General features: G+C 47.2%; 1 protein-coding gene across 1 annotated transcript; it reads right to left on the bottom strand.

The window, feature by feature from the left end:
• Window positions 1-324: 324 nt before the first annotated feature.
• On the bottom strand, window positions 325-30,541 carry FAM133B (family with sequence similarity 133 member B). The gene is made up of 11 exons (XM_044295789.1): window positions 30,427-30,541; window positions 29,608-29,705; window positions 27,224-27,302; window positions 26,158-26,232; window positions 25,870-25,902; window positions 24,408-24,479; window positions 23,978-24,061; window positions 9,407-9,448; window positions 7,552-7,650; window positions 3,014-3,052; window positions 325-853 (listed from the first exon to the last, which is right to left on the bottom strand). The coding sequence occupies exons 1-11, from the start codon at window positions 30,448-30,450 to the stop codon at window positions 767-769; spliced, it is 732 nt and encodes a 243-aa protein (XP_044151724.1). The 5' UTR covers window positions 30,451-30,541; the 3' UTR covers window positions 325-766.
• Between the last annotated feature and the right edge of the window lie 23,607 nt (window positions 30,542-54,148).

Genomic DNA, 54,148 nt, shown 5'->3' with positions numbered 1-54,148 from the left:
CCTCGCTGTTAGCGCCAGTCTGTGGCAGGGCCATAGGTCCTGCCCCCCTCAGCATGGTTAGTCTACTATTACACTCGCGCTTTGGCTTTCAGTTTGTGAGATCCGTTCAGGGCTCTCACAAGCGATCATCTGAATGGAAAAGGATCCGCTCAGAATGCATCAGTTCGCCTCCGTTCAGTCTCTATTCTGCTTTGGAGGCTGCTTGTAGCGTTTTGCTGTCCGTCTGATGAAACTGAGCCAAATGGATCCGTCCTGGCACACAATGTAAGTCAATGGGGACGGATCCGTTTTCACTGACACAATAGAAAACGGATCCGTCCTCCATTGACTTTCAATGGAGTTCAAGACAGATCCGTCTTGGCCATGTTACAGATAATACAAACGGATCCGTTCTGAACGGATGCAGACGGCTGTATTATCTGAACGCGTCCATCCATGACGGATCTGCCTTAGGATTAATAGGATATTGAGGTAATATTGCTTTATATATGTGGTACCAGTTATTGTGCTACCCCTTCCTAAACAAAAAGGAAGAACTCAGCCGCTCCCCTTCCCTATAATACAATTACTACCAAAAAAAATAAAAAATAAAGAAATTTCACTGGTGGCATAAAGAAGCTGACGTGATGCCACTGTGCAGCGGGATGTCTCCTGTGACATGCCTGTTCCTCTATGACATAGTGCACCACAGAAGATCTAATTACAGCTACGAGGATGAATTTCCGCTGTCACAGTCATTGCACATGTTCGGGGGGTTCTTGGAGGGTCACTCAGAATCCGAGCTGGAGGCGTGAGATTTCTTTTTCTTCTTCTTACTATGTTTCTTGTGCTTCTTCTTCTTCTTACTTTTATACTGTCACACAGGGAACAACAGGTTAGTAAGTTTACATGGCACCCAAAGGAAGGGGCATCATCTGCAGTTACATCTGTTATACCAGTAGTACTACCTATTAGGGCTGCAACGATTAATCAAAGTTATCGATAATATTCGATAACGGGATTCGTTGTCGATGAATCCCGTTATCGAATAATCGTCCGATTCCTTGCTATGTGGGCAAGAGCGGGTGGTCAGGCGCTATTGCCTGCGGGTCCTTAACCGGCAGTAACTTTTACTTGAACTTTAAATCAGCACATCTTTATTACCTTACAATGAAGCTCCGGTAACAGGCAGAGCGGGCGGCGGCGTATGGTCACTTAATCACGTGACGCGCCTGCTTCATTCATAAAGTGGGCGGAGCAGGCGCATGACGTGATTAAGTGACGTTACGCCGCCGCCCGCTCTGCCTGTTACTGGAGCTTCATTGTATTTGTAAGGTAATAAAGATCATAGAGCTGATTTAAAGTTCAAGTAAAAGTTACTGCCGGTTAAGGAATACTCTTAAGATATTATACTGTTGTGAGCGGCAGGGCCGGTGTATTGGGAGACACTGTTATGGGGGAGATCTGTGGATGACACATATAGCATAATATGCTATATAGGGCCATCCACAGATCCCCCCCCCCCCCATAACAGTGTGCCATCCACAGATCCCCCCCATAACAGTGTGCCATCCACAGATCCCCCCCCATAACAGTGTGCCATCCACAGATCCCCCCATAACAGTGTGCCATCCACAGATCCCCCCCATAAGTGTGCCATCCACAGATCCCCCCCATAAGTGTGCCATCCACAGATCCCCCCCATAACAGTGTGCCATCCACAGATCCCCCCCATAACAGTGTGCCATCCACAGATCCCCCCCATAACAGTGTGCCATCCACAGATCCCCCCCATAACAGTGTGCCATCCACAGATCCCCCCCATAACAGTGTGCCATCCACAGATCCCCCCCATAACAGTGTGCCATCCACAGATCCCCCCCATAACAGTGTGCCATCCACAGATCCCCCCCATAACAGTGTGCCATCCACAGATCCCCCCCCATAACAGTGTGCCATCCACAGATCCCCCCATAACAGTGTGCCATCCACAGATCCCCCATAACAGTGTGTCATCCACAGATCCCCCATAACAGTGTCATCCACAGATCCCCCCCATAACAGTGTGCCATCCACAGATCCCCCCCCATAACAGTGTGCCATCCACAGATCCCCCCCATAACAGTGTGCCATCCACAGATCCCCCCATAACAGTGTGCCATCCACAGATCCCCCCATAACACTGTCATCCACAGATCCCCCATAACACTGTGTCATCCACAGATCCCCCATAACAGTGTGCCATCCACAGATCCCCCCATAACACTGTCATCCACAGATCCACCATAACACTGTCATCCACAGATCCCCCAGCCTCAGCCCTGACCATGTGGACAGGTTGTCTTTTTTTACATTGTAATGCAACATTTTTATAATTATGTTTTAATATAGCCTTTGAACATATTTTTTCAAGTAAAATCATATAAACCCCTTTTTTGTCATTTTGCCGATCGATGAAATTATCGACTCCTAATCGATTATTCAAATAATCGTTAGCTGCAGCCCTACTACCTATATAACAGCAGCTGTAGACACATACTGTAGGACAAACCTATGCTGCTGTGGAATAACGCCATGCACAGATGTGTTGTGCCAGCCTAGGGACCCGAGGCTTCCCCCTGCATTAGTGTGCATTTAGTGCCAAGCTTTTTACAAAAAAAAAACATAAATGCTGCAGATGCAAACTGTCATCAAGCACCGGTGCCGTCTCATTGGGATAGGACACACAAGTCCATAAGAACAGTACGGACCATTGTACTGACACGGAAGAGCCAGGGACTGCCCAATTAACAGGGCTCAAAGTAACTACAGTCCGAAGCAATTTGAAAGCAAATGTATTAAAACAGTTGTCTCATGCCGACCATTAGGGGGACATATCGACATAAAGGGGGGGATATTATTTTACAGCTAATATCTGATTGCAGAGTTTAGGTAACAGCACTATGTCTACTGACCTACCCCGCTGAATACCGCCATCTGAGTAACATTCACATTCAGATAACGGCCTTCACAAACAGACACCTCGGATACTTACCGCTTTCTCTTCACTGCTTCTTCTCCTTTTCCCATAGGCCTGAGGAAGTAGAGAACGCGTCAGCAGGTATAATACCAATGATATATCGCACTGTATTTTTGGAATATAAAAAGCACTGGATGCTGAGACATAATACATAAAAGTATACTATTACTCTTCCACTAACCAATACCACACTTTTGGGGCAGTGATATTTAGTCTTCTACTTATTATGAATTACCATTTCAGTTTTAGGTACAAAATTCTGTGCAATCTCTGATTCATGTCATAGTGCACAGTCTTCCTTGACACAGCGGCACCTGCAGCTGGCGGCAGGGTCAGGTCGCAGCATCAAGAATCAAAGTGATCGGGTAAAAGTGCAAGTGCTGCTGTGTAAAGGGAGACAAAATGGATCTGCAACTCTCACTGAAATCTACATCAGAAACGGGCAGACATCTTGGTGGAAGACAATGGACCCCAATATAAGTCAATGGCGTCCATCAGGTGGGGTCAGTATCTGCTGTATGACGGATCCATCACCACATTGTGGTTTCCAATTATAAACAGAGATCACAGCACAGGTGAGAACAGAGCGAACAGGAGCGGAGGAGAGAATCGATTTGTCTCAATAATAAAAGTTCTGCACCTCTGAAGGGGTTGTCCCCACAGATAAAGAAGCACCCACCTGCCGTTTGACTGACAAGGGTGGACATTCCCTACAACAGAGCCTTCTACATATATAAACACTCAAATATTTAAGGGGGTGGGCACTTTACACATAATGACCACTGATGGGGTGGCATGCAATAAGACCATTGCCGCCTTCCATTGAAAAATATATCGAATGTGCTACTTTCCTGAAGTTCTGGGGATGGGGGGTGAGGTGGATGAAGGGGGTCACATCACATGCCATTCGGTCCAATTTTAAGACAAGTGCCTCATGTGACAAGCATAGATTTGGCTAACAAAGGGGTTGTGGCCTAACGAACTGTCAAAATGGAGCAGATCATATAATAAAGACTTATTAGTCAGTTGATTATATTCACATTTCTTTCACAATATTTTTATTCAGTTTTGAACAGAATAATACAGGCATCTAGCAATAGCATCTTATACAGATAACGCTTCCGACATTGATTGCCCGTATCAGGTTAAGGGGAGGAAAGGGGGGAACAAAGGGGTGGGGCAGGAGGGACATAGGGAATATAACAAACACAAACAACAATAACCCGGCCATGGTCCAAAAATTATACCCTCTGCTCAGTTATGTTTTATGCATGACTAGAAGTTAAAACGCTCACTGGTGACTCAAAGGTCTCTTGATGACCTTCAGCTTCATAAGCACTTTGGCGCCACCCAACATGACACATACAGAACACCTACTCCCAAAGATTTCCCCGACACTCTCCTTTACCCCTTGGTAGTGGGGAATTTCACTTTCCACTCCCCCCAGTTATTCAAATAATGTTTAAACCTGCCCTGACACGAAGCCAGGGTGCCTTCCATTTCACAATGGAAGCTAACCCGATTGATTACCTCTGAGATGCCTGGAACTTTATCAGATTTCCAGTATTTAGCTATAAGAATTTTAGCTGACGTTAAAATATGAAAAACTATTATATTCACATTTCGAACACATCTGACTAGATTACATGTTAAAGGGGACCTGTCACCACTCCTGACATGTCTGTTTTAATAGCTTCATGCATTCCCCATGTAATAACAATTCTGGAACATCTGTTCTTATGCCTGTATGTTGTGCCGTTCCTTTATTATTTCTACTAGAAGTTATGAATGAATTGCTGGCAGTCTGCAGTAAGGGTACAGAGGGGAGGTAACCAGTTGGGGGCGTGTACCTGCACAGACTCACTCTATCCAATCAGTGCTGCCATTGTCAGTCTGTGCAGGTACACGCCCCCAACTGGTTACCTCCCCTCTGTACCCTTACTGCAGACTGCTAGCAATTCATTCATAACTTCTAGTAGAAATAATAAAGGAACGGCACAACATACAGATATAAGAGCAGATGCTCCAGAATTGTTATTACATGGAGAATGCATAAAGCTGTTAAAACAGACGTGTCAGGAGTAGAGTTGTTGCGATACCAAATTTTTGATTCGGTTTCGATACCATGAAAAAGTATTGCGATACTCGATACCATTCGATACCACGCAAAAAAAAAAAAAAAAAGCCACGTGCATTCCGCATGTTTAAAAATGGCGAATCGCGCAGTTTTTATTAATTTTTTTCTGTTCCGGCGTTCACCACCTAGATTTTTTTTAATATTTTAATAGTTTGGACTTTTCTGACGTGGCGATATGTAATATGTTTATTATTTATATATGTGAAATTGGGAAAAGGGGGTCATTTATACTTCATATTTTGGTGGGGGGTTTTTTTACTTTTTTTTTAATAACTATTTCCCCCCTTAGGCTACTTTCACACTAGCGTTCGGGTGTCCGCTTGTGAGCTCCGTTTGAAGGGGCTCACAAGCGGCCCCGAACGCATCCGTCCAGCCCTAATGTATTCTGAGTGGATGCGGATCCGCTCAGAATGCATCAGTCTGGCAGCGTTCAGCCTCTGCTCCGCTCAGCAGGCGGACACTTGAACGCTCCTTGCAGCGTTCGGGTGTCCGCCTGGCCGTGCGGAGGCAAGCGGATGCGTCTAGACTTACAATGTTTACAATGGAAGTCAATGGGGACGGATCCGTTTGAAGATGACACAATATGGCTCAATCTTCAAACGGATCCGTCCCCCATTGACTTTCAATGTAAAAGTCTGGACGGATCCGTTCAGGCTACTTTCACAGTTAGAATTTTTTTTACAATATAATGCAGACGGATCCGTTCTGAACGGATCCACCGTCTGCATTATATGAGCGGATCCGTCTCAGACGGATCCGTTCTGAACGCAAGTGTTAAAGTAGCCTTAGGGGCGAGAACCTGGGATCTTTCATCCCTTGTCCTATTCAGCTCTATCAGGGTGAATAGGACTTCACACTGTCCCTGCTGCTCTGTGCCTTGTGCACACAGCATCAGGGATGTTACCATGGCAACCAGGGCTTCTGTAGCGTCCTGGCTGCCATGGTAACTGATCGGAGCCCCAGGCTTACACAGCTGGGGCTCCGATCAGAAGCTGCCACTGCACCACCAATGAGGGGGAGGGGAGAGGTCCCTGTGGCCACTGCCACCAATGATTTTAATACTGGGGGGGTTGAGAGGGGCCGGCGCACTGTGCCACCAATGATTTTAATGGGATGGGGGGTTGAGGGGCACACTGAACCACCAATGATAAATTACCCCTTTATACAGGAGGCGGGTACTGGCAGATCAGCAGTTAACCCCTTAGGTGCCGCACCTGAGGGGTTCTGATTGCAGCTCCCTGTCAGGGGCAGGGTGCCGGCAATGCGATTCTGCTGCCGGCACCCGCCTCCTGTATTGTGTTAGACTGACTTTCACTATCAGGCCACACAGAGCGGCGCCCAGCGATGTCTCAGCACTCACCATTAGTCCTGGGCGCCGCTCCGTTCGCCTGCAGTGCTCCATTACTGTCTCCTCTCCTGCTCCACATGCTGCTGATTACTATCGGAGCGATGGGAGGAGACATCAGCTTCACTAGTGGGCGTTCCTTCTTCCTGGCTGTAGCGCTGTCCAATCGCAGCGCAGGGAGAAGGAACGCCCACTAGTGAAGCTGATGTCTCCTCCCATCGCTCCGATAGTAATCAGCAGCATGTGGAGCAGGAGACAGTAATGAAGCACTGCGGGCGAACGGAGCGGCGCCCAGGACTAATGGCGAGTGCTGGGGCATCGCTGGGCGCCGCTCTGTGGGAAATGGGAATAGTCCTATTTGGTAGCGCAGAGCGCCCGCCCCTCCTCCGCCCCTCTATCCTCATTGGTGGCGCAGTGCGCCCGCCCCTCCTCCCCCCCTCTCTTCTCATTGGTGGCAGCGGCAGCAGCACAGAGGGAGGGAGGACAGCTTCCTTCTCCCTGTGCTGCTGAGAGAACATGAGCGCGCCGATAGCAGCGCGCTCATGTTCAGAGATACTAGGCTGCGCAGAAGCGCAGCCCAGTATCGAAAAAACGGAAATCCCGGTATCGTATCGATACCGGGACAAAAGTATCGATTGGGTATCGAAATTTCGATACCCGCAACAACCCTAGTCAGGAGTGGGGAGAGGTCCTCTTTTCATGGTCATCCCCTTGAGGTCTGGCGCTGTTGACACTTGTGCTTGTTCTTTTCAGTTAGGCTTCAAGTATTTCTTGATGGAAAGAATAGCACGCAGCAGAAATCATACGTAGTGGAAACCTGACTGGCCCTGTCAAACCGCGCAGACCCCAACAGACTCCTAAATCATTGGTTTCCTTCAGGCACCAGGGGTATCATTTATTAAAAATGGATCCGGCAGAGCGTTGTAGCTTCTGTTATAACTAAAAGCCACTGCGCTAGTGTGGTCAAGGGCGCCAAAGTTTTCCAGTTTATTCAATTTCTTGAACACAGACTGCAGAGGATCATCCGGACTAGATTATAACCCTGAAGACCATACCCTAGAACCCACTAACCTCGCCTTCCGATTCTGAGCCAGACGAAGACTCGGAAGAGGAGTATCTTTGACCACCGTCTTCTGGATGTCGTCTCTTCCTGCTCACACTCTTCCCATCCTTAAGTTGAAAGGTTGAATTATAAAAAATAAAATAAAAATTATAATTTATAATATATATATATATATATATATATAATTTTTTTTTTTGTTTTTTTAAATCAAGCTAAGGATTGTCATTAGTAGTCAGTGATTTCAGAGGCTTTCAATGTAAATGACTACCTGGTTATGATATGATATATTTGGTATAGTTATTAGGGGGACTCCCACTGTACACCTAGTGGTTTTCATTGCTCCCCTGGTTCTTGTAAGGGGCCCTTAGCCTGAAACGTTGGTGCTCCAATTACAATATCCTGCTATTTATCTGACATGGTCAAACTAAAAAAAAAAATAATACTGGTCCTATGGATCCCGAAATGGTACTAGAAAAAAAACTATACAGCTCATCCTGCAAAAAACAAGCCCTCACATAATTCTGATGAAAAAATGAAGAAAAAAAAAATATGAGAAAAGTATGGGTGTCAGAATAGGACGACACACAGCATTTTTTCTTAAATTGTAAAAACACACGAACAGTAGGCTGTAACCATACTCAACCGAAAAATAAGGGTATGTAATTTTATGGAATAGTGAATGCAGTAAAAAGAAAATCCAAGAAACAATGGTAGAAAAGAAATTCTTTTTTCCTACTCAACACTATATTACATAGAACAAGTGCTATTACCAAATTAGAAAAGGAAAAAAAAAAAGTTTCAGCTTTTCCCTGAGCACGCCATTGTTTAATTTGTGCCTAAAACACCAATTCTTGGGATATATGACACAAACCTATGGTGCCAGACATGCAAATGTGAAGTGGTTAGATGTGGAGGTGGCCTCTCTGCAAGGAGAGACACAATCAGCATCAGAGAGGCCCACTGGAGCCTGATCTCGCAAGACCACCATGTATAATACCAGGGCATCTTCTCCCTCAGACGGGAGTGTGGCGTAGCCGCCACCGCCGCACAGCTGAGCCTGAATGAGAGGGGTCCTGGCTGAAAATAGTATACAGCGCGGTCTCGCATGATGACGCTCCAGCCGGCCACGATGACTGGACAGCATCAAAGCGGGGAAGAAACATTCCCTTGGAAAGTGGCAGCCACCCCCATGCATATCAGCAGCCATAGGTTCAGGGGGACACGTCTCAAGACCACGAGGGGGGCGCAGGCAGATAGAATAAGCAATGCCATGTTCAGGGATGCAGTGCTTTCGAGCCCATATAAAATGCTCATATTTTTTAACCCCTTAGTGACCAAGCACATTTTTTTTTTTTAATTGCATTCCAAGAGCAAGAACTTTTTTGTTTTTTCATAAATGTACTTGTATGAGGTCTTATTTTTTGCAGGACAAGTTATAGTTTTTAATGCACAATTTTAAGTACATGTAAGGATTGATTAAAGCCAGCCGTTTAGCTAAAACCACCTTTGTTTACGTCAGTAAAAACACGTATAAGTGGTCACTAAGGGGTTAATATAGTGACAGGTCCTCTTTCAATAATGCAACTCGCCCTGCAAAAAAAACAAGTCCTCATCTGGCTATGTAGATGGAAATAAAAAATTACAGCTTTTAGAAAGCAAGGAGGAAATGTAGTTGCCAAAATTGGCTTTGTCCTGAAGGGGTTAAAATGAAAAAAAAAACAAAAAAAAACAGGACCTATATTTCAGACGATGAGAAGTCTTTTCCTTCAGATAAATTGTTTGTATTGTGACAAAGAGCGTCCAAATACTGGAAGCTATGGGGACACTTATCAGACCGGACAAGGGATCTTCACGGTCACTCACCTTCTCTTTCTCATCCCTGAATTTTTTCTTCTTCACAGAATCCTGCAACAGAATAAGAAAAGTTTATTCACTGGCAGCCTTTTGTACATAGGACAAGCAGAGAGGTTCAAGCCCGTGCAAATTAACTCCAGCCCATGTGGATCTCAAAATGATCTCAGCATCCTCAAGCAATAAGTGCATGTCAAGAGGATAACCCGTAGGATACCAGCGCCATACATGTACGGCACTGGAAACAGGGTTACAAAACCCAGCGCCGTACAGCTACGGCGCTCTGTTCGGGCGGGCACAGCTCCTGCGCCCGCCCGATCAGCTGCATGGGTCCGGCAGTCACTGACAGCTGGACCCCTGCGGTATGCGCCAGCATCGGTGAAAACACCGATGCCGGCGCATTAACACTTGCACTGCCGAAGTCAGCGCTGACGGCGGCACGTGCGGTATACTGCCGGGTGTGGGGTGTCCATCAGATCCCCACGATGCTGTGACGGGGACCCGATGGCAGGGAAGGCAGCCCGATGCCTTGCTTTGGCATTGTGGCTGCCATCCGTGTCAGCCTGTGAGATCCAGCCCCCTGGATCTCACAGGCAGGAAGGCTGTATTTCAATGAGTAATACTCTTACAGCCAATGCATTACAATACAAAAGTATTGTCATGCATTGTAAAGGGGATCAGACCCCCAAAAGTTGAAGTACCAGAGTGGGACAGAAATGAAGTTAAAAAAAGAATAAAAATAAAGTTTTACCCAAAAAATTAAAAACGTTAAAAAGTGTCCTTTTCCCAAAATAAAGTTAAAAAAATAAAATAAAAAGGGAAAAACAGAAAAGTAGACATATTAGGTATTACTGCGTCCTTATTGTCCGGCTCTATAAAAATATCACATGATCCACCTCATCAGATGAACACCGTAAAAAAATAAATGACAGACATATTAGGTATCGCCGCGTTTGTAACAACCTGCTCTATAAAAACATCACATTATATGCCCCATCAGGTGAATGCTGTAAAAAAAAAATAATATATATATATATATATATATATATATATATATATATATATATATATCAAAAAGCAATTTTTTTCACCTTGCCTCACAAAAAGTATAATACCAAGAGATCAAGAAGTTTTATGCACGCCAAAATGGCACCAATGGAAACATCACCTCATCCCGCAAAAAATGAGCCCCCACATAAGACATTTTAAAAAATAAAACCAAAAATGGCACCCGTAAACCAATCCATTAAAATCTGCGCTGCAAAAGCCATATGGCGCTTCTTCCTTTCTGAGTCCTGCCATCTGCCCCCACAGCAGTTTACTACCACATATGGGGTATTGCCGTATTCAGGAGAAAATGGGTAACAAATTATGGGGTGTTTTTTCTCCTGTTACCCCTTGTGAAAATGAAAAATTTGGGGCTAAAGCAACATTTTCGTGGAAGAAATGAAACTTTTCATTTTCACAACCAAGTGTTTCCAAATCCTGTAAAACGCTTAGGGGATCAAAGTGCTCAGTACCCCCCTAATATATTCTTTAAGTGGTGTAGTTTCCAAAATGGGGTCACTTTTTGAGGGTTTCCACTGTAGGGGTACGCCAGGGTCTCTTCAAATACAAAATGGTGCCCAAAAAAAAACATTCTTGCGAAATCTGCCTCCAAAATCCATATGGCGCTCCTTTCCTTCTGACCACTGCCACGTGCCCATAGAGCAGTTTACCGCCACATATGGGGTATTTCTGTAAACTGCAGAATCAGAGTAATGTATATTTGTTTATTTTGCTGTTAACCCTTGCTGTGTTGCAAGAAAAAAAAATTGATTAACATAAACAAATCTAATTTTGAAATTTCACTTCCATTTTCCTTTAATTCTCGCGGAACACCTTTAACAAAGTTTGTAACATCAGTTTTGAATAATTTGAGGGGTGTAGTTTCTAAAATCGGGTCATTTTTGGGTGGTTTCCATTACGTAAGCCCCTCAAAATCACTTTATAACTGATATGGTGCTTAAAAAAAATGGTTTTGGAAATTTAGTTGAAAATTTGAAAAATAGCTTCTAAACTTATAAGCCTTTTAACGTCATAAAAAAAAATAAATAAATTACATTTACAAAATGATGCCAACATAAAGAAGACATATGGGGACTGTTGACTGCTAACTATTTTATGAGGAATTACTGTTTTAAAAGTAGAAAAAATCTAATGGAGAAAATTGTGAATTTTATAAATAAAGGTGAAATATATCGACTCAAATTTACCGCTGTTATGAAGTACAATGTGTCATGAGAAAACAGTCTCAGAATGTCTTGGACAAGTAAAAAGCGTTCCAAAGTTATGTCTAGGGATCGACCGATTATCGGAGTTACCGATATTAATCGGCCGATATTCATGATTTTCACAGTTATCGGTACCAGCAACTGTAACACGCGCCATGTTCCCTCAGCAGCACAAGGGAGAAGGAGTAACTCTTTCCCTTCTCCCTGTGCCGTGCTGCCAATGAGGAGACGGGAGGAGGAGAGGCAGACGCAATGCAACACCAACGAAAGTTAATGTCTAATACAAATACAGCCTACATGACAGGTAGCTGCGATCAGCGGCAGTTAACCCCTCAGGTGCCGAAATGCTGCCGCTGATCGCAGCTCCCTGTCAGAGGCAGGGTGCCGGCTATGTGATTCTGCGCCGACACACCCGCCTCCGGTATTAAACGTTAATTATCATTGGCACAAAGCGCCCTTCCCAGTATTAAACACATTGGTGGCGCAGTGCGCCCCCCCTCACTCCCCCCTATTAAAATCATTGGTGGCAGTGACCACAGGGTCCCCTCTCCTCCTCATTGGTGGTGCAGTGGCAGCTTCTGATCGGAGCCCCAGCAGTGTAATCCTGGGGCTCCGATCGGTTACCATGGCAGCCAGGACGCTACAGAAGCCATCCATGGTAATCTCCCTGCTGCTGTGTGTACTAGGCACAGGGCAGCAGGGAGAGTGTGAAGTCCAGTATTCACCCTAATAGAGCTCTATCAGGGTGAATAGGACAAGGGATTAAAAGATCCCACCAGGTCCTAGCCCCTAAGGGGGAAAAAGTATAAATCACCCCCTTTCCTAATTTTACATATAAAATATACAAACAATAAATAATCACATATTGCCACTTCCGAAAAAATGTGTTGAACGACGTAACAGAATTTTTATTTTATTTTTCAAAAATGAAAATGCACAGAATATCAGTATAAATTATCGGCTATCGGCCTGAAAGTTCGCAGATTATCGGCTCTAAAAAAAATTCTATATCGGTCGATCACTAGTTATTACCACATAAAGTGACATGTCAGATTTGCAAAAATCGGCCTGGGATTTAAGGTGAGAAGTGTCTTGTACTGAAGGGGTTAAACAGATGCTAAGGGGGAGATTTATCAAGACTGGCGTTTCCTGCTCCTGTCTTGATATCCCCTGCTCGGCCAGAGTATGCACCTAATTTATGACAATGCGCACGCCTCATCATACATTAGGCGCATCCTCCTGCAGTCCGTGCACCTAACCAGAAATCTACAACAGATCAGAGCTGCCATAGATGTCGGGCTTTATTTACACCAGAAAACTGATGTAAATGAAGATAAAAGGAGATTTTTGTATAACTTACCAGTTAAATCTCTTTCTCGCTCTTCCTTGGGGGACACAGACCTTGGGTATAGCTCAGCTCCCTAGGAGGCGTGACACTAAGTAAAACTGTTAAGCCCCTCCTCCATCAGCTATACCCTCAGCCTGGAGATAGAGGCTACCAGTTGCGTGTCCAAGTAGTGAAAGGATAACAACCAATAACGGAAACAACCAGCCAGCAACCCAACGGGGCGCCAGACCATAACCCTGTAACCAAACACAGAAGGGTGGGTGCTGTGTCCCCCAAGGAAGAGCGAGAAAGAGATTTAACTGGTAAGTTATACAAAAATCTCCTTTTCTCGCCCATTTTCCTTGGGGGACACAGACCTTGGGACGTTCAAGAGCAGTCCAAGAAGGGAGGGACCACAAACCCAAGGCGGAACACCACCAGAGCATCAGGAAACCGCTGCCTGCAAAACCAGGCGGCCCAAAGCAGCATCCGCTGATGCATGCGTATGCACCCTATAGAACTTTGTGAAAGTGTGCAGAGAGGACCAAGTGGCTGCTTTGCACAACTGTTCAGCCGAGGCCCGATGCCTCTGCGCCCAGGAAGCTCCGACTGCTCTGGTGGAATGAGCAGTGACGCCGAAAGGCGGAGGTCTGCCCTTGGCTCGATAAGCCTCAGACACCGCCAGTTTAATGAAACGGGCAATAGCCACCTTGGAGACCGCCAACCCTTTGCGCGAACCCTCCGGAACCACAAACAGGGAGTCCGTGCGCCGAAAGGACCCGGTGACCTCCAAGTAAATCCTCAACGCCCTGACCACATCCAGACGGTGCAGTTCCCGTTCTCTGGGGTGGGAAGGAGAGGGACAGAGCGACGGAAGGACGATGTCCTCATTGATGTGAAAGGCGGAGACCACCTTTGGCAGGAAAGTCGGGACAGGCCGAAGCACAACCTTATCCTGGTGGAAGATCAGGAAAGGTTCGGAGCAAGAAAGAGCCGCTAACTCCGACACCCGTCGGAGAGACGTGACGGCCACAAGAAAGATGACCTTGCAGGACAGAAGGCGAAGGGAGACCTCCCGTAAAGGCTCGAAGGGGGCTGATTGGAGCGCCGAGAGCACCACATTCAGGTCCCAGGAAGGAACTGGAGGGCGGTACGGCGGAACAGAGTGAGCCACCCCTTGTAAAAAGGTCTTAATTGGCCCTAGAGGGGCCAGGGGACGCTGGAGAAGAATAGACAGCGCCGAAATCTGACCCTTCAGAGAACTGAGGCACAGCCCCAGGTCCAGACCCGACTGGAGGAAGGACAGGATTGTGGGAAGAGAAAACCGGAGAGGTGGGATGCTCCGGGACTCACAGAACCCCAGATAGGACCTCCAAACCCGATAGTAGATCCTAGAGGATACGGGCTTACGAGCCCGGATCATGGTGCGGACTACGTCCGCGGAGAAACCCCGTCGCGTTAAGACGGCGGTCTCAATAGCCACGCCGTCAAACGTAGCGAGCCTAAATGCTCGTGGAAGATCGGTCCCTGAGAGAGAAGGTCTTCCCTGGAGGGCAGTGGCCACGGTGCGTCTGCCAACAGCAACATTAGGTCGGCGTACCAAGACCGGCGGGGCCAATCCGGGGCGATTAGAATCGCGGGGACGCCCTCTGCCGCGATCCTCCGAAGAACCCGTGGCAGGAGGGGAAAAGGAGGAAAGACGTACAGAAGGGAGAATTCGCGCCACGGAAGGACGAGCGCGTCGGCGCCGTATGCCTTCGGGTCCCGTGCCCTGGCCAGGTATAGGGTGACCTTGTGGTTGAATTTGGAGGCCATGAGGTCCACGTCGGGGCGACCCCAGCGAAGACAAAGGGCTTCGAACACCTCTGGGTGCAGGGACCATTCTCCCGGGTCGATGGTGGACCGGCTGAGGAAATCCGCCGCCCAGTTGTCCACCCCCGGGATGTAAATCGCAGATAAGGCCGGCACGTGCGTCTCCGCCCAGAGGAGAATGAGGGTCACCTCTTGCATCGCTGCAGCGCTGCGAGTGCCTCCCTGATGGTTTATGTATGCCACAGCCGTGGCATTGTCCGATTGGATCCGAACAGGGTGGCCCCTCAGCAGATGGGTCCAGTGTCTGAGGGACAGAAGAATCGCCCTCAGTTCCAGAATATTGATTGGAAGTCTGGACTCCGATAGAGACCAAACGCCCTGGACGGACCGGGGAGGGAAAACCCCCCCCCCACCCCCGTAAGCTGGCATCTGTGGTAATCACCAGCCAGTTCAGTGGACGGAAGGACTTCCCCCTTAGAGGGATATGCAACCACCAGCCGAGGGAAGCCCGAGCCAGGGGAGGCCGAAGAAAGGTCCTGTCCAGACTCCTCGGTGATTTGTCCCAGGCCGACAGAATTGCCCTCTGAAAGGTGCGGGATCGGAATTGTGCGAACGGCACCGCTTCGAAACAGGCAACCATCTTTCCCAACAACCGCATGCTGGATCTGAGGGAAGGGCGGTGATGACGGAGGAGACTGCGAACCGACCCGCGAAGGGCCAGACGCTTGTCCGACGGAAGGCGGACCTCCGCCAACTCTGTATCCAGGAGCATCCCCAGGAAGATCAGCCGTCTGGAGGGGGTAAGGGAAGATTTGGGGTGGTTGATAATCCAACCGAACCGCGTCAGGGTCTCCAGAGTGAGTTCCACACTGCGGGATGTCTGAGAGAAGGAGGGTGCCTTGACCAGGATGTCGTCCAAGTATGGGAGAAGAAAAACACTTCTTGAACGTAGAAGGGCCAAGACAGGGGCCAGGACCTTGGTGAACACTCGAGGAGCCGTCGCCAGACCAAAGGGAAGGGCGACGAATTGGAAGTGATCGTCCCCCACCGCGAAGCGCAGGAAGCGGTGATGACATGGAGCAACCGGAACGTGGAGGTATGCATCCTGAATGTCGATTGAGGCCATGAAATCCCCTCTTTCCAGGGAGGCCACTGCGGACCTGAGAGACTCCATCCGGAATCTCTGCAGTCGGAGAAAACGGTTCAGGCGTTTTAGGTCCAAGATCGGACGCACTGAGCCTTCCTTCTTGGGAACCACAAAGAGGTTCGAGTAGAACCCCCTGAACCTTTCCGTCGGAGGCACGGGGGCGACGACACCCTTGTCCATTAGAGAGTGAATGGCCGCGAAGAAGGCGGCCACTCGTACGGGATCTCGCGGAGGACGGGATCGGAAGAAACGGTCTGGCGGAATGGACGCAAATTCGATTTTGTATCCGCAAGATACAATCTCGAGCGCCCATGCGTCTGAGATGTGGGCCCGCCATACGTTCCTGAATAGGAGAAGGCGGCCCCCCACCCGGGTGGGTGGGGGCGCACCTTCAGGCAGAGGGCTGCTGGCCTGTGGGAGCCCGTGCAAGCTGGGACTTGCGCCAGGTAGGTTGCGTCCGAAAAAACGGCTTCTTGCGTCTATCCTGGGCTGGGCCAGAGGAAGAAGAACTGGCCGCGGGTCTAGACCCGGTGGGCTTGCGAAAGGACCGAAAATGGGACGAACCAGCGCGACCACGGGGGGCGCCCATTGGCCTGGACTGGGGGAGGTGAGTACTCTTCCCACCCGTGGCCTCTGATATAAGTTCGTCCAGACGGGTTCCGAACAGGCGGGAACCCGTGAATGGTAGGCCGGCCAAAGAGCGTTTGGAAGCGGCGTCCGCCGCCCAAACCTTCAGCCAGAGTTCCCTCCTGACAGAAACTGCCAGGGCAGAGGAACGGGCAATGAGGGCACCCGCATCAAGGGAGGCCTCACAGACGAATTTTCCGGCCTGAACAATTAGTTGGGCTAAGGAACGGAGGTCCTGAACAGGGACGTCCGACCCTAACTCCCGTTCCAGTTGCAAACCCCATTCAGAGACCGCTTTGCCAACCCAGGCGGAGGCAAAGACCGGTCTAAGGGCCGAACCAGAGGCAGTAAATATGGCCTTGGAGAGGGATTCCGTACGACGGTCCTCAACAGACTGGAGGGAAGATCCGTCCTGTACAGGAATAGTAGTGCTTTTGGACAGACGAGCCACGGGAGGATCAACCTTAGGCGGGGATGTCCACGTGGTCACAGAATCCGCTGGAAAGGGATAACAAATGTCCAGCTTTTTGGGTGTAATAAAGCGGACGTTAGGCCGAGTCCAAGCCTTGGATACCACAGAAGAAAAATCAGCGTGTATGGGAAAAACCTTGGAGGCCTGTTTGGGGCGGAGAAAGGACACGCCGGCCTGTTCAGAGCTGGGGGGGTCATCGTGTAGCTGAAAGGTATCACGGATGCTAGTGACAAGATGCCCCACCGCGGACGCCAATTTGGACGGAAGCTCTGAGTCCATGTCCACGTCCGAATCCGCCAGTTCTCCCTCAGAAAGCGTATCCCTTTGAGAGGATAGACTTGACTGAGCTCGCACGCATGGCGGAGAGAGCGAAGCATCTGGAGAAGATGTGCGCTCAACCCTTGAACGTTTCTGAGTATGCCGGGCCCTGGAAGATTCGCTGGGAGGCAGGGAACCAGTGGGGGCGGCAGAAACGGTAGTCCCAGCGGGTGCGACAGGGATTGTGGCAGCCTGCGGGAGAGGCGGTCTATCCACGAGACGGCCCACTACGTGTGTAAGGCTTTCCACCGCCTGAGACAGAGACCTAGCCCAGTCAGGGGGTTCAGAGGCACCGGGGGGCGCAGCGGGAAGCGGGCCCTGCACTGGGGCCTGACATGCAAGGCAATGCGGCTCAGATTGCCCCCGCGGAAAAAGGTCCTTACAGGCGGTACAGGCATGGTACCAGGTTTTGGGGGCACCTGTGGGATCTGACATGCTGAAGTGTGGTTGTACTCTAATATAGAGACCACAAAGGGTTATAGCAGCTATGACCAGGAGGGTTAGGAGAGGGTTAACTGTCCTACCAGTGCCTCAGAAGAACGTCAGGAGATGGCCCAGATCAGCAGCAGCAGAGAAGCAGTGAACAGCAGTGAGCAGCAGAGAGCGCCCACAGAAGCCGAGCGATGTACACAGGAGGTTAGAGTCCCCCACCGTGTCCCAGCTTCCTGTCAGGAGTGAGGAAGCGCGGGAAACCTCAGCAGAAAGCACGGGGAACAAGCTCCGCCCCCTCCAGCGCTTGAAATGTCTCCTGTGAAGGAGAACGTAGCTCCGCCCCCAAAATGACGCGCGCGTAAGCCCCGCCCCCTGCCGGGACCGCTAAGCCCCGCCCCCCGTTCTCGGCGGGAAGGGGGAGAGAGAGAAGAGAAAAATGGAGTCAGACCCGAATGAGGGGGAGGGGGGGAGAAAGATAGCAGCGTGGGGGGGAACGGCGTGGGGGTGCTGAGGATGCTGCTGTGCTGCATTGTCCTGCAGATGAGCGCTCAGAATGAGCGACCACGGGTGCCCCCCTTACCCAGAGGGGTAGATGCTGCAGATAGGGACGGGGTATGGGCTGGAATAGCCATCTCACCGTCCGACGTCTTCACCCTCAGTCCTTTCCAGCAGGGTCGCCCCTTCAGCCACTGGCACCGCAGTGGCAGGAAGCTGGAAGAGGGGCTTGGCGTGCGGGCGACCCCCTAGCTGGCGGGATGTAGGGGAGCCATTGCTGCCCAGATCCTCCTATTGCTTCTGTGGGGGAGGCAGCAGTGCAGATAAGTTGGCACTGGCGCAGCTCAACCCCGGGAGAGCAGAGAGGCCCAATGCGTCTCTGGTATCTCTAGGAAAAAACAAAAATAAAATAAAATTAAAACAAGGAGAAAACAGCCCTGCAGTAGCAGGGAGTGTCTTGCCTCCTTGGACACTAAGCTAAAACTGGTAGCCTCTATCTCCAGGCTGAGGGTATAGCTGATGGAGGAGGGGCTTAACAGTTTTACTTAGTGTCACGCCTCCTAGGGAGCTGAGCTATACCCAAGGTCTGTGTCCCCCAAGGAAAATGGGCGAGAAATTGGTCGTAGCCGCTGGCAACGCCACTCTTTAGAAATGTGCCAAGGACGGGTACATTTAGGGGAGATGCGACAATTATTTTTTAAAAAGCAGTTAAAAAGTCGCACCTGGGACTTTTTAAAGCTACCTTTCAGACGCACAGGGAATGATAAATCTCCCCCTAAGTGCCTCTTTCCATCTTGTTTTGGCGCAAGGTGAACATGTGCCTAGACAGGTCCCAACATATAAGCTGAACGTATCCCCACTAACCCGGTGTATGCTGACATATGCCAGGCTAGTATGCTTCCCCCCCCCCCCCAGTATGAAATAGTATAAACTATACTATTCCATACAAGGTTATATACCGTATTTTTCGCTTTATAAGACGCACTTTTTCCCCCCCAAAAGGGAGGGGAAAATTGCTGTGCGTCTTATAAAGCAAATACTAGTGAGCGCTTCCATTATGGAAGCGCTCACTAGTATGCATTAGGTCCGTGAGCGGAGAAGAAGAGCAGGAAGCGCTTCCGGTACTCACCCTCTCTGCTCTCCTTTGATGGGGCTGGCGCCGCACTGTCCTGACCCAGTACCACATCCCCGACGTAGTGCGCGCACTATGACCTGACGCTGCCAGGTGACAGTGCAGCGCCGGCCGGAGAAGACAGGGGAGCACGAATGCTGCCGGAGAGGAAGAGGAGCCGCGGCGCAGGAGAGGTAAAAGGGAGTTTTTTTATTTGGTCTGATAAGGGTATATCATTAAGGGCTGATCTGAGGTCTGATTAGAGTCTGACAGAGGGCTGATGGGGGTCTGACATGATGTTCTGATATTTATGGGGGTCCGATCTGAGGATCTGATAGGAGGTCTGATGAAAAATATTTTTTTCTTGTTTTCCCTCTAAAATATGGGGTGCGACTTATAAAGTGAAAAATACGGTAAGGAAAAAATATATATTTCCTAACAATGGGAGAATATTAGTCTATACAATGGGACACATTGCAACCTTCTGTCAAAATCTCCTTGTGATGTATACGTCCAACAAAAAGCAGACGTGAACAGAGCCTTAAATGTACATTACACAGGAGAGAAGGGGCTAAACTGCTGACAGCATCACTGAAATAATGAAACCAACACCTTTAGTTTTAACCACCTCCGGACCGCCTAACGCAGATGTGCGGTCCGGAGGTGGCAGCCCTGCGCAGAGTCACGCATATATGCGTCATCTCGCGAGGGCCGGGATTTCCTGTGAACGCGCGCACACAGGCGCGCGCGCTCACAGGAACGGAAGGTAAGCGAGTGGATCTCCAGCATGCCAGCGGCGATCGCTCGCTGGCAGGCTGGAGATCCGAATTTTTTAACCCCTAACAGGTATATTAGACGCTGTTTTGATAACAGCGTCTAATATACCTCCTACCTGGTCCTCTGGTGGTCCCTTTTGTTAGGATCGACCACCAGAGGACTCCGGTAGCTCAGTACAGTCGCACCAAACACCATACTACACTACAACCCCCCCCCCCCCCCCCCCCCCGTCACTTATTAACCCCTTATAAACCCCTGATCACCCATGATCACCCCATATAAACTCCCTGATCACCCCCCTGTCATTGATCACCCCCCTGTCAGGCTCCGTTCAGACGTCCGTATGATTTTGATGGATCTACGGATACATGGATCGGATCCGCAAAACGCATACGGACATCTGAATGGAGCCTTACAGGGGGGTGATCAATGACAAGTGGGTGATCACGCATATAGACTTCCTGATCACTTCCCTGTCATTGATCACCCCTCTGTCATTGATCACCCCCCTGTAAGGCTCCATTCAGACATCCGCATAATTTTTACGGATCCACTGATACATGGATCGGATCCGCAAAACACATGCGGACCTCTGAATGGAGCCTTACAGGGGGGTGATCAATGACAGGGGGTTGATCACCCCATATAGACTCCCTGATCACCCCCCTGTCATTGATCACCCCCCTGTAAGGCTCCATTCAGACGTCCGCATGTGTTTTGCGGATCCGATACATGTATCCGTGGATCCGTAAAAAATCATACGGACGTCTGAATGGAGCCTTACAGGGGGGTGATCAGGGAGTCTATATGGGTGATCACCCCTCTGTCATTGATCACCCCCCCCCCCCCTGTAAGGCTCCATTCAGACGTTCGCATGTGTTTTGCGGATCCGATCCATGTATCCGTGGATCCGTAAAAAATCATACGGACGTCTGAATGGAGCCTTACGGGGGGGGTGATCACCTACCCCTGTCATTGATAACCCCCCTGTAAGGCTCCATTCAGACGTCCGCATGTGTTTTGCGGATCCGATCCATGGATCCGTAAAAATCATACGGACGTCTGAATGGAGCCTTACCAGGGGGGTGATCAGTGACAGGGGGGTGATCAGGGAGTCTATATGGGTGATCACCCCCCTGTCATTGATCACTCCCCCTGTAAGGCTCCATTCAGACATTTTTTTGGCCCAAGTTAGCGGAAATTTTTTGTTTGTTTTTGTTTTTGTTTTTTCTTACAAAGTCTCATATTCCACTAACTTGTGTCAAAAAATAAAATCTCACATGAACTCGCCATACCCCTCACGGAATCCAAATGCGTAAACATTTTTAGACATTTATATTCCAGACTTCTTCTCACGCTTTAGGGCCCCTAAAAAGCCAGGGCAGTATAAATACCCCACATGTGACCCCATTTCGGAAAGAAGACACCCCAAGGTATTCCGTGAGGGGCATATTGAGTCCATGAAAGATTGAAATTTTTGTCCTAAGTTAGCGGAAAGTGAGACTTTGTGAGAAAAAAACAAAAAAAAATCAATTTCCGCTAACTTATGCAAAAAAATAATAATTTCTATGAACTCGCCAGGCCCCTCATTGAATACCTTGGGGTGTCTTCTTTCCAAAGTGGGGTCACATGTGGGGTATTTATACTGCCCTGGCTTTTTAGGGGCCCGAAAGTGTGAGAAGAAGTCTGGGATCCAAATGTCTAAAAATGCCCTCCTAAAAGGAATTTGGGCACCTTTGCGCATCTAGGCTGCAAAAAAGTGTCACACATCTGGTATCGCCGTACTCAGGAGAAGTTGGGCAATGTGTTTTGGGGTGTCATTTTACATATACCCATGCTGGGTGAGAAAAATATCTTGGTCAAATGCCAACTTTGTATAAAGAAATGGGAAAAGTTATCTTTTGCCAAGATATTTCTCTCACCCAGCATGGGTATATGTAAAATGACACCCCAAAACACATTCCCCAACTTCTCCTGAGTACGGCGATACCAGATGTGTGACACTTTTTTGCAGCCAAGGTGGGCAAAGGGGCACATATTCCAAAGAGCACCTTTCGGATTTCACAGGCCTATTTTTTACAGATTTTGATTGCAAGTACTTCTCACACATTTGGGCCCCTAAATTGCCAGGGCAGTATAACTACGCCACAAGTGACCCCATTTTGGAAAGAAGACACCCCAAGGTATTCCGTGAGGGGCACGGCGAGTTCCTAGAATTTTTTATTTTTTGTCACAAGTTAGCGGAAAATGATGATTTTTCTTTTTTTTTCTTTTTTCCTTACAAAGTCTCATATTCCACTAACTTGCGACAAAAAATAAAAAATTCTAGGAACTCGCCGTGCCCCTCACGGAATACCTTGGGGTGTCTTCTTTCCAAAATGGGGTCACTTGTGGCGTAGTTATACTGCCCTGGCAATTTAGGGGCCCAAATGTGTGAGAAGTACCTTGCAATCAAAATGTGTAAAAAATGGCCTGCAAAATCCGAAAGGTGCACTTTGGAATATGTGCCCCTTTGCCCACCTTGGCAGCAAAAAAGTGTGACACATCTGGTATCGCCGTACTCAGGAGAAGTTGGGGAATGTGTTTTGGGGTGTCATTTTACATATACCCATGCTGGGTGAGAAAAATATCTTGGTCAAATGCCAACTTTGTATAAAAAAATGGGAAAAGTTGTCTTTTGCCAAGATATTTCTCTCACCCAGCATGGGTATATGTAAAATGACACCCCAAAACACATTCCCCAACTTCTCCTGAGTACGGCGATACCAGATGTGTCACACTTTTTTGATGCCAAGGTGGGCAAAGGGGCACATATTCCAAAGTGCACCTTTCGGATTTCACCGGTCATTTTTTACAGATTTTGATTGCAAAGTACTTCTCACACATTTGGGCCCCTAAATTGCCAGGGCAGTATAACTACGCCACAAGTGACCCCATTTTGGAAAGAAGACACCCCAAGGTATTCCGTGAGGGGCATGGCGAGTTCCTAGAATTTTTTTTTTTTTGTCGCAAGTTAGTGGAATATGAGACTTTGTAAGAAAAAAAAAAATAAGAAAAAAATCATCATAATTTTCCGCTAACTTGTGACAAAAAATAAAAAGTTCTATGAACTCACTATGCCCATCAGCGAATACCTTAGGGTGTCTACTTTCCGAAATGGGGTCATTTGTGGGGTTTTTCTACTGTTTGGGCATTGTAGATCCTCAGGAATCATGACAGGTGCTCAGAAAATCAGAGCCGTTTCAAAAAGCGGAAATTCACATTTTTGTACCATAGTTTGTAAACGCTATAACTTATAACCAAACCATTTTTTTTTTTTGCCCAAACATTTTTTTTTTATCAAAGACATGTAGAACAATAAATTTGGCGAAAAATTTATATATGGATGTCGTTTTTTTTGCAAAATTTTACAGCTGAAAGTGAAAAATGTCATTTTTTTGCAAAAAAATCGTTACATTTTGATTAATAACAAAAAAAGTAAAAATGTCAGCAGCAATAAAATACCACCAAATGAAAGCTCTATTAGTGAGAAGAAAAGGAGGTAAAATTCATTTGTATGGTAAGTTGCATGACCGAGCGATAAACGGTGAAAGTAGTGTAGTGCCGAAGTGTAAAAAGTGGCCTGGTCATGAAGGGGGTTTCAGCTAGCGGGGCTGAAGTGGTTAAAACTGCACAGAAACCCAGAATGTCTGACACTTCTGCTAGGTTATTGAACAAGACTGTTCAATGTCATGCCAAAAGCAGAGTTTCATGTAACAATGATACTTACCAAAAGTATATTCTGGGTCATACCTTTCTCTCAGAGTCGGAGCTGCTGTCGGAGGTCCTGCGCGAGTGCTTTTTCTTCTTTTTTCTTTTTGACGTTTTTTTCTTGGTCTTCGAAATAAGACAATAATAGGATAAAACTCTCCATATCACAAAATGCTTTTTTTTTTTTCAAGGTGATAGTAGGGGCAGCATACATTTACATGTTTTTGCTATGGTCTTGAGTTGTAAAAAAGTCTCATGAGTTTTCTCATTTACCAGACAAAAAAAACAAACAAAAAAAAAAAAAAAACACATTTTAATATCTACCATCAACTGCCAACATGCAGCCACATCATGAAAGTTGCAGATTTTTCTACAGAGCCAGACAGTGACAAGTCGGAGATCACAATCTCAAAACGAATATAAAGGGTTGACAAAACCAGGTAACACTGTAAAGCTCGCTGCGTCCACTCACCTCGTTATCAGATCCGTCAGAACTGCTGGAAGAAGCAGAACGCGATGATGTAGAGGAAGATGATGAAGATAACTTGACCACAGACAACAACAAAAAAGTGAAACTTGTGAGACGCACGTTAAACATAATCCAGCCCAAACACGCAGAATTATCTAAGCAAAAATAAATCAGTGCAGACAAAACAAAGGCCTCTATGATGCCCGAGTGTCAGCTCCTGGACTCAATCTAAAAAAAATAATGTGTTCTTAAAGGGAACCTGTCACCGGGATTTTGTGTATAGAGCCTGAGGACATGGGTTGCTAGATGGCCGCTAGCACATCCGTAATACCCAGTCCCCATAGCTCTGTGTGCTTTTATTGTGTAAAAAAACGATTTGATACATATGCAAATTAACCTGAGACGAGTCCTGTAGGTGAGATCAGTCAGGGACAGGACTCATCTCAGGTTAATTTGCATATGTATCAAATCGTTTTATTTTTACACAATAAAAGCACACAGAGCTACGGGGACTGGGTATTGCGGATGTGCTAGCAGCCATCTAGCAACCCATGTCCTCAGCTTTATACACAAAATCCAGGTGACAGGTTCCCTTTAAAGAAAGGGGCTTCAAGGATTAGAGAAACATGGAGGCTTTTTTCTAAAGCACTGTTCACATCTCCAGAAATCAGGTACCAATACAGACTGTCAGCCAGACAAAAAAAAAATGTTGCATGCAACGGTTTTTGTCCGGATAAAACCCGGCATTCATGCCAGAAATTGTCTGGATCACCGCCGGACCTCCCTATAGTCAATGGCAATCCAGCAGTGAAGGTCAGGATACAGAAACGATGGATCACTCGAGATCTGGCAGGCTGCTCTGTGCTGCAACAGCTTGCCGGATCTCAGCCTAAATGTGCCTAAAAACAGCACCATAGCTGTCCACAGTTTGTGTCTGGTACTACAGCTTAAAACAAGTGAATAGAGCTGCGCTGCAATTCCGCATACAACCTGGCGTGGCGCTGTTTTCTTTACATAAAGCAGCCACGATTTTCTGATCGTAGACAACCACTGTGAAGGGGTTTGATGCCCAGCCAGCACAGAGCTCCTGTCTCTGCAGCTGCCAGTCCCCTGTGGATCGGAAGTGTGACGTCCCATCAACACGCACATCACCGCTGCAGGAAAATGAATAGCCTCAGCGGTCAGGTGCCATTCCTGAAGCATCACTGCTTAGACCATTGACTAGCCCCCAGCAGAGATGTGCATGTTCATGGGACGTCACACTTCTGGTCCAGCTGCCATTATGGGAGCTCTGCCTGGATCATTTTTCCAGGTTTTTCCCCACCATTTCACACTGTGGTCGGCCACTTGGAAATTAGTTCTGAATCTCAGGCAATCCCTTCAACTTTAAATATTCTATCCATTCAGCACCTGAATTTGTAAGCACAATAATAGTGAAGATGTGAGAGATGAAAACTGTTCTCACCCCACCGGATTTCTTCTTTTCCTTTTTACGTTTCTACAGAGACAAAGGGAAAGTGAAAGTATATGAGATTCAGACAGAAGGATATAACCAGGTTATTTCCATTTAATTTGATTCCTCTTATATTACAAATCAAGAATTATTTCAATACCAAACTTGCATAAAAAAAACAAAACAGAACCGTCCGTACACGGCATCTCCCTCCCTTGCGGCCTCTGCAGTGTAATGGACACTTCTCCGCATACAGACGCTAGCCAGAATTCACTAGCAATTTCTTCGCACACAACCTACCTCTTTCTTCTTCGATGAGCTGTCACCACCACTGATGATTTTCTCTCTGTGGTTTTTGAGTTCTTTCCTCCAACTCTAAAAGTAAAATATATCAAACAAAAAATGTATATGAAATTCGAACTGCATACAAACAATCCAACCCTTCTGGGGACGTGAAGCTTTTAAAAGCTGCAAACGACAAATAGTCACCGACTCACATATTACTATGATTATTAACTCAGATAAGTCATCAATATCAGATCAGCGGGGGTCTGCGCACCCCCACCAATCAGCTGTTTTTGGCAGCCACGTTGTAGTGGATGTGCTGGTTTGCCATGAGCTGAGCTCCAATTCCCCGGCACAGCCACTATGACACTGTGCTTAAAGCTCCATTGGAAGTGTTAGGTCGAATGCACACGGCAGGAATCCAGGCCGTGGTTCCACGGACCGCTCATGGCCGTGTGCATTCGGCCTTAGTTTCAGCGCTGGAGGGTGCAGCCGATCGGTGGTGTCGGGTGTCTGATCCCCACTAATCTGATATTGAGGACCCATCTGCGCTGCTTAGGTAGCGGCAACAGTGCCTCTGTATTTGGGCCGCTACAGCGCAGGCAGAAGATTGACAGGGTCAGGCAAGATGTCTAGCCCCGTCAATCTAGGGGAGGGGGGGCTCTTGAACAGCAGGTCCACTGCTCAAGGAGTCTGGGATTGGAGTCATCCCAAGTTACAGCAGGATGCTAAAATGATGGTGTGGGCACAGCTGACGTACTATTATGTCATGGAACATTAACACGGGTCCGGTCCAAGACGTAATACTTTATCATGGGGCAGGGTTAAATAACCTTTTGCAAAAAAAAAAAGGGCAATTTGTTTTGCCGCTTTTCTTTTTCAAAACCGAGGTTAATGGTACAATGGATGAAAAATGAGGAGATATGACAAGGACTATCGTCAGTTCTTGTCATCTGCTGCCCTATTCACCTCTAAGCGCCTTAAAAATGACAGAAATGTAAATCTTTACATAATTAATCTATGAAGTTGTGAAAACTTCACCGAGATATGAATGTTTATCGGCCTAGCAACCATTGAGTACCTCATTCATCTTTTCTTCAAACTCTGCCAGGGCCCGGGAACCTTTCTTCTTCTTCTCCAGCTGCTCCTTCACTTCTTCCCTGCAGAAAACAAGTAAGGAAATGAAAGACTTCCATTACCAGGCATTCTTATTATTAAAAGGGGTTGTCTGGGTTTTCAAATACCCTTAGAAAATAAACAAGAGCTTCTCTCTTTCTGGAGGTTTCAGAACATATATGCATTACATAGGACAGCCTACTGATTAGAAACAATGTAGTGCTTTATTTTCCCTGTGGGGGCACTGCAGCAGAACTGAACACTTGGAGACTGACTTAGGCTCCTTGAACACGAACGCAAGGGCTCTGTGCCAGGGCTGCATACAGCGGTTACGCAATACACATGTCACCAGCCGTGTGCATTCCGCATCACGGATGCGGACCCATTCACTTGAATGGGTCCAAAAATCCAGAGATGCGGTGCGGAACGGAAGCACGGAATGGAACCCCACGGAAACACTACGGAGAGCTTCTGTGGTGTTCTGTTCCATATGCTCTATCTTTTTGCGGAAGGACAGATCGCGGACCCTATTCAAGTGAATGGGTCTGCGATCCACATGCGGCTGCCCTGCGGTCGGTGCCTGTGCATTGCGGACCTCAATTTGCGGCCCGCAACCCTTACGTTCGCGTGCAAGGGGCCTTAGGGAGAGTTCAAATCTGTGTTTCATTTTCAGTTCTTCTGATGCATCAGAAGAACAGAGAAATACCTAACAAAACAGGATCCCATAAGAAAACTACTGCAAGAACCAATGTAATTAAGCCAGTGCTGGAGTCAGGGTCTCTGTGACTGCTTTATTCTGCCCTCAACATAAACCTGGTGACACAATCCCTTTAAAGGGAGTCCCCCATCATGGAATTCAGTGATAAACCAGGCACCATGCCTTGTAGGACTAGCTCAGCTGAACGTAAAGATACTTTTCACTCAGCGACCTGTTGCTCTATGCTGGAAAAAAAGTACTTTTAAACCATATGCAAATGAGCATAAGTGCAAAGAGGGTGGGGCTAATCCACTCTGTGCATCCTTTCTTGTCAATCAAGGAGAATGAGGCGCTGGGAGAGCAAGCAAGGGAGCACAGTGGCTTGGGGCCGCCTTTGGTGCACTTAGGGGTAGTCCACTTTTTACAATTAATCACCTATCCTCAGGATAGGTCATCAATATCAGATCGGCGGGGGTCCGACACCCCTACTGATTAGCTGTTTGAAGAGAAAGCCGTGCTCCTACAAGTGCTGCCTTCTCTGCATTGCTTACCAGCTCGCCGCAGCAATTGCAGTGGTGAGAGGCTGTAATTACAAATATGATGTCCCATAAAAATGGGGACACCATACTTGTAATTACACTGCTCGTATGAAGAGAAGGCAGCGACCAAACAGCTGATCAGTGGGGGCGCAGGGTGTCGGACGCCCACTGATTTGATATTGATGAAATATCTTAAGGATAGGTAATCAATTGTGAAAAGCGGACAAACCCTTTAACTGCTCATTTGCATATGGATTAAAAGTGCTCTGTCGCTAAGTGAGAGATATAATTACATTCACTAGCCCCACAAGGCAGTGTGCCCGGATTACCAATGACTTTTCTGGCAACAGACTCCCTTTAAAGGGCTTCTGTCACCCCACTAAAGTGATATTTTTTTGGGCTAGTGAAATTAGTTATATTGCGATATATCACAATATAATTGTGTTACTTACTTTGATCCAGCAGTTTCTGCAAAAAACGAAGTTTTATAATATGTAAATTCGGTCTCTACCAGCAAGTAGGGCGGCTACTTGCTGGTAGCTGCTGCAGAAATCCGCCCCCTCGTCGTGTTGATTGACAGGGCCAGCCGGGATCTCCTCCTCCGGCCAGCCCTGTCGGCATTTCAAAAATCGCGCGCCTGTGTTGATTCGGCGCAGGCGCTCTGAGATGAGGAGGCTCGTCTCCTCAGCACTCCCTCAGTGCGCCTGCGCCGATGACGTCTTCTATTTCGGTGATGTCATCGGCGCAGGCGCACTGAGGGAGTTCTGAGGAGACGAGCCTCCTCATCTCAGAGCGCCTGCGCCGAATCAACACAGGCGCGCGATTTTTGAAATGCCGACAGGGCTGGCCGGAGGAGGAGATCCCGGCTGGCCCTGTCAATCAACACGACGAGGGGGCGGATTTCTGCAGCAGCTACCAGCAAGTAGCGGGTAGAGACCGAATTTACATATTATAAAACTTCGTTTTTTGCAGAAACTGCTGGATCAAAGTAAGTAACACAATTATATTGTCATATATCGCAATATAACTAATTTCACTAGCCCAAAAAAAAAAAAAACACTTTAGTGGGGTGACAGAAGCCCTTTAAGTGAAGCCCCTCTCACATCAACTCACCAGGTAGGTCTTGGTCTGCTTAGATAATCCTGTATGGTTGGACCTCCGGAAGATGTGGCGCCCCTGGATCTGGCCATTGCAATGGGGTTCATATAGGGCTACAAGGAAAAATAAAAAGGAAGGTCTGGTTTAGAAATGTCTTTTTCAAATATCATATTGGCCCATCTCACACATTGGCGGCATATCGCTAGGATGTCAGATGGGTGCAGGTCCCACCAATCTCTAGAATGGGGCCCCCCAAAGCAAAGGAGAGCACCCGCGCATGCACCTAGCATTGCTAGAAAAACAGAAAGGCGACTGTGTAATGCTTCATTTCCCCTCTGGTGGCGCTGCAGAGGTGCTGAACACTTGTATGGTTCGCCATACTGAAGCTGGTCTCTGGGGGTCCCAGAAGCAGGACACTCATCATAAGGGGGTCCCTATGAACCACCATAGCCCCCACCTGGTCACCCATTCATTTGAATGACCAGCATGTAATACCCCAATTCTTCAGGTGATTGCTGGGGGCTATTTCTCTGGGTGACAACCCCTTTAACACGTTATACCGTTACTACGCCCGCAATATGATGATAAACTGCCAAAGGTCTGACAGGTTTATGATCAGTTCTGGTTGTCAGACATTCACAATGCACTGCACAAAACGGCCACAGAGGGCGCCATTCCTGAGGAACCATGCTAGTGATAAGCTTTCTATTACCCCAAGGAGTAAACAAGTATCTGCAGCGGTGAAGCCAGTATACAGCACAGGAGGGCCAGCCATTATATAGCAGGCCTGGAGACCCTATCCCGGCTGTGTGCAGTGCAGACCCCGGTACCTACCACCCGGTTATCCCGCTTCCCCATGCTGGCGATGCTGCTCTGAGCTCCCGGTGAGGCTCCCGGTGCTGAGACGTCTCTCCGTGCCCGAGGCCTCCCAAACCGAACAAACCATAGAGAGCTGAGCCCTGGAGAGAGGAAGAGGTGGCGGGACAGCGACACCTAGAGGAGCGGAGAGCATTACACCCTGAGGAATCTGGGGAAACTAGTATAATCTATTATCTAACCAGCAACTATCTATCTCATATCTAGAAGTAGAAAAACAGCCAGCAGCACTCCGAATAGACAAAAGAAAAATGTGGTTTATTGGACCCAAAGTCAAGCGACGTTTCAACAGCTTGTTGCTGTCTTTAGCAAGCATATCTCATATCTATCTATCTATCTCTCTTCTATCTATCTATCTATCTATATATCTATCTATCTATCTATCTCCTATCTATCTTCTATCTATCTATCTTCTATCTATCTATCTATCTATCTATCTATCTATCTCATATCTATATATCTATCTATCTATCTATCTATCTCATATCTATATATCTATCTATCTATCTATCTATCTCATATCTATCTATCTATTATCTATCTATCTATCTATCTTTCTATCCGTCTATCTATCTATTTATCTCTATCTATCTGTCTCATATCTATTTGTCTATTTATCTATCTCATATCTATCTATCTTTGTGCCTACCTACCTGTCTGTCTGTATCATCTCATATCCCTCTTGGACCTGCACCTATGCCTAGAATTGGGCACTCAAAATGAAAGTGAACTCACGGCGCTCGGCTGTTTTTGCCACTCCCATAGCATTGAGTGGAGGGTGGCCACGCTTGCACAGTGCGCGCTCATTCACTTTGGAGGCCCTATTCTAGAGATAGATGCAGGTCAACCCCTTTAATCCAGCAGGTTTGTATTTTTGCCGACAGTTGTGAAAAAAAACTAAACAATTCCACCCCAGTTTTATAGGCCTCTTTCACATGGGCCTCGCGTGTGAGGGCCGGACAAGATGCGGGTACGTTGCGGGAAAATGCACGATTTTTCTGTGCGAGTGCAAAATGTTTTAATATGTTTTGCACACGTGTGAAAAAAATCGGCATGTTTGGTAGCCAGACCCGAATCTGGACTTCTTCATAGAAGTATGGGTTTGGGTTAGATGTTCTGTAGATTTTATTATTTTCCCTTATAACATGGTTATAGGGGAATAGCATTTTTAATACAGAATGCTTACTTAAAGGTCTATTAAAGGGGTTAAAAAAATAAACAAATTTAACTCGCCCCATCCACTTGGTCGCGTAGCGGATCTCCTCTTCTTTCTACTTTCTTCAGGACCTGGCTAAAGGACCTTTGATGACGTCACTGCACTCATCACATGGTCCATCACCATGGTGATGGACCATGTGATGAGCGCAGTGACTTTACCAGAGTTAAAGTTGTTTATTATTTTTAACCCCTTAATGGACATTTTACTAAGCATTCTGTATTAAGAGAAACATGGTTATAAGGGAAAACAATAAAATGATCGGGTCCCCATCCCAATCGTCTCCTAGCAACCATGCAAGAAAATCGCATCACATCCGTACTTGCTTGCGGATGCTTGCGATTTTCACGCACCCTTATTCAATTCTATGGGGCCTGCGTTGCATGAAAAACGCACAATATAAAGCATGCTGCGATTTTGACGCAACGCACAAGTGATGCGTTAAAATCACCACTCATGTACACAGCCCCATTGAAGTGAATGGGTCCGTATTCAGTGCTGGTGCAACGCGTTCACCTTGCGCATTGCATCCGCGCGGAAATCTCGCCCGTGTGAAAGGGGCCTTAGGCTTTGTTTTTATAGTGTTATGGACTATTGATACAAAATGGATACTTGCTTGTTGAGCTAAGATGGTGGCCAGGCATTCAGCCAACACCTATAAACTAGAATCTTACTTTGTGTTTTTATCATGTGTTTCTTTGTGGTTTCTGTTCAGCTCAAGCAAGCAGCTACAAAGAAAGAAGTAACGGTTTCACCCAGGGGGGAGGGAGAAGGAATTTCCTCTGGCCGTCAAGGTTACAGAAAAGTAGAGAGTTCATAGCCAATAGAAAATATATACTTTATCTTTCACCCCCCTCCCACTCCCTCCTCTCATGAAACCCATGTTGTTTTCAGAAATAAACCAGAGATACTGATTAACTCCATGTAGTGAGTTGTCTGTCTGATCTCTCCGTGCACGTATCTTAATTAATTAATTTGGAGCAGTACATCAAATCAAACTGGCAGCTTTGTCAGAACCAGAACAATTTTGGCGCCCAATCGTGGGGCTCGAGGATTGGACCCTCTGTTCCCGTACCCCCAGAGACCAGACGAGAAGAGGCGCACTAACGGACACCGGGATCGTAACCCGTGATATGAGGTAAGAAAATTGAGTCATCTTGCCCATAAAGTGTCCCCTGGTGTAGCCTCTTGGTGTTCGTCTGAGGGAGGGGTGCGGAAGCAGTCTGGGACGTCCTCGAGGGCATGAAAGTAAGAACCCCATATGTTTTCTTAAAGTCTTGATGTACTGTGTTGTGCCTATAAGTTGTGAAGACCCTGTTGACAAGTATCATTGACTGAGACACGGAGTTCTCCTGTGTTCCTGTATCGGAGTTCAGCCCGGTGTCTGACTCGAATCTCCATAAAGGGGACGATCACAGATGGGTGGAGAGCGGTTCGCGGTAGCCCAGAGTGTGCTGACCGGAACTCAAAGGTCTTCACGTCCAGTGATTACTCTATGCAGAGGTCTTTAGGCGGCTTCAGTAGGTACGAGAGATAATGGGAAATGAGGAAAGTGTCCCGAAGGGTTACTGTTCACCTGAACAGTACGTGGCGGACAGGAGAGGCAAACGTTTCATAAAAGGATTAAGTAAGTTGGAGAAGAGTTAAAGGTGTCTGTAAAGGAGGCATCCTCATAAAAGGATTAAGTAAGTTGGAGAAGAGTTAAAGGTGTCTGTAAAGGAGGCATCCTATGTAGTGCTACCTGGCAAGTGTTGTTAAACGAGAAGAGAGGGAAGTTAGAAGATGATGAATTGACAGACATGGTCCGTGTGTGGTTGGACTGTAGTAAAGAATTTGAACAGACCGGGGGGGAACTAAATTTTGATGAGAAAAGAGAGATATTTCTGTAAGCCTGGTGTTGCATTGATACATGACTAGCCACCACCCTATAATGGCGCCGGGAAGAAAGCAGGTGGGTGGACCTGCAAAACATGTGGTCAACAGAATCCCTCCTCCCGTGATACGTGCCTTCCCTGTGGGGTTCCCCACCCACAAAACCACACCTTGGTAACTACTCCCCGGCACGTCCCATCACTTCCCGTGTTAGCTACAGCGCCATCTTGTCCCCAGGCAACGCCCATGAACGGACCTTTAATATCATTCGGTCCGGACCCCCCCGTCACTCCTATGTCACCCTTGCCCCTTCCTACTACCTTGTACCCGATGATAAACCCGGACGGTACATTCATGCTACCCCACTCACCTGCCACCCTTACTCCTATAATGGTAGGGGGGCAACCTGATGAAGCAGAACAGGGGGATGCAGACGGTGCTGCAGAATCCACAATGGGCATACAAAATGCACCGGGTAATATGCAGACTCCTTCGCGGGGTACCCCGACAGACTACGGGGATCCGCCAACTTTATCCCTGGCACCACAGTGGACTGTACCCATGACCGTGCGCCCATCACGACGTTCACAAGATCAAATACTGCAGGGTCAGATTACAGAGTTACAAAAGAACTTACAGAAAATTGAGCAGGGAAACCTTGAGACACTGAAAGAAGCCCTAGCACTTAACCGGCCACAGGGACCACCACAATATGTGTCTTTCACCCCACAACAGTTATTCACCATAGTGAATTTACTGCCTGACCCTGAGACCCATCCCATGCCCTTTTTCAGGAAACTGTCCCAAGTGCATCAAACCTATGGGTGCACATGGTCGGACCTGCAAAGTATAGTGGAAAACAAGACAGGTGAATACTCCACACTGATAATGGATCAAATCCACATCCCTGAACTTAAAGGTGCTAACTCCCCCGGGATCATGAGTCTGGAGAATTCTTTATAGAACAACTACAGAAATGGACAAAAGCTAAATTAGCAGATCATTCCACATTGCAGGACAGCTGCGGGGGATCGGTTGACCCCCACCTTTTTTCTTTTCACAGAAATGTTAGTTTCTGCTGTGTTAGTCTGATAAGAAACTGTCTCGCTTCTTGGTCTTTGTGGTTTTCACTCAAATTATGTGACAGCCACGGCTGCCGAATGTGTGACAATAAAATTCTGCACTGATTCATATGAACTAGGGGATTCGCTGCAAACCATTTTGCACCTCATCCCCGATACTCTCTGGACCAAAGGACCCCAGGATATCGGACGCCTCAATGTCCCACCGGTCACTGTGACCCTGAAGGATCCCAAGGTTCTGCCATACAAAGCGCAATATCCGCTTTCTATCTCACAACAGGATGCTATTACTCTCCAGGTGCAGGCCCTCCTGCAGAATGGGGCAATCAAGATCACTACTTCTCCCTGTAACTCACCCCTTTACCCAGTACGGAAGAAAAGGGAGAAAGGGCAGCCTCCAACGTACCGCATGGTGCAGGACCTCCGAGTTGTCAATGAGGCTACTGTTCTTGAGACACCTATTGTCCCCAATCCGCACACACTCCTTGCTGGCATTCCACCCACGGCCACTACTTTCACTGTCATTGATCTGGCCAATGCATTCTTTTCTGTTCCCTTACATGAGAAATGTCAGTTTCTTTTTGCTTTCACACATGCAGGCAAACAGTACACCTGGACTGTTATGCCTCAAGGGGCTCAAAACAGCCCTTCCTGCTTCAGCAAGGCTATGTCCTCTGTTCTGCAACCCTGGCAAGCAGATCACCCGGATGTGGAACTCCTCCAGTATGTGGATGACCTTCTCCTCTGTGCGGTCTCTCCCCAAATCTGCATGACAAAATCTGTCTCACTTCTCCAGTTTTTAGCCTCTGCTGGATGTCGGGTCTCACAAGCCAAACTACAACTGTGTCTCCCCAAAGTTGTCTTCCTAGGTCATTGCATCTCTCAAGGTCACAAGCACCTCACTGAGGCGAGGAAGAAGGCTATCTCTGACATCCAACTCCCGGACACTCCTCATCAGCTGCAAACCTTCCTGGGACTCATCTCCTACTGCAGGCCTTGGATATCTGATGCTTCTGTCCTCATGCAGCCCTTATATGACTGTATACCACGTAATGCTGCTACTCCTTTCCAGATGACAATGGAGGCCGGAGAGGCTTTTCAGTCATTAAAGGCCGCCATTGCATCTGCCCCTGCGCTTGGCATCCCCAACTACAACCTTCCTTTCCGGCTGTATGTCATGGAACGCCAAGGTCACGCTACTGGAGTCCTCACTCAAACTCATGGTGGCCGCAATCGACCCTTGGGTTACTATTCTAAGCGTCTTGACCCGGTAGCCAGAGCCGCCCCGTCCTGTGTCAGAGCTATCCATGCTGCCAGCTCTCTTCTAAACGTCACATCTGACGTTGTGCTGGGTCATCCCCTCACTATTCTGGCTCCCCTTGACATTTCTGCCATCCTCCAGCAGACTCAACCTAAACACCTCACTGCACAGCGCCACCTCCGGCTTCCGTGTAGTTTGCTTCTGCCAGATAATGTCACCATTCAGAGGTGCCACATCCTCAATCCTGCTGCACTCCTTCCTCTTCCAAGGGGGGAGTATACTGGAGAATCTGAAGATTTTATTGATCTACAGGCACACTCGAGCTGACACCTCTGAAGCCAGAGGAAAGGCCCTAGCTGATCAAGCGGCCAAGGAAGCAGCAGTGAAAGAGGAAAGAGTCCAGTCAGACCAGATTATGATAACACAGGAAGACCTGGAACAAGAAGAAATCACATGGGACCTCCTGAAACAAATACAGAAACAGGCCACGCCACAAGAAAAATTGGATTGGCTAAAAGAGTCAGCCCAAGAAGAGAAATAATCTGGACTGTGGACCCAAGGAGGGAGAGCATCTCTGCCCAAAGCTCTCTATCCTCTGATAGCTTCAATAGCTCATGGGCCCACCCACCAATCTAAGACCATCATGAAAGAACTAATAGACAATGGCCCCAGGGATAACCCCTGTCCTGGTGAGGCATACTCAGTCTTGCCTCATCTGTGCGCAGTGCAACCCGGGAAGACCTGAGCCTACACCAACCAAATGTCTCCCCAAAGCCCAGTACCCGTTCCAACGGATTCAAATTGACCACATCCAGATGCCAATGTGCCAAGGGTTTCAATATGTGCTAGTAGTGATAGACTTGTTCTCTGGGTGGCCAGAAGCCTACCCCGTCCGAAACCAGACAGCAACCACTACTGCAAAAAACTGATGCAGGAGCTTGTCTGTAGGTTCGGAGTACCTGAGGTCATTGAGAGTGATCAGGGCCCAGCATTCACTGCTAGATTAACCCAAGAAGTCTGGAAGATGGTAGGGTCACACTTAGCCTATCACACACCCTACAGACCCCAAAGCGGCGACAAAGTCAAACGACTGAACGGGGTACTGAAGTCCAAGATGCTGAAAATGACTGGGGAGACAGGGCTCAGTTGGGTACAATGCCTGCCAATAGCACTATTTTCAGTTAGACACACCCCTAGGCCTCCACACCAAATTTTGTTTAGGACACGGCCTAGGATGGGACAGTACTTCCCACAGCAATTGCAAATGCATTATGAATCTGTTGCTAAATATGTGATTGCCCTGAGTAAACAATTGTCTAACATATGTGCACAAGTTTTCTCTTCCATTCCAGATCCTGACTCCCTAGAGGGAATACACACTCTCAAACCTGGAGAGTGGGTGGTGGTCAAGAAACACGTCAGAAACACCCTCGAACCACGATACAAGGGGCCTTACCAGGTGTTGCTGACTACCCCGACCTCTGTGAAACTCGAAGGGAGGCTTACCTGGATCCACGCCTCACATTGTAAAAGAGTAAAGGCTGTCCCGACGACCCTGGAACAATAAGCCATGAGGATTCACATACTGATCATGACTTTGACAGTGGGCATATCTGCAGTGTTCACGCCACTTAGTAATGAATGGGACACTGGGCTAATGTCACATGTTTTCCTAGCTGGACACACTGTTATTGTCTCCAAGTACAAACCAAAGGTATGACATTTAGTCCACACATACACTCAGGTTGCAATGATTCAAAAACAGACAGCCACGTGCAGTGTATTGGTGTAGATGCTGAGAACGGAAAGGATCTGCCCTGTAACAACCGTACTGTACAGGATCTCCGGACAGGTATATTAGCTAACGACACCGAAAGTCAGTCAAAAGGATATGAGTTGGTGAAAGGGACACAATTAGCCAAACTAATTACCCGATTATTCAATGGCACAGCAGTGGCAGTTCCAGACGACATATACTTAGTTTGTGGATACAAAGTGTACAAATGGTTATCCGAGAATGTCACAGGACTGTGCACCATCGCCAGGCTTACTCCTGCCACCTTTATAGTACCACACTCTGACATTGACATAAATGCAGTACCTAAACACACCTTGTATCGTAGGGCCAAAGATAACACACCCAGACCAAATGGCAATGCACATGTAGCAGAGATGAGCATCTCCAACAAAATTGTTAGTTCCATCTTCATATATCCCATGATAGCGCAGATGTGGGATCATCTGGTAGTAGCAACAGACTACCTGGATGACCAAATATGGGAAGTGATGAGACTTATGAACACCTCAAACATTGTGCAAAACCAGTTAATCATTGTCACCAACCAACACACATTAGTTCTAGACTATGTTACAGCTAAAGATGGAGGTATGTGCCAGGTTGTGGGACCCTCTTGTTGCCATTACATAGACCCGCAAGGTAATTTGCAAGTTAAGGTGGGTCTAGAGAAAATGTCAGATCTAAGGGATAAATGGCTGGACATACATAAAGCTGATATGGTGGTCTGATACCTTCTCTTCCCTTAACCCCAATAACTGGTTCAAAGGTATTGGGGGTTGGCTCATGGGAATTGTCCAGGTAATATTGCAGGTAGCCCTAATAATACTGGTGATATATGTAGTGATTAAGCTCGTTCTTATTTGTGTGACCCGCTTTTCAAAAAAAGAATGAAGAAAACTGATGAACGACCTATTATGCTCCTCTACGATGAGGAAGGACAGAAGGAAACATCGTTCAACACAGCTCCCCCTCCTCACAATGATGCCTGGCTGAGATAGGGTGAGATGAATCCCAGGGTATTACCACAAGTCCGAGCAACCGGGAGCCTACCTATAAGGGGTAGGTTGTCGCCACTGCGGGTGAAGAGGATACGAATGGTATGCCCAGGGGATTCGCTAGGCGAAGGGAAAGTCTACAATCAAGTCTCCAAGGGGGGACTGTTATGGACTATTGATACAAAATGGATACTTGCTTGTTGAGCTAAGATGGTGGCCAGGCATTCAGCCAACACCTATAAACTAGAATCTTACTTTGTGTTTTTATCATGTGTTTCTTTGTGGTTTCTGTTCAGCTCAAGCAAGCAGCTACAAAGAAAGAAGTAACGGTTTCACCCAGGGGGGAGGGAGAAGGAATTTCCTCTGGCCGTCAAGGTTACAGAAAAGTAGAGAGTTCATAGCCAATAGAAAATATATACTTTATCTTTCACCCCCCTCCCACTCCCTCCTCTCATGAAACCCATGTTGTTTTCAGAAATAAACCAGAGATACTGATTAACTCCATGTAGTGAGTTGTCTGTCTGATCTCTCCGTGCACGTATCTTAATTAATTAATTTGGAGCAGTACATCAAATCAAACTGGCAGCTTTGTCAGAACCAGAACAATAGCTTTCCCTGTGCGGTAAAACTGACCTGTTACTTTTCATTCTCCGGGTCAGTAGGATTACAGCAATACCACATTTGTATTGCTTTTCTTGCGTTTTAATACTGGGGGGGGGGGGGGATTTTTATTTTTTTTTTTAAATAGTTTTTTCTTTTAGTCGCCATATTCTGACCCCTGAATTTTTTTGTAGTTATGTTTATGGAGGTGTGTGAGGACTTGATCACTTTTTATAAAAAAAAAAAATTTGTGGGAGATAATGCTCTTGATGTTCATTTTTTATGTTTATGTGTTTTGAAAATCATGGAAAAAGATACAAGACATCCTGCACGATATGATATCAGAAGAGCAGTGTGTGCTGCTCCTAGTTACCTCTGTGTGCATCAAGCAACCACGCACAGCTGTATGTACCGCCTTAATCAAGGTCGCCGGTGGGATAGGCGGGGCAAGAGTGCACAGTAATGCTACTCGCAAGATAGAAGCGCATTCACACCTGAAGGTGCCACTCCTTCAAGACTAATCAAAAATCACTGAAAAAGATACAGAGATGACTAGGAGCAGCACACTATATCTATGGGGTCTGCTCTCCTGAATATAGATGCCCAACGGCATACGGTAGGTAGGTTTAGAGTAGGACTTGCCTGACTGAGACCACCTTGGCGCGGGTAGGTGGGCACAGATGTTTATTGATCAAAATATATTGGCTGAGAGTCTCAGATTTTATTATTATAGTGAGGGCTCAGTCCATATATTATGTTTGCATCTATTGTTTTAGTGCATTATTTTCCGTGATTTTATTTATGTATTTTGATTTTGGGGAAAGGGGGTGATTTGAACATATATATATATATATACAGTACAGACCAAAAGTTTGGACACACCTTCTTATTCAAAGAGTTTTCTTTATTTTCATGACTATGAAAATTGTAGATTCACACTTAAAGGGAGTCTGTCAGCAGATTTACCCCTTTTTAACAGTTGCCATACCGCTGTAGCCGCAAAACAGATGATTAACACAGTACCTTTATATGCTTTGGTGGACTTTTAAATATGCCAAAAACGAACTTTGATGAGGGCTCGCAAGTGCCCAGGGCGGAGTCCACCGGGTTGGAGCCCAGGCAGCTCTGCCTCTTCGGCTCTTATCCCCGCCCAGCCTCCTCCTCTGCTCGCCTATCTGTTGTCTCTCCCCCTCAGCGAGATCCCGCGCCGATGCGATAACTTCCTTGGTCGGGGCATACGCACTGCCATGCCCATTGCTGACACGGCATCGCAGTAGCTTATGCGCATGCCCCGACCAAGGAAGATCTTTGGTTCCAACCACCGTGTCTTTGTGCGACGCAGAAAAGGTGAACGGATGGACTCTACGTGCCTGGTTCCCACCGCGAAGCATGGAGGAGGAGGTGTGATGGTGTGGGGGTGCTTTGCTGGTGACACTGTTGGGGATTTATTCAAAATTGAAGGCATACTGAACCAGCATGGCTACCACAGCATCTTGCAGCGGCATGCTATTCCATCCGGTTTGCGTTTAGTTGGACCATCATTTATTTTTCAACAGGACAATGACCCCAAACACACCTCCAGGCTGTGTAAGGGCTATTTGACCATGAAGGAGAGTGATGGGGTGCTGCGCCAGATGACCTGGCCTCCACAGTCACCGGCCCTGAACCCAATGGAAATGGTTTGGGGTGAGCTGGACCGCAGAGTGAAGGCAAAAGGGCCAACAAGTGCTAAGCATCTCTGGGAACTCCTTCAAGACTGTTGGAAGACCATTTCAGGTGACTACCTCTTGAAGCTCATCAAGAGAATGCCAAGAGTGTGCAAAGCAGTAATCAAGGCAAAAGGTGGCTACTTTGAAGAACCTAGAATATGACATATTTTCAGTTGTTTCACACTTTTTTGTTATGTATATAATTCCACATGTGTTAATTCATAGTTTTGATGCCTTCAGTGTGAATCTACAATTTTCATAGTCATGAAAATAAAGAAAACTCTTTGAATGAGAAGGTGTGTCCAAACTGTACTGTATATATATATATATATATATATATATTTTTAGATTTTAACCCCTTAAGGACGTAGGGCGTAGCGGTACGTCCTAACTTTAACTAGATATTCCGGCGCTGCGGGGGTTAATCGCAAGGGGATGCCGGCTGAAATCATTCAGCCGGCATCCTGTCACAACGCCAGGGGGGGGTCATGTGGCCATTCAGACCTGCGGTTTGCTGCGATTTCTGCAGTTTCTGATCCCCGCGGTCCCTGACCGCGGGGATCAGAAACTTTAAATTGCCGATTTGCACCCCCCTCTGCACCCCTGCATGATTTATGTGGGCGGGTGGTGCGGGGGGGGGTGTCGCAGGCGGTGCGGGCGTTGCGTGATCCCCCGCCCGCCTCCCCTTGAAAATTCGTTGGCGTCTAGTGGTTATACTAGGGTGTCAGCACATTGCTGACACCCTGGTATAAACGCCTGACATCTGTGCAGATGTCAGCCGTTTAACCCTTTCCATACCGCGGTCCGTACGGACCGCTGTATGGAAAAGGTTAACTGTCAGGGTCAGGGAGCTCCCTCCCTCTCCCATCGGGGGGCTGCTGTGCCTTTGCAGCCCCCCGATGGAGAGGGAGAGAGCCCCCCGACAGCCCCCCGCCAGCCCCGTGCTCACCCTTCTCAGGCGTCCTGCTGTCCATGGTGCTGAACAGATCTTTGCTAAAAGCATAGATCTGTTCAGTGTAAGTAAAATACAGTACAGAACCCTATATAGGGTACTGTACTGTATTATACAGACATCAGACCCACTGGATCTTCAAGAACCAAGTGGGTCTGGGTCAAAAAAATGTAAAAAAAAGTGAAAAAAGTTAAGAAAAATAAAACACATTTATCACTGAATAAAAATTAAAAAAATAAAATACACTACACATATTAGGTATCGCCACGTCCGTAACCACCTGATCTATAAAACGGTCATGTTACTTTCCCCGCACGGTGAACGCCATAAAAATTACAAAATAAAAACTATGAGAAAATTGAAATTTGGCCCACCTTACTTCCCAAAAAAGGTAATAAAAGTGATCAAAAAAGTCGCATGTACGTCAAAATAGTACCAATCAAACCGTCATCTCATCCCGCAAAAATCATACTCTACCCAAGATAATCGCCGAAAAACTGAAAAAACTATGGCTCTTAGGCCTCTTTCACACTACAGTATGTTGCATTCAGTGTTTTGCGTTCCGTTTTTCACGGATCCGTTGTTCCGTTTTTTGCTTCCGTTGTGGTTCCGTTTCCGTTCCGTTGTTCCGTTCCGTTTTTCCGTATGGCAAATACAGTATACAGTAATTTCATATTAAAAATTGGGCTGGGCATAACATTTTCAATTGATGGTTCCGCAAAAAACGGAACGGATACGGAAGACATACGGATGCATTTCCGTATGTGTTCCGTTTTTTTTGCGGCCCCATTGACTTGAATGGAGCCACGGACTGTGATTCTCGGCCAAATATAGGACATGTTCTATCTTTTCAACGGAACGGAAAAACGGAAATACGGAAACGGAATGCATACGGAACACATTCCGTTTTTTTGCGGAACCATTGAAATGAATGGTTCCGTATACGGACCGTATACGGAACGCAAGAAACGGACCGTATACGGAACGCAAAAAACTGTAGTGTGAAAGAGGCCTGAGACTATGGAAACACTAAAACATGATTTTTTTTTTGTTTCAAAAATGAAATCATTGTGTAAAACTTACATAAATAAAAATAAAGTATGCATATTAGGTATCGCCGCGTCCGTATCGACCGGCTCTATAAAATATCACATGACCTAACCCCTCAGGTGACCATCGTAAAAAAATAAAAATAAAAACGGTGTAAAAAAAGCCATTTTCTGTCATCTTACATCACAAAACGTGTAATAGCAAGTGATCAAAAAGTCATATGCACCCCAAAATAGTGCCAATAAAACCGTCATCTCATCCCACAAAAAGTGAGACCCTACTTAAGATAATCGCCCAAAAACTGAAAAAACTATGGCTCTTAGACTATGGAGACACTAAAACATTTTTTTGGTTTTAAAAATGGTCATTGTATAAAACTTACATAAACAAAAAAAATTGTATGCATATTAGGTATCACCGCGTCCGTGACAACCTGCTCTATAAAATTACCACATGATCTAACCTGTCAGATGAATGTTGTAAATAACAAAAAAAAAGTGCCAAAAAAGCTATTTCTTGTTACCTTGCCGCACTAAAAGTGTAATATAGAGCAACCGAAAATCATATGTACCCTAAACTAGTACCAACAAAACTGCCACCCTATCCCGTAGTTTCTAAAATGGGGTCACTTTTTTGGAGTTTCTACTCTAGGGGTGCATCAGGGGGGCTTCAAATGGGACATGGTGTAAAACAAAAACAGTCCAGCAAAATCTGCCTTCCAAAAACCGTATGGCATTCCTTTCTTTCTGTGCCCTGCTGTGTGCCCGTACAGCGGTTTACGACCACATATGGGGTGTTTCTGTAAACTACAGAATTAGGGCCATAAATAATGAGTTTTGTTTGGCTGTTAACCCTTGCTTTGTAATTGGAAAAAAAATATTAAAATGGAAAATCTGCCAAAAAAGTGAAATTTTGAAATTGTATCTTTATTTTCCATTAAATCTTGTGCAACACCTAAAGGGTTAACAAAGTTTGTAAAATCAGTTTTTAATACCTTGAGGGGTGTAGTTTCTTAGATGGGTCACTTTAATGGAGTTTCTACTCTAGAGGTGCATCAGGGGGGCTTCAAATGGGACATGGTGTCAAAAAACCAGTCCAGCAAAATCTGGCTTCCAAAAACCATACGGCGCACCTTTCACTCTACGCCCCGCTGTGTGGCCGTACAGTAGTTTACGGCCACATATGGGGTGTTTCTGTAAACGGCAGAGTCAGGGCAATAAAGATGTCTTGTTTGGCTGTTAACCCTTGCTTTGTTAGTGGAAAAAATGGGTTAAAATGGAAAATTAGGCAAAAAATGAAATTCTCAAATTTCATCCCCATTTGCCAATAACTCTTGTGCAACACCTAAAGGGTTAACGAAGTTTGTAAAATCAGTTTTGAATACCTTGAGGGGTGCAGTTTATAGAATGGGGTCATTTTTGGGTGGTTTCTATTATGTAAGCCTCGCAAAGTGACTTCAGAGCTGTAGTGGTCCCTAAAAATTGGGTTTTTGTAAATTTCTGAAAAATTTCAAGATTTGCATCTAAACTTCTAAGCCTTGTAAAATCCCCAAAAAATTAAATATCATTCACAAAATAATTCAAACATGAAGTAGACATATGGGGAATGTAAAGTCATCACTATTTTTAGGGGTATTACTATGTATTACAGAAGTAGAGAAACTGAAATTTTGAAATTTGCAAATTTTTCCAAATTTTTGGTAAATTAGGTATTTTTTTAATGGAAAAAAAATTATTTTTTTTTACTTCATTTTACCAGTGTCATGAAGTACAATATGTGACGAAAAAACTATCTCAGAATGGCCTGAATAAGTCAAAGTGTTTTAAAGTTATCAGCACTTAAAGTGACACTGGTCAGATTTGCAAAAAATGGCCAAGTCCTTAAGCTGAAATAGGGCTGAGTCCTTAAGGGGTTAAAAAACTTATTTATTTATTTATTTATTTTTACTATTTCTTTAAAGGGGTTATCCAATCCTAGAAAATGTCCCCCATATGCCGGGCCCCCCACAATGAATCTACTTACCTGGCTCCCTGCGCCGCTCCTGGCCCCCGCACCGCTGCTGCTGCTTCTCCCTATGCGCAGATGAAAACATCCGGTGTCAGGGGGAGCAGCCAATAGCAGGCAGTGACGGGGACGAGCCTCCCTAGCATCACTTGCGATGCTAGGGAGGCTCCCCCCCATCACCTCCTGCCATTGGCTGCTCCCCCTGACACCGGATGTTTTCATCATCTCACGGGGAGAAGCAGGAGCGGCGCAGGGAGCCAGGTAAGTATATTCAGTGTGAAGTAAATTACCATAGGTGACTATAACTAGCAATCGTTAAATTGTGAATTGTGTTCTTTGATGCGTATACACTCGCCTAAAGAATTATTAGGAACACCTGTTCTATTTCTCATTAATGCGATTATCTAGTCAACCAATCACATGGCAGTTGCTTCAATGCATGTAGGGTTGTGGTCCTGGTCAAGACAATCTCCTGAACTCCAAACTGAATGTCAGAATGGGAAAGAAAGGTGGGCTACAACAGCAGAAGACCCCACCGGGTACCACTCATCTCCACTACAAATAGGAAAAAGAGGCTACAATTTTCACGAGCTCACCAAAATTGGACTGTTGAAGACTGGAAAAATGTTGCCTGGTCTGATGAGTCTCGATTTCTGTTGAGACATTCAAATGGTAGAGTCCGAATTTGGCGTAAACAGAATGAGAACATGTATCTATCATGCCTTGTTACCACTTACAGAGAACATAGGTCGGCTGAGGATGCTGTCCCACTTACCCTTCACCCTGCGCTGTCACACTGGAGCAGAGAGACAGCTATGTGCGGATGCTGTTCATTGATTACAGCTCGGCCTTTAACACCATCCCTCCCAACAAGTTGGCAACGAAACTGAACAACTTGGGTCTCAGCTCACACCTGTGCAACTGGATACTGGATTTTCTTACAAAAAGACTACAAATCGTACTCATGGGCAAGCACTTTTCTTCATCCCTAACACTAAACACTGGGGTACCGCAAGGCTGTGTGTGGAGCCCTCTTCTGTACTCCCTCTTCACAAATGACTGTAAACCTATTCACAATACCAATACCATTATAAAATGTGCAGATGACACGACCGTGATAGGCCTAATCTCCAACAATGATGAAACAGCCTATAGGAAAGAGGTTGAGAACCTAGAGAGATGGAGTAACAACAACCTCCTACTCAATACCAAGAAAACAAAGGAGCTGATTCTGGATTTTAGGAAGAAGAAACTAAATGGACACCATTCCATTAGCATTAATGGTGGAAACGTGGAGATAGTACAAAGTTTCAGATTCTTGGGAGTTCATATTAGTCAGGACCTGTCATGGATAAAAAACACAACAGAAATTACCAAAAAAGGCCTTCAGAGGCTTTATTTTCTGAGGAGTCTGAAGAAAGCACAACTCCCAAAACAGCCGCTAGTCAATTCTTACAGGTGCAGCATAGAATCTGTTATCACATACTGCATCACAGGGTGGTATTCCGGCTGCTCCTCTGAGGAGAAGAAGACCCTCAAGCGCATCATCAGAATGGCTGGCAGAATCACTGGTCTTCAGCTACCATCACTGGAGGACATCTTCACTGCTCGCTGCAGCAACAGGGCAAAAATTATCTATTATCCAGCTCACCCCGGCCACAGCCTTTTCACTCCCTACCCTCTGGTAGGCGTCTTAGAGCCCTACATGCCCGCACCACTAGGCTGAAGAACAGCTTTTACCCCAAAGCAATCAGTCTCCTAAATGCTCGGAGATTATTGCCCCTTCCTAGAATAGAAACTACCACAGACTGAAAGTGACTGCTGCATTCATGACCCCATAAGCACTTCCTACTTTGCTCTTGCTATATATATGCTGTAAACTGTGAATAGTAATGCCTTCTAGTGCAATGTTTTGTTTTTTTCTAGTGTAATGCTTTAGTTTAAATGTCAGTTCTTGTTCCTCTGTCCATGGCATCTAGGATTGCTCCAAACAACATTTCATTGTATTGTACATTGTATTACATTGTATTGTACAGTGACAATAAAGGCATCTTATCTTATCTTATCTGTGCAGGCTGGTGGTGGTGGTGTAATGGTGTGGGGGATGTTTTCTGGGCACACTTTAGGCCTCTTAGTGCCAATTGGCCATCGTTTAAATGCCACGGGCTACCTGAGCATTGTTTCTGACCATGTCCATCTCTTCATGACCACCATGTACCCATCCTCTGATGGCTACTTCCAGCAGGATAATGCACCATGTCACAAAGCTCAAATCATTTCAAATTGGTTTCTTGAACATGACGATGAGTTCACTGTACTAAAATGGCCCCTCCTGAGGATAGGTCATCAATATCTGATTGGCAGGGGTCCGACTCCCGGCACCCCCGCCGATCAGCTGTTGGAAGGGTCCGCGCAGCACTTAATGTTGCTGTGCATTCCGCAATCGCGATTAACTTCTATGCCAAGCGATTTTGAGAATGTGGTCACCGTAAAATAAATAGACACAAATACGCAGGCACACAGCGGTTAGATGTTGCATTCCATAAGTATATTGAATAAGTATATTGACTTATGAAATACAACATCTAACCTGTGTACTTATCAGGGATAGGACTACTTGTTGAACCTGCCTATATACACTTTGCTGTATCTGGACTCTCCTATCCGCCCCCCCCCCCCCTCCCAAATACTATTTCTCTCAGCAGTAGTGAATTTTACATTTCTGGGACACCACTTTGTTCGAATGCAGGGACTGTGGGATATCCTCCCCTCCATCACTAGCTGCTGATTTTGAGAGTCGCATCACTTCCTCCACCAATCATCAGGTGTATAAATTGACTTTTATTATATTGAATGTGTATTATTCTGTACATTTTATTGTGATTTTACTTTTGGTCCTCTTTTAGTAATGTACTAATAAATAGTTTTCCTACTTATCCTACACTGGCTTTTTTACCAGCTACGAAAGGTGGTGTGCCTGCGTATTTGTGTCTATCCTTTATACTGGGTGGGTGATCCAGTCAGCAGAGAACCCACCGTTATCCATTCTTCTGCTTGTTGAGCCCTCCAAACCTTGCCTTGTAAAATAAAATAAGTAGATGCCAAAAAGCTTTTCATCTCTACCCAACAGAAAATATGATAAAATAGCGAGCCCTTAAAGGGGTCCTCTCACTTCAGCAAATGGCATTTTTTTCAAGTAAAAGAAAGTTATTACAAGGCACTTACTAATGTATTGTTATTCTCCATAATGTTTCCTTTACTGGTTGGATTCATTTTTCCACAGATGCTGGATTGCAGGGTGGTCGTAACCATGGCAACGAGCAATGTATAATGTGATGGAAATATTTTTCCAGCCAGCAAAAGAAGCAATATGGACAATCACAATACATTAGTAGGCGGCTTGCATTAACCTTCTCTACATGATAAATGCCATTTGCTGAAGTGAGACTGTTGCCGCTGTGACTGATATGCTACAGATTTCTTATTTTTACCACCAAATCGCAAGTCTAATGTTTATGCAGTTAGTCCCGGACAAAACGCACAAATTTTTTCGGCTGTGCGTCTTGCCCTAGTCTTACTGTTTAGTGCGTGAAAACAGTAATAAATGGCACAATGATCTTTGCACCAAACAATCCACTATATATATCAAGCTTTATTAGTCTTTAACAAAAAAAAAGGAATACAAATAAATTAAATAAAATAAAAAAGTATTGGCTAACTGTACTGGCGGAAGTGCAAAGTCTATAGCTTTGACTAGACTTCCGTTTTAGGGAGATGACGTCACTACCTTCAGCGCCCTTGTAGCGTTATACTACCCTTCCTCGTGAGATTTCCCTACGCTCTGACTTCCTGTCGCATCAGCGATGACGTCGGGAGGCGTGCCTTACGTTTCACCATCTGCGCATGCCCAAAAGGACACTCTACTGAAAATCTCACGGCTGAATTGAGCAGCACAGCGGGAACCTGCGCATGCGTCGGGGAGCCGAGGTAGGGAAAAATCACGGGTCAGTGCGCAAGCGCGGTTAACTTATTAAAATCCACACGATATACGCGCCTGCGCAATGTGGTGGTAGGGAAAAATTACATCCCAGTGCGCAAGCGCCGAGGGTAAGTATGACTATCCATGCCAAAAGCACTTTTAACCCTTTGCAGGAGCTATTCTCATATTGGTTCTTGATTGATTGTCCTCTTATATATAGGTTCTATTATATAGGGGGGGTCTGTCTGCACAGTATATTTGGGGGTCTGTCTGCACAGTATATTTGGGGGGCTGTCTGCACAGTATATGGGGGGCTGTCTGCGCAGTATATGGGGGGGCTGTCTGCGCAGTATATGGGGGGGCTGTCTGCGCAGTATATGGGGGGCTGTCTGCGCAGTATATGGGGGGCTGTCTGCGCAGTATATGGGGGGCTGTCTGCGCAGTATATGGGGGGGCTGTCTGCGCAATATATGGGGGGCTGTCTGCGCAGTATATGGGGGGCTGTCTGCGCAGTATATGGGGGGCTGTCTGCGCAGTATATGGGGGGCTGTCTGCGCAGTATATGGGGGGGCTGTCTGCGCAGTATATGGGGGGGCTGTCTGCGCAGTATATGGGGGGGCTGTCTGCGCAGTATATGGGGGGCTGTCTGCGCAGTATATGGGGGGCTGTCTGCGCAGTATATGGGGGGCTGTCTGCGCAGTATATGGGAGTCTGTCTGCACAGTATATGGGGGGGCTGTCTGCGCAGTATATGGGGGGCTGTCTGCGCAGTATATGGGGGGCTGTCTGCGCAGTATATGGGGGGGCTGTCTGCGCAGTATATGGGGGGCTGTCTGCGCAGTATATGGGAGTCTGTCTGCACAGTATATGGGGGGGCTGTCTGCGCAGTATATGGGGGGCTGTCTGCGCAGTATATGGGGGGCTGTCTGCGCATTAAATGGGGGGGCTGTCTGCGCAGTATATGGGGGGGCTGTCTGCGCAGTATATGGGGGGCTGTCTGCGCAGTATATGGGGGGCTGTCTGCACAGTATATGGGGGGGCTGTCTGCGCAGTATATGGGGGGCTGTCTGCGCAGTATATGGGAGTCTGTCTGCACAGTATATGGGGGGGCTGTCTGCGCAGTATATGGGGGGCTGTCCTGCGCAGTATATGGGGGGCTGTCTGCGCATTAAATGGGGGGGCTGTCTGCGCAGTATATGGGGGGTTGTCTGCGCAATATATGGGGGGCTGTCTGCGCAGTATATAGGGGGCTGTCTGCGCAGTATATGGGGGGGCTGTCTGCGCAGTATATGGGGGGGCTGTCTGCGCAGTATATGGGGGGGCTGTCTGCGCAGTATATGGGGGGCTGTCTGCGCAGTATATAGGGGGCTGTCTGCGCAGTATATGGGGGGGCTGTCTGCGCAGTATATGGGGGGGCTGTCTGCGCAGTATATGGGGGGGCTGTCTGCGCAGTATATGGGGGGGCTGTCTGCGCAGTATATGGGGGGGCTGTCTGCGCAGTATATGGGGGGGCTGTCTGCGCAGTATATGGGGGGGCTGTCTGTGCAGTATATGGGGCTGCTGTCTGTGCAGTATATGGGGCTGCTGTCTGTGCAGTATATGCGGGGTGTCTGTGCATTATATGGGGGGGGTGTCTGTGCATTATATAGGGAGGTCTGTGCAGTATATGGGGGGGCTGTCTGTGAAGTATATGGGGGGGCTGTCTGAAGTATATGGGGGGGCTGTCTGAAGTATATGGGGGGGCTGTCTGCGAAGTATATGGGGGGGCTGTCTGCGAAGTATATGGGGGGGCTGTCTGCGAAGTATATGGGGGGACTGTCTCCGAAGTATATGGGGGGACTGTCTGTGCGGTACGGTATATTGGGGGATGTATGTGCAGCATATTTTGGGGGGGGGGGCAGTGTATTATATTTGTGGGCTGTGCGTTAGATGTGGAGCAGTGCACCACGTGTGGCCTGTGTGTTAGATGTGTACAACCCTAATTTAACAAATACTACGAAACTGCAGCCATCTCGTCACTTGGAGAAGGATGAGAAGCTGGCCCCCATCCAGAGGGACACACCTGCCACCAGATCCGTCGCTCACTGGATTCTGTAATCCCCGTCTGCTGTGTATGTGTGCACCGTCAGTCTGCTGTGCATGTGTGTGCACCGTCTGTCTGCTGTGCATGTGTGTGCACCGTCTGTCTGCTGTGCATGTGTGTGCACCGTCTGTCTGCTGTGCATGTGTGTGCACCGTCTGTCTGCTGTGCATGTGTGTGCACCGTCTGTCTGCTGTGCATGTGTGTGCACCGTCTGTCTGCTGTGCATGTGTGAGCACCGTCTGTCTGCTGTGCATGTGTGTGCACCGTCTGTCTGCTGTGCATGTGTGTGCACCGTCTGTCTGCTGTGCATGTGTGTGCACCGTCTGTCTGCTGTGCATGTGTGTGCACCGTCTGTCTGCTGTGCATGTGTGTGCACCGTCTGTCTGCTGTGCATGTGTGTGCACCGTCTGTCTGCTGTGCATGTGTGTGCACCGTCTGTCTGCTGTGCATGTGTGTGCACCGTCTGTCTGCTGTGCATGTGTGTGCACCGTCTGTCTGCTGTGCATGTGTGTGCACCGTCTGTCTGCTGTGCATGTGTGTGCACCGTCTGTCTGCTGTGCATGTGTGTGCACCGTCTGTCTGCTGTGCATGTGTGTGCACCGTCTGTCTGCTGTGCATGTGTGTGCACCGTCTGTCTGCTGTGCATGTGTGTGCACCGTCTGTCTGCTGTGCATGTGTGTGCACCGTCTGTCTGCTGTGCATGTGTGTGCACCGTCTGTCTGCTGTGTATGTGTGTGCACCGTCTGTCTGCTGTGTATGTGTGCACCGTCAGTCTGCTGTGTATGTGTGCACCGTCAGTCTGCAGTGTATGTGTGCACCGTCAGTCTGCTGCACTGCGTCTGTTCTGCCATTTGCTCTAACCATTTTAATTATTTTTTTTGTGTCACAACTCTGACCAGCATGTTCTCCTATGGAACACGAAGTACCTGAAGTGGAATGAAGAAGCGCATGTTTGAGGCCCGCGCCCCTGGCGGGAGCATTGAAGGGGCATCTGACACGTGACGAGCTGCTCCTGTGTACTGTTATCACCGCGAGTTCAGAGGTCGGCAACCATAGGCCGTCCACATGCTGTGAATTACATCTCCCATCATGCTGGTAAAGTATTATGGGAGGTGTAGTCCAAAACATCTGGAATACCAAATGCAGATCAATGAAAAGCATGGTGTGTGACTGGTCAGTAACAAGGGTTGAAGCCTTGACGTGGCGTTACTGCTCACATGTGTATCCATGTGCCAATTCAACCAATGTGAGTGACTGTAATTAATACTGATTAGGTAACTATAAATACTGTGACAATGGAGAATTAAACGACCGTATCTCCTACACACTGCTTACACTGCGACCGTATCTCCTACACACTGCTTACACTGCGACCGTATCTCCTACACACTGCTTATACTGTGACCGTATCTCCTACACACTGCTTACACCGTGACCGTATCTCCTACACACCGCTTACACCGTGACCGTATCTCCTACACACCGCTTACACCGTGACCGTATCTCCTACACACTGCTTACACTGCGACCGTATCTCCTACACACCGCTTACACCGTGACCGTATCTCCTACACACTGCTTACACCGTGACCGTATCTCCTACACACTGCTTACACCGTGACCGTATCTCCTACACACTGCTTACACTGTGACTGTATCTCCTACACACTGCTTACACTGTGACCGCATCTCCTACACACTGCTTACACTGTGACCGTATCACCTACACACTGCTTACACCGTGACCGTATCTCCTACACACTGCTTACACCGTGACCGCATCTCCTACACACTGCTTACACTGTGACCGCATCTCCTACACACTGCTTACACTGTGACCGTATCACCTACACACTGCTTACACCGTGACCGTATCTCCTACACACTGCTTACACTGTGACCGTATCTCCTACACACTGCTTACACTGTGACTGTATCTCCTACACACTGCTTACACTGTGACCGCATCTCCTACACACCGCTTACACTGTGACCGTATCACCTACACACTGCTTACACCGTGACTGTATCTCCTACACACTGCTTACACCGTGACCGTATCTCCTACACACTGCTTATACTGTGACCGTATCTCCTACACACTGCTTACACCGTGACTGTATCTCCTACACACTGCTTACACCGTGACTGTATCTCCTACACACTGCTTACACCGTGACCGTATCTCCTACACACTGCTTACACTCTGGCCGTATCACCTACACACCGCTTACACCGTGACCGTATCACCTACACACTGCTTACACCGTGACCGTATCTCCTACACACTGCTTACACTCTGGCCGTATCACCTACACACCGCTTACACCGTGACCGTATCACCTACACACTGCTTACACCGTGACCGTATCACCTACACACTGCTTACACTGTGACCGTATCTCCTACACACTGCTTACACTGTGACCGTATCTCCTACACACTAAATTAGGGTTGTACACATCTAACACACAGGCCACACGTGGTGCACAGCTCCACATCTAACGCACAGCCCACAAATATAATACACTGCCCCCCCCCCCAAAATATGCTGCACATACATCCCCCAATATACCGTACCGCACAGACAGTCCCCCCATATACTTCGCAGACAGTCCCCCCATATACTTCAGACAGCCCCCCCATATACTTCACAGACAGCCCCACCATATACTGCACAGACCTCCCTATATAATGCACAGACACCCCCCCATATAATGCACAGACACCCCGCATATACTGCACAGACAGCAGCCCCATATACTGCACAGACAGCAGCCCCATATACTGCACAGACAGCCCCCCCATATACTGTGCAGACAGACCCCCATATACTGCGCAGACAGCCCCCCCATATACTGCGCAGACAGCCCCCCCATATACTGCGCAGACAGCCCCCCATATACTGCACAGACAGCAGCCCCATATACTGCACAGACAGCAGCCCTATATACTGCACAGACAGCCCCCCCATATACTGTGCAGACAGACCCCATATACTGCGCAGACAGTCCCCCCATATACTGCGCAGACAGACCCCCCATATACTGCGCAGACAGACCCCCATATACTGCACAGAC

This window comes from Bufo gargarizans, chromosome 5 (assembly GCF_014858855.1).
Source record: "Bufo gargarizans isolate SCDJY-AF-19 chromosome 5, ASM1485885v1, whole genome shotgun sequence".
Classification (NCBI taxonomy): domain Eukaryota; kingdom Metazoa; phylum Chordata; class Amphibia; order Anura; family Bufonidae; genus Bufo; species Bufo gargarizans.
Note: the sequence above shows the minus strand (reverse complement) of the source record. Positions and strands in the feature narration are given on the sequence as shown.

Excerpts from the sequence above, each read along its gene's own strand:
- FAM133B (XM_044295789.1), bottom strand. The coding sequence starts at position 30,450 with ATGGGGAAGCGGGATAACCGGGTG. Across the intron at positions 26,233-27,223 it reads TTGAAGAAAAGATGAATGAG|AGTTGGAGGAAAGAACTCAA; the intron begins GTACTCAATGGT and ends TTTTACTTTTAG. Across the intron at positions 25,903-26,157 it reads GCTCATCGAAGAAGAAAGAG|AAACGTAAAAAGGAAAAGAA; the intron begins GTAGGTTGTGTG and ends TTGTCTCTGTAG.